At 44.4% G+C, this 65466-nt stretch overlaps 1 protein-coding gene across 1 annotated transcript; it reads left to right on the forward strand.

Annotated features, from left to right (window-relative positions):
- The first annotated feature begins 6200 nt into the window (after nt 1–6200).
- Nucleotides 6201–58867, forward strand: LOC135378249 (dedicator of cytokinesis protein 6-like). Its single transcript, XM_064611223.1, has 41 exons — nt 6201–6251; nt 6453–6540; nt 9279–9517; nt 12759–12969; nt 16132–16368; nt 16458–16543; nt 17926–17992; nt 18448–18597; nt 18676–18738; nt 20486–20663; nt 21673–21800; nt 21948–22041; nt 23110–23393; nt 23504–23574; nt 24600–24741; nt 24831–25019; nt 25723–25980; nt 26179–26352; nt 28372–28770; nt 29661–29810; nt 30642–31003; nt 34164–34339; nt 37362–37492; nt 38026–38202; nt 41690–41852; nt 42931–43042; nt 43166–43256; nt 43336–43470; nt 43565–43717; nt 43893–44051; nt 44178–44354; nt 44499–44615; nt 45707–45850; nt 45995–46126; nt 46185–46319; nt 46403–46492; nt 53385–53475; nt 53835–53980; nt 55027–55170; nt 57027–57136; nt 57391–58867. Exons 1-41 carry the CDS (start codon nt 6211–6213, stop codon nt 57545–57547), a joined length of 6351 nt encoding a protein of 2116 aa, XP_064467293.1. The 5' UTR covers nt 6201–6210; the 3' UTR covers nt 57548–58867.
- The last annotated feature ends 6599 nt before the right edge of the window (nt 58868–65466 follow it).

Below are 65466 nucleotides of genomic sequence, written 5' to 3' on the forward strand. Positions count from 1 at the left end.
GGTGACTAGTCATCCATTAGCCATCTCTCGGAGAGTTTGGATACTGGGAGGACCCTGTTTTAAAGGACTATTGCAATCGTCCCGGTCGATTTCGAAGCTATAGTGCCGTTTCACTCCGCGTTCATCGTTGATGATAACGCCGAAAATCCGTTGTTCCTGTGCAGTTTGATGTAACACGCGGCAAGAGCAGACGACGCATATTGAGAGTATTCCGGAAACGTCACCCGGACAAGGCCAGTCTGTGAGCGGCTGGAGGGATCTTGGCAGCCTTGACGACTGACCAACCGACAGGCGGGCGAGCCCGAATGCTAGGCGACAGAGTCTGCTCTGTGATCGGCTTGCGGAATGTCGTTTCAGGTTAGCGTCGGGCGTGTTCGTACAGCGCCAGGGATTTTCCTACACCCCCCTCAGGGGGGTGTACACCCTCCCTGCATTTTTGCAACACCCCCCCTGAAATTTCTCAGGTGACCCCACCCAGCTCGGCCACCAACACTTTCTGGTAGTGAGTCAGGCGAAGCGAATTACATCCTGGACTGTCAAACTTGGGTTGTACGACCACAGTCATGCAGGTGATCGTACGATGCATTTGTCCAAAATCATTTTAAAGTGACTGTGCAGTGCATATGTTGCACGTATGTACGAGCAAAAATGTGTGCGGGCACGCAAACTCAATGTGGATCATCAAGAGTCATTTGTGCCCAACTCAACCAAGCGAGGTATTCGAAGGTTTTCACCGTTGATTGCTAGGTGTTCGTTGACAAGATGGTAGTCGCTCGTCTTTGTCGGTCGTGTGATTATGCATCTTAAGGTTGAGATTCCGTTCACAATGAATCTCTATTCTAATGTACTGTGTTCTAAAGTAATAACATGTACAAATAAACCGAGAAAGCTGTGCAGATATGTCACCGTTGTGCCACGATTATTTCCGTGTCTAAGAAAAATTCCGTAAGTGGAACCTTCACTAAGCATGCCCCCCCCCCCCCTTGAAAGCTCGGCACCCCCCAGTAGTGAATTTCTGGGTAAATCACTGGTACAGCCACGCAACATGGTCACGTCAGAGCTCACACTGGTAAGCAAAAGTCGGCGTATTTACCGAGGACTTTTCACTTAGTGTATTGCGATGCGAACGCCAAGCAGACGACCTCGGAGACGATCACCTGCGCTGCGCTCCCATTCGTGTGCCTGGCTTACGTCATCATTGCTTTAGCTGCAGAGGGCAGAGGCGGAGAGTTTTCATTTTACCGGGGGGGGGGGGGGGGGGGGGGCAAGGGCGCACCACGAAGTAAGTACTCTGGCTGGGTTGTGGGGGGGGGATATGTTTATTAAGAAAAAAAGAAAGAAAACATAAGCCAGATGGAGGTCGGATTGTTATTTCAAAAAAAAAGTGAAAGGGGGAAGACAAAAAAGGCAAAGAAAAGAAGAAAGTAAAAGAAAACAAAAAGAAGGAAAGGAAAGAAAAATGAAGAACACAAAACTAAAGCTGCAGAATCACACACTCTTGCTTGATCTTACGATGTATGCAGAACTGGTATAGAAATAAGAGGAAGGAAGAACAGAAGAAGAAAAAAAAGAAACAGAGGGAACGTAAACAGTGAACATGTGCACAACTGAAAGCATTACGCCTTTGAAAACTGAGTGCAAAAGGAACAAAATGCATTGAATCCTCGGTGTTTGATCCGAAATGCGCTCAATTGACTATGGTCAATGAAATGGAGCAGCGGGAGTTGAACCCGCTCAACGGATATGCGTTTCGAACATCCTACCGTTACACCTCACTGGCAGCTGCTGGTACCTTTTCGACTGCTTCGTTTCATTGATCTGATTGCTTTGGGCGAAATTCAGACTATGTGTTGTGTCATCCTCTGTGTTTCTTCGCCTCACCTTCTACTGTGATGATCAATATGGTGGGCGGATACATATTTTACAAATTGCAAGATGCATTTTTGGGGTTGGTGCCCCTTCGCTCTTTTGACCCGGGCGCGCCGAGCCCCAAAGGTTGGTGTCCGTCTCTTAGCGGGACTTCCCGGGGGAGGGGCGCCCCCCCCCCCCCCAGTTCATGTTCCGGTGGGGGCAAGGGCCCCTGCGCCCTCCCGCAGTCGGCGCCTATGGCAGAGGGAGTGCGAATATTTAAGACTAGGTTTATTTAATATGTAAGCCGTTTTCGGGAGAGAAACTTCGCCAAGTTGACTGTGAAGCGGTGACGAACACGTATCGGTCTCATACATAAGTTCCCGGATGCCGATAGTCCCTTTAACCTTGATTCTAAAATTCTAACTTGGATTCACTCATTTCTGCTAAATCGCTCGCAGTTCGTTTTTGTTAATTAACAAAACTGAGTCAGCTACATCTCTTGTTCGCCCTATACTAGAATATGCAGTCACCGTCTGGGATCCGACTACTGACACTCTCATAAAAATGTTAGAAGCAGTTCAAAATCGTTCCGCTCGTTATATTCTGTCAAACTACAACCGCACATCCAGTGTCACCCAAATGAAGAAAGGACCTCGGCCTCTATCTTATCGCCGTAAAATCGCTCGCCTAACATTATTTCATGAAGTGTAGTGAAGTGATTTCCCCAGAAATTCACTGCTGGAGGGGGGGGGGGGGTTATGAAAGAATCGTGGCACAATGGTGACATCTTTACACAGCTTTCCCGTTTTATTTGTACATGTTATTACGTTAGAACACAGTACATTAGAATACAGATTCATTATGAACGGCATTTCAACATTAAGATGCATAATCACACGACCGACAAAGAAAAAAAGACTAGCACCTTGTCTCACGAAGCTCAATGAATACCTAGCACACAGATTGGACAAATGCATAGTACGATCATCTGCATGACTGTGGTCCTAGAGACCAAGTTTGACAGTACAGGATGTAATTCGCTGCGCCGGACTCTACCATAACGTGTTGTAGTTGTGGGTGATTACATAAATCAGCAAGTAAATAAATAAATAAGAACAACAGAACAGAACAAAATACTGCAAGTCGAGAACACCCGCCGCGGCACGTCACATCAAGATATGATGAGATAGGGAAAGAGTCGATCGTTGGCAAAACAAGCGCACGTGGCTGTTGCCGTCCTGTAACTTCGTGGTTTTCGCGTTTTTTTTGGGGGGGTGGGGGGGTGGGGGTGGGGTGAGGTGAGGTGAGGTGAGTATAGTATCTGCCTCGCACATGAAGTTTTCCTTCGTATCTCCTTCGCGCAATGACATCCACCATCGGAAACAACTATCAAAACATCTCATGTGATCGGTGGCTGCCAAACGACGGGTCGCGACATCTGGCCTTGTGATGTAGACTGTTTGCAAACAGCGGATGATCTATGGCTTAACCACGTGCACTGTGCCACGTGGCCGGGTCCCGAGGTCCCCGTCACGGCTTAACTGAGTTTAGCTGTAACTGATCACAACACTATACGTATTAAGCAAGAAGGTGTAGTGACAATAATATAACAAGACATAGTAGCAGTTATTTATCCGGACCCCCACCCCCACCCCACCCCTACACCCCCTAACACCCCCCAAGATCTGGAGGAGACCACCCCTAAAATCTTGAGATGGCGCAATATTGAGTGAAAAGCATGTAAATACACCCCCTTGCAGAACCGACCCCCCCCAAGGACGAAATTCTGGGTGAACCACTGCAGAGTAGTCAACATCTCAACTGGTAGAGTGGAACGTGTGGATATCATCCAAGTGAAAGAAAAACGGGGGGGGGGGGGCAGTGAAGTCATAGGCACCCATAAAGTTATTCCTTTTTCTAAACAAACGAGGTTATCTCCAATTGCTGTAATGCCACGAGGAAGGTAATTCCGGATTCGAATTTTATACGTTTTGTCTTTGTAAATTCCGCGTTAGCGCCGCGAAGCAACTGTGGCTATTAGCGGCGTACAGACGTGGACAGATGGAGTGAGGACAGCAGCAAGGAGTGGGGGGCGGTATGAGGGGTTAGTATGCATCCTGGGCCTGACTATAATTGCACTATATAATCGTGACTATAATACGTACTATAATTGACATTGCATAATAAATCTTCATGTAGAGGGTGGTTCCATAAGTTTCCGGCCCGAGGTAGAAAATGCGCCCGAATTTGAAAATGCGATTAAGGACGCGTGGCGCCATCTGTTGGAGGGCCGGAACACCACCCTCAACTCTCTCCATGCTTTTGTCGGTTGGAGAGCGGCATTTCAAACAGCCAGGGTGCACTCTTCAGTTAAAATGGAAAAAAAAATCGAGTACCGCGCTGTGATAAAATTCTTGACAAAAGAGGGACTTTCGCCTAAAGAAATTAAAGCGCGACTGGACAACGTGTACAGGGAAGCCTCTCCGTCGTACACAACGGAAAAAGACTGGGCTAAGCAGTTTCGACTGGGGCGAGAGTTCATTGAAGATGATCCACGCGATGGTCGTCCAGTGGAAGTGGTGACACAAGAAAATTTGTCTCTTGTCAAGGAGGAAGTGCTGAGCGACAGGCGTCTAAAGGTGAAGGAAATCTCAGAAAGGCTGGGGCTTTCCAAAACAACCGTTTTTCGCATCATCGGCGAGGGCCTTCACATGAAAAAGGTCAATGCTAGATGGGTGCCACGACAGTTGAAAGTTCTCGTCAGTTCAAAAGCAACAGCGCGTCGCCTGTGCCAAAGAATTTTTGGAGCTCTGTCAAGAGAACGAAGAAGAAATGTTGAAGTCAATTGTCACAGGGGATGAGACTGTGGTGCTCTACTATGATCCCGTTTCGAAAAAGGAGTCGATGGAAGTCGCAAACCAGGAGAAGCACCCCCAAGAAAAGCCAAGGCCACACAATCCACAAAGAAGATCATGGCAACAATATTTTGGGATTGTCACGGGATCCTCCTCATCGACTTCAAAGAGAGGAACACCACAGTGAATGCGACTTATTATGCTTCACTCCTGCACCGACAGCGAGACGCCATCAAGGAAAAGAGGCGGGCAGGTTGAGTCGAGGTGTCCGGTTGCTCCAGGACAATACCCCTGTCCACACAGCTTCTGTTGCCAAGGCTGCACTGAAGGAGTGCGGCTTCGAAGAAATCCACCGAGAGTTTTCGGTTAGAACGCTCTTGAAATATCGCAGTGGTTTCACTTGTTTCTTGCCGTCCGTCTGACTGTTCCTTTGGGTGTTTGTCGGTCAGATCGAGAAGAGTGAGAATTTCTGTCCATGATCGAGAAGGACGGCATCCCCCTCTATCATCCCTTCAACAGAATGTCCGCCTCGCCTCATAGTCACAAGTGCTTGTGCATAATCCAACTGTTTTTTTTTCTTTTTTCTTTTTTTTTTTAAGGGAGACCCCCAACCAAAAACGTGTTGAGGTAACAGTGCGACACCAATCCGTACCGTATGATATTTCAGTGAATACAATTTCTCAACCCCAAGTGTCACAAATAGTTAGAAAAGGAATATTTTCTATTGAGTGATTAGGCGCTCCTCCATGGAAAAGCAGTCCAGCAGCACTGGGCTTCATCTCACCAGTACCCACCAGTACCGGTATTCCTCGTGTAGGGCTTTCGGTATAGGCTTTGCTTTTACCGCCGGCGAATATTTTAGAACGAAATCGAGGAAGCAGATGTGGGCCGAAGAAATTACAAAGTGCGTGCCCGAAAACCAGCCGGTGGCCCACACGAGACTACCGGTGACGTCACGCATGGTACAGGTAGGAGAGGGAACATTCAGAAGTTTCGGTTTCCTTTGAGCTTGCCAGCCCTTTTGGGAACTGACGAGCCCCCGACTGCCAAATCAACTTTGTTCCTCATTTCTAAAGAATGTATCGAACTTATTTACACAGCCGTTATAATAGTTTAGGATTGTCCCGAAGTCTCCGGGAACGGGAATATAACGAATAATAATAATAATAATAAAAAAAAAAACGCCCTGTGTATCGTCTCTGAATAGCTTCCTGAATAGAAACAATGATTTGCAAGCATAAACAAACAAGGAAAAATAATACAATACTGAGGGCATTAAATTGCTTTAAAAAAAAATCCTCCGGAAGTGAAACCAAAACCGTAACCGTACATTTTAATTTACATTCCTACTTTTCACGTGAATGTTTACGTAAGTATAAAAATACAATTTTAAAGAGTAAAAACATGATGCTTGACCGTCAGTTTTAAGATGCGAAGAAAGGAACGAGGAGCGTCGTTATTATACGAGACTACGGTCATATTTCCTGTGTTGCAAGGCGTCGCCATGGCGTCTGGTCAGCGAGCGTTTGTTCAAAAACTGAACAAGTAATGCATATCTTTTGTTTCCACAGCAGTGTGTGACTGAGCTTTGTAACAGTTTGTAAAAACCTTGTTGTCTCAACTTTTACAATGTTCAACTGTGTAGCAGTTTACGCATAGTCACCAAAAACGCAGCTGACATTTACGGCAACAAAATTTGTTTTTATCAAATTTCGATTTTATAATGCGCGTTCTTTATAATTTCAGACAAGCTAATGCTGATGTACGGCGACAAGTGGCAAGCGGTGCTGTAAGCAAGGAAACATCTCGTGGTGTCCCCACAGCGCAAGGAAATGTAAGTCATGTTGCGTCAAAACCTCGAGAACTCCGAACTCACTGAAGCCTGAAAGAAAAAGTTGTTTGTTGTTATTTTCAGCAACTCTTCATTCTCTTCTGACACACTTGCAAACAGCTGTGTTCTTTGCACCTGATCTCACGTTCTCTGTTGAATATCCCTCAAGCAACAAGCTGAAATTCTTTGCAGTAGTGTAGAAAGTCGGGGTTGTTGGAAAGTAAACATGTTGACCAGAGAACAGAAGAAAGACGCGATGCGTACATTACAAGAGGCACACACTGGACAGATTGCTCTGTCTGCATTGCATCTTGCTGCAGTTCCTTAGTCAACATGTGAAATTCCTTCACCACACTCTTTCGCCTCATTTTGGTCTTTGTTGGTATTATGATGGTGATGGCTCACCCTGTTCTCCTCGGTGTCTAAGGGTTGTAGCGTCAACCACAAAAATTGCTTATTTGTACCCTGCTGCCATTCGGCTTACTCTATTTCTTTTGAATGTGGGCAGAGGCGTTGGAAGTCCCTCACGGCAGGGGAGGGCAAGCCCTAACCCAAAGCAAACCAACCTAACCTATCCTATATGATTTCATCTGAACGGTCATTATTGCTGCATAAGTTAACAAATCGTACCAACGACTTGTCCGTAAGATTTTTTTAACTTCTTCTTCTTTAACTGATGTCAATTTTTGTAGGCGCCAAAACTCTCGATTCTCTCCTTCACGCAACAATTACTGTGTGCCGCGTCTGTCAGTTTGAATTGAAAAAAAAAAAGAAAGAAAGAAAAGAAACTAGGGTTGCTGGACAGGTATTGCTGTAGTGAAATTCCTGGAATCACCCTGTCTGCATTGCAAATAAGAATAGAATGGTGGGAACGGTTTAAGAATGGGATAGGAATGACACATGGTAGTAATAACTTGTGGCTTTACGTCGCCAGACAACTCTGATCATGAGTGATGCCACAGTGGTCGGTCTGTGGATTGTCCTTGCCCACCTGAGGGTTCTTTAACGTGCGCCGAAGGACGCATGGTGGTGATCGGAGGAATGGAATGGCATCAACACTTATCAGAAGGGATTGTGGAATTAGTGTTTCCACAAAAAGGTCAGATGTTTTTGAAGAAAGCAACATGCTCCTATATGGACCTCGATTAGTCTTATTCTGTTTGTCGTACCTGGTCCCCCGGGGATGCACGATCCAAATCACGCACGTGGATTTGCTTTCAAAATCTTGTTCTGGCGACTTTTACGACCCCATCTCTTTATATCAGTCTCAGTACTCTAAATTGCAGTTGGTAGTGGTAACCTCGATGAAAATTGTGAAAAAGGAATACCACTGCAGCAGAAGCACCACATAGCAAAGATTTTTTATTCTCTTCTGCACCTGTGAGAATGCAATTTGACTGCTACATAACCCAGAGAAGTTGTAGGTAATGCGATAACCGCAACTCTGAATTATGTAAGCTCTCGGCTTATTCCGGGTTGCATGTCGCCCAGTGCCGTAAGATGCATGCGGGCCTTGCGGCACTTTCGAAAAGTGGGGGAGCATAGACCCCCTAGTCTATGGTCAGGGGGGGGGGGGGGCTGCAGCCCGCCCCCCTTCCGACACCCATGAATGTGGGTTCTGCTATGTGGGACAGATGGGCTTATATATATGAACTGAGTTAAACATTGCTTTGACACTTCAAAAACTATGCTGGCATCTCGAGCTTCATCTTCACAGTTGGTTATACGGGTTACTGGTAGGCATTTACACTGCTTGATGAACTGCTTTACAGCACAAGCATGTGCGATGTCGCTATGTGCTCAAATGTGACCAAATGCGTTATGGACAAGCACAGGCTTTATCACGAAGTAAGCCAATGAAGCCATGAATTTTAGCTTCCAGAATTCGCTAAGTTTCGTGGCCACGAATATGTGCCCTGTGCCTGATTCGCAAAAAACTGATGTCCGAAACGAAAGGGTTTTACAGTATCTAAATAGAGAAACTGTGTTAGCAAACCCCCTCTTGTTCCCCTCCCTCCTCTTCGAGGTGTTTTAGGTACATTGGGCGTGGTTTGCTGGAATTAAACATTGGTGTGTCTGAGAAAGTGTTTCTGTTGTCTTCCCTGCAGCCACTATATATGCTTTATATAGTGACTGTAGTCTTCCCTTGTGTCCGTATCTCTCTGTTTTCGTTTTCTTAACATAACTATCAACTGCTCAGATATGTTTTCATGCAAGAAAAGCTACTGCCGTGAGCTTGCTGCTTCTGCACAAGACATTGCGAGCTAACTGATGAATGCAAGTTTAATCTGCTGTCTGGGCTGTGCAAGGGTGGAAAGGGGGGGGGGGGGGCTTTGTAGTGGGGATGCTATAGAATCATAACCACTCTGTTTCCTATGTTTTGAACTTAATCTCCTCTAAACAGCCCAAGATAATTTGAAACTTTGTTTTACCGTTCTTTTGCTGACTGTCACGTGAATATTCGGAGAAATGTAGTCTATGTTGTCGTTACCAGCGCAACTCATGGGAAGCTGTATAGCTCGTGATAATTTAATTTCTTTATTTAATAACCATGGCCTTTCGAGGCAAGAGTATTCACACTGTTGCTTTATCAGACAGAGAACAGAATGGTGTGTTCTGAGTAGGTCATGGCCCGTGAGACGGTCATGTGCACACTCGGCCATATGAATTTACTGATACTGGCTATCAATCCTAGCGATGTTGCCTTTTTTGCATTATTTTTCCATGTGCATATGTTCCAGGCATGGTGGGAAGTGGTCGATCCTCCAGACTTCGAAGAGCTTCTCGAACAGCAGCATTTGTTCCAAATGTGTGACAGTGCGGGCGACCAGCCACCGCATACTCTGCAACAGGTTGCCCCATGCTACTCGCCTGGCGATGTGCAGCAGTGGTTGATACAGTTTCCTGTAGATGACCTCGAAGTTGGTGTGCTTCCTCGGGAGCGGCGCACACTCGAGCCCCTTCTTCCAGACGAGGATATGTGAGTGCCGTGTTATGCCCACACCGCGGTCGTGTCCCGTTATCTTTTTGGACAGGCCACCATCATTATTACATTGTGTGCTAGCTCCGCATTTTAACGTAACTTTTTTTTTTTTTAAATGCATTTAGAAGCCAGCTTTGTAATGGGGTGATTTTTTTTTTTTTTCATTCAGTTCAACACACATTTTTTTTCTCTCTCTCTCTGCCCCATGACCTACTAGATTATAACGATCATGTCATAATTGGCAGCATCTACGAGGAGCCCATCTGCACGATCCGCTAGGGGCGCTGCTTATGGGCCCGCGAGATCTACATCATGATTGGACGATGGAAATTTGAATTTTGAACGTGTAGAAATGGACGTATGGCTGCTGTAGCAGATGACAGCAATAGCTCCTATGAAAACGTGTAGAATGATAATGGTAATCAACTTTAGAAAGAAGCATCTCTCGTGGGACGTCCACCGCTTGTACAAAAATACCAAGGTAAGCCGAAGTACAAGGTATTGCAGAAATTGAGGAAGCAATAACCGGGCCGGTGAGTAGCGCCACTGCTCGCTTTCAAATGTGGAGCTGGGAAGGGGTGCCTATGACATGGTCATTATAATCTACTAGGTCGTGCTCTACATGCATTACTACTACTCGTACAGGTTGATGCCAGTCGTGTGTGTGCCCCATCCCTCGTCCTTTTCTTTATTATTTTTTTTGTACTGCTAAGTATTTCTGGATACAGCTTTCTAACATGTACAGTAACTCGTCTCAGATAATACCTATTGCTGGATGCTCACTGTTATTATAACCAGGGTGTCGAACCGAACCCGAACCGAATTTTTGACGACACTGTTGAGCCCGAACCGGAGCAGGAATAGCGGTAACCGGTTCGCAATGAAACAGTTCGGACATTAAGGTCAGCATAAGAGTTCAAGTATCTTTCAACCCCCGAACGAGTACACACTGGTCTCCATATCATGGATTTTGCAAATTTTCACCTAGCAGTCAAATGAGGGCATGTAGTAAATATGCTTTCAGCCTCATTTTTAACACATTGATGCGCAGTTGTCCTTCTGAGCGCCGCGGCTAGCGCGACGCAGATGAATGAAGCGGGAATCGAGTAGGCCGGTTATGTAGCTCTATAGGGCGAATATATGATTAAGCAAGCGCCCAACATTTCCCTGTACATGTGAGCAGTAAAAATTAAACAAGTCCAAAACATGAGAAGTGGAGAAGCAGAACGGTGCCTGTTTGATCGGTCGTGGTTTGAAAAGTAAATGTAGTTCTGCTTACTGGTAGTGCAGTTATGTCGTGACACGTTACCTTTGTGTTGTGGATTAACTGGTACACTGCTGTGAGCTCGGACAGAGCAAGGCTGGCAGACTTATTTTCGACATGCTTCAGTACGGTTTCAGGTCGATTCACGCTGCGAATGCAGTGTGCCGGCAAGTACCGTCGTCTAAATGCTCTCCATCTTATGAGGCTTCCTTTAAGTGTATCTTGCCGGCACTGTGCGTGTGAAAAAAGAGATTTCGGGAACAGAAAGTAGCAGGACTACACCGCTTCATCAGCGTGGGTGCTATTTGCAAGTGTTCACACATTTCTCCTTTCTCTCACTAAAGGGTACCTGGTCACTAAAAACGTCAATGCAGACTGCAGCAGTAAGCTACTAGCCACGCATTTCCTGATAAAAGCCGTTTTATGGAACATATAAAATGGAACCGGTTTGCGAACAGGTTAAATTTTTGGCGTGTCCGAACCGGAACAAAATGCAACCACCGTGAACCCAAACCGAACCCGTATTTTTTGTGGTTCGACACCCTGATTATAACGCTGTGTGAAATGCTGAGAGAAAGGTGTTCCAGCTTCTAGGCTTGTGTCATCATGCCTTGCACAGTCAGGTGCAATAAAGTGATACTTTCTTGCTTTCTCGTTGGATATTGGCTTCACTCCAAATTGTATCCACAATGAAAAAAAAAATTTTAAAAATAAACGTTTGGGAAGCATGTTGGTCAATCCAAGCAGCAGATGGATATCCTCACATGCAAAGCACTGTTCCACGGTGTAGTCTCTGGGATATACGTAGCCTAGCATCGTGCCAGCGCACACTGTCACACCTCTGTACCCATTGTGTTTGAAGATTTTGGGTGGCGTGGACCTGCTGCTGGGTCCCCCTCCATATGTGAGCACATTGGGAGTAGCATTCCAGGATAAGCTGTGATACCTCAGAGAACATTACCCAGCTCCGCAGGCCCCCTGCCCATGCTGTATTGTTCTATGCTCCGCTCTATCCTTCATCTTTGGAGTCCATAGTCAAGGGAATGCTCTGCAGGGGCCTTCACACATGCAGGTCATGCTTATATCAAACTTCTGTACATGGTGTGTCTCGATTCGCATATCCCCGTAGCTGCTGCCAGGTTTGTGGATATCTTCCTTGCTGTGCTTTCCTTGTTCCACATGGCAACTACTCTGAGTAACCACTTCTCCCGTGGGTGTCTAGTGATGGATATCCATGCCGAAATTGTCGACGGGTATCTATTTCCCATTGGGGGCAGTTCGGCGACCCAGAAACAATGCTCATTCCAGTGTTTAGTGCTTTTGACACCTTCATTTGTGATAGGCCCACATTGAGGCCCAAAATAACCACCTCTTGTTACGTCATCGAGGTGGACTCACCGCTGCATGGATGACCGTAGGTTTTACCACACACATAAATTGCACGGTTGCAAAGCATATTTGTTGTCGATGAAAGATGAAAGTCACTGAAAAGGTTAGCCAGCTGTAGGACTCGAACCCACATCTTCTGGATTGCCGGCCAGGGCTCTACCAATTGAGCTAAGCTAACACGCCGCCTTCTCAGCGACTTCCAGGGTGCGTCATCTGAAGGGACAAACCAGCCACTCTCTCTCACTCATCCTCATTTCACTGTTCCAGCCTCAGAACATCAGTTCTTTCATATTTGTTGTGTTGTGTGTGGTCTCCATTGGGATGCTAGTGATATTTGTTTATTTATTATTGTTTAACACACCAGTACTGCTACTTTTATGTGTCCTTTTGGTACTGTTTCCAGTAGAAGCTACCAAACTTATCTACATACTTTGGTAGAAATAGACACCTGGAATGGTGCAAATCCTCAAGCGCTGTAACCTTTGAGCACCAGTGCATTTAAACTAAACTTTTTAGCATGTACAGTTCTGGGCCATACTATGTCTGGTGTAACAAGGTTTGACTTCAGCATGTCCGTGACTGCAGATCTGAGTTGTCATGGAGCGTGCGGCAATGCCTCCAATGCACTACATCTGACTGGGTGGCGGCCCGATGCCGCTATGGAGCTTTGGCTATGGGTCAGGCTTCACACACACAAGCAGCTGCCACTGCAGCCTTGCTTAGGTCTTCACCCCTTGAGTTTGAACTGGACCTTGAACAGGGAGACCTCGATCAGTCTTCTACATCTCTTACTTCTGTAAGTTTGTTTTCAGATACAGGCTATTGATTGAGCAGACATAAACATGCAGCACTCTCTAGCACCTTTAGTACTTGTCAAAGCATTCATTACGGAAGCATCAAGTCAATTTAGCAAATACTTTTTGATTACATAGAAGCAACTGTTTCAGGGGAAGTTTGGTATCTGTTAACAATACTAAGGCTGTTACTCCTTTTGGAAGATGGTACTTTGTATGTTATACAGAGCATAAGTTGGGTAAGCCTGAAAGTCCAGATCAGATCAGGTAAATTTATTTTTGTTTCTACACTTAACAAAGTAATACCAGAAAAAAAAAAATTCTCACTTAATCAGGCGCTGACACAGTGCTGATTATATCACTAATGTGTTTTTTTTTTTGTGAGTCACGAAAGGGCGATAACTGTATTCATCCGCATATCGCTTCACAATGCAGTTCGTTCCCATTTTCTCCCTGCACTTCCCCTTACAGCTTTACGCAAACTGGGCAATTGAAGCGAAGTGGATGGGATGCATTCCTGAAAAATCTGTGCTCCCCTGTGCTGTCTCGCTCTTGCATCCCCCATGCACGCACTCACACAAAGTTGTGAAAGGCTGGTGCTGTTCCCCATAAGAAAAGGATATCATTTTCGCTAGGGATGTGCCAACCGAATCCACGAATCCTAGGCAGGGATTCGAGATTCGCAAATCCGAGTCACAGTGCCCAAAACGGCGAATCAAATCTGTTGAATCCACCAACCACGCTTGTTTGTTTCTTTTTCAATTTGCCGTCTCCAGAGTCCACCGAAAGCCTCATTGGCCGACAGGTGTTTTCTTGTTTGTTTGTTTACATTGCTCTGGACTGAAAGAGTTCAGGCAGGAACTGTTACATTACAAGTTTAAAAGTGACCTGGTTTTGCTTTTGATTGTTGCTTAGTTTTATGGAAATAATTCAGACTCGAGAATTTATGCACTTCTTGTAGTCGATGAACAACATGTTAAATAAATTACGTTTAAGAACTATATGGGTATATTTTCTGCTGAAACTGAAGCATTATTTATTTGTTTTTCATTAAACAAAGGCATCATATTCTGCTTCAAAACACTTTTCACGTTTCAGTGTTTTTTTCCTGGCTTTTAAAAATATTTTTAAAGAAAGGATTCGAAAGCTTCGAGATTCGTAAAATTCATGGGATTCATGAATTCGTAGAACCTTCCTTGGATTCGGATTCGGATTCGAAGAATTCTGGATTTGTCCCATCTCTAATTTTCTCAGATCCTGTAAAACACTTCTTCCCCTTCTTCAGCTAGCCCTGCTCCATTCCGCTGGCATCTAAAACAAATTTCAAGCTTTATTTATCACTTAACACCAGCATGGGTGCAACAAAATTCAAGCATCCCACCATGAACTGCTCCTGTTTAAGTGCCATGCGAGGTGCACAGCATAACCCGCACATGGTATGCAGCCTGTAGTGACACAGCACACGGGAGTGCATCACATCCGAGCGTCTTGCTTCCACGGCGCAGTTTGTGTCGAGCTGCGAGGGGAACGCGCGTGCGAAAAAAACAAACTGAGTGATGAGGCACCCATTGCAGGACGTTGTGCATACACAAAAACAGTTATGTCGTCCATGTCTGCATGTTTACCAGACATTTCAGTCTCAAACTTTTCACTGCTCTCTCACTGCCAGTTTTCGAAAACGAATTTCGTTTAACCATATAATTTTCTGTATCCTCAAAATATTTTTTGAGGTCAAGTTAGCTGTTTTACCTCATCTAGACGTGGTACTAAAGGTGTACAGAAAACCTTAGAGTATCTTCTCTTCTGTAACTGTGCACTGAATGTTATGCTGAAAGCGCTAACTACTACTAGTACTACTAATATACAGTGGGATCTCACTAAACGGAAATCGCTTAAACTGAATTACTGCTTTGACGGAACAACAGTCGCAAGGTTGTTTGGATTCGTATTTATGCAGTCCAGAAATGTTCCCGTTAAACGGGACAAAATTGCTTTTACACCACTGGGTAAAGAGAATAGAAAACTGAACTGGCTGAACATTTCAAAGCATCATCGCTATGTGGGTCGCAGCTTGAGCTCTCCGCTTCTGGTATGGCCATGATTAGTATTAGTGTGTTAACAGTAGTAAATGCCACTTCCAACAGTATTACAGAAGCGCGCACATCTTGATCTTCAAAGCAAGATCGAAGTTATCAACAATTTTGAGAGTGGTTGCTACACAACAACGGCACTTGCGATGAAGTAAGGGGTGACGAAAAGTACGCTAACAAGAACTCCTAGCGAAAAGGACAAGCTGTGTGATGCCTTTAGTGCTTCATGATTTGGGCCGCAAAGAAAAAGACTTGTACTCAATGGCTATGAAGAGCTTGAAAAATGCTTGCTACTGTGGATAAAGTGTGCCCAGAGTCAGAATGTCCCAATGAATGGGCTAATCGTTAGTGTGAAGGTGGAACATCTCAGTGAGGACTAGAATAAAGTTGAAAATTGTGTGTGTATATTCTTGTCTTTGATGCAGTACTGTGCATAAAGACTGCTTACAGCTTCTGCAGTCCTGGAAATTACACCGTTTAACATCTCACACACAACTCACTAAATGGAACTTCTGATAAATGGAACAGATTTTCCAGGTCCCTTGAGGTTCCCTTTGAGGAGATTCTACTGTAAAGATAAAGAGCTATCCGGACCACTGCCGAAATGGCTTCTGCTCTTGGACGTTGACTAGGCCCATTTTATGCACGTTGTATAACTAAAAAAAATCCCTGCTGCTTCCAAGTGAATTCCCCCCCCCCCCCCCCCCCCCAAGATCTATCTGGTTCACTACTCAACAAACATGCAAATCATACCCCTCCTTTTCACGTTCTTAGTGTTACCTCAAGATTTGGGACAGGTGACAACACAGAACTTGTGCAGGTTGTCTGCTCAGTAGTACAATCTAACCTCTATACAAGGAAACGCTATACTGCGAAATTTGCGGTGCAGCAAAATAATTACTATTCCCTGCCTCAGTTGGCTGCCGTATTTTGTCAGACTCGATACAACGAAATATTCGGTACAATGAAAGAAATCGTGTTCCCCGTGAGTGTCACTATATCGAGGTTCGACTGTATTATGCAAAAGAGCACAGTGGACCACACAGTTTCCCTCCAGTATTTGTCACTCTTCAGGGAGGAAGCGATTCCCTACGAGGAAGTTGGGCCAGCAGTGAATGGGACTTGCGGCAGTGCGAGGCAGACTCCCTACTCTCGAGCCTCGTACAGCAGTTGCAGGGCAAAGCTGCACCCTCTACTGTTCAACCTTCATGGATACCGCAAAGGGGAGATGAAGTGGGTGAGGACGAAGAGGTCGAAAAAGGTGAACGACCGCCGGCTCTGTTTGCCCTTTGCCCGCCCTTGGCACCTCAGGTTAGGAATTCTCTGCAAACTTTCACTGCTAATTGGTTGCCCCCCTCAGTTTGTATTGAGGTGGCACTTTTTGTTGCATCTTTCATCAGGATCCCCCCCTGGAGAGACGGGCACCACCTGATGTACCACGAGAGCAGACTCCTCATCGTCTATTGGTCCGGTGCCTTGCACTTAAGTGAGTTGTTACTCCGTTTTCTCTCAGAGATGCTGTAAACTCTTTAAATGACCTGAGCCCATTGGTTGTATTGAGCGTGTTGCGTATGTCACCCTGTTGTATACACACCAGATAGGGCTAGCAATACCAATTGGGATGACACACATGTTTAAGCCCCCAATGCCCATAAATCAATTACAGAGCTCTATAAGCCATTCAAAAATGTAATTAAGTTACAGTTACAAGAAAAACAAAACACGAATAAGTTGAAAGATAAGTTGCTGAAACTAAAATGTAATTGGGTAACAACAGAGCTACTTGAGGAGCACCTAAACAGAAGTAACACCTTTCATACTAGAAGTTTATAACCTTCGTAGCGGACTAGCTGACATAAATGTTTTTGTAGATACTTGCATTTAGAGTCTTATGATTTTGAAGATCAAGGTGCAAAAATCTGGTTTTATTTCAGGAGCTGTGCAGTACAGTAAAACTGGGCATTATTGGGTGGAAAAGCAGATTTTTGGGTGGACAAGAAAAAAAGAAGCGCTTCTCGTATTTCAACACGAGATGCTGTGCTGAATGCACATGAAAATTGTGGGGTAGAAATGGGTCTTACCAGGTTTAAACTTAAAACACAAGGCTTTGTAGCAGCCAACAGGCTCTCTGTGTTATTTCCCGAAAACCGACTTCCTTCAGGGCCCCCACATCTTCACAGACACACGCCGTGCCAGACCGATCACGTGAACCCACGACGCTGTAAATTTCTTCGAACTCGCGGGGTCGCCGGTCTGGCTCCCGGATGCGCTGTAACCTGACACTCGGTTTGCGCGTCCCGAGGGGGCAGTCTGGACGGGGGTTCCGAAGGAAGTGGACGCTTCAATAAACACGGCTTACAATGCAAAGAAGTTGTCTTTCTTCTGTGACTCCAAATTCCCTACCTTACAACTGGTGACCCTCTACACTTTGCAACAGCTTCATTTATGTGTACAGCGAGACTTGTCTTGTCTTGACTCTTGTCTTCTGTTCGAAATAGTAGTATCGGTGGTTCCTGACCTGAGGCTTTTGCTTCAATCTAACTTCACCAGATCCCAGGATTTTCCAGTGTTCTACCTTTATCTCTAGCTTGTTAACTCTTTCCAGTCTCCCGTTTTTCAAAAATAGTGCAGTGGCGTGAACTACCATTGCTACTCAAGGTTTGAGCTATTGAGTTTGAGTTTGATTATAGACTTGAGCTATTGAAATCTGTGAATTTGGATGTTTTTTCTGCTACTAGAATTTCATTGTTCCCTTAAAAAGAAATTGGCAGTGCTACTAGTAGGGCTGTAACATTATACTCGATGCAGCACAAGTGTAAAGTGTGGAAATGCAAAGTTAGAAACCATGTTATTTTATTCCTCTTGCAGGTTAGAACTTGAGATTGAGCCAATTTTTGGTAGCATGGCTCTATATGACGCTAAAGAGAGAAAAAAGGTAAGCGTGTGGCATAACATGGTTTACACATAAGTACCTTACTGAGGATTTAAATCAATAAATGTGTTATGAGTGACTATGAATACTACCAGTCAATGAGTCTCGATTGGTGCTGTAACATCCTGACCGTATATGGTAGCGTTTAACATCTGGTGTCCAAGATTCTTCTAGATAAAAAGAAAGACAAAAGCCAGAAGCCCAGTAGAGCTTTTGGCAATCATTTACCAGTGACTGTTGCATGAGCTCTAGCAGGAATGTGTGATTAGGACATGAGGCATGGTATCAAATGGCTAGGAGTTACAAACAGAAAACTGAGTGCCACAGTTCTAAAGCCCTAATGCATTAAACCCGTGTACTTTTATCTGTGTCTGCAATGCCACATTGTTTTATTTTTGCATGGAGTATGATTCAAAGTACAGTTCCCTGTGAAACATTACCTTGTCATTGGGGTCTAGGTGTCCGAGAACTTCTATTTTGATATGAACTCTGAGCCACTGAAGAGAATGCTCACTGGGCATGTTCCATACCAAGACATTTCTACTTTGAGCCGGGCTTGTATTTTCAACATCTCTAACCCATCTACAGATCTCTTCCTTGTTGTCAGGGTATGATAATTATGTGTTTCATATGTCCTTTGATGACATTTGGGTTATTATGACAGCGAAGTGTGTTTCCATCTTTAGCTGGAGAAAGTTCTTCAAGGAGACATGAATGAATGTGCAGAGCCGTACATGAAAGATGAAAGGGTAAGGCCAAAGTGACATTTAAAGGGACTGTAAGGTGAAATACAACCACCATGTTTTCATGTACCACCATGTAGAATTTGCCTTTACGATGACACACAGTTTGGAAGCTGTTTTCTTTTTACACTTGTCATATGTATAACAAGCCTGATAAACGCTATTTTTACCTGTATCATATAAGTCCAGAAATTTTACACCCTAATTCACCCGAATTGGATGCTGCTGCTTTCCACCCAATTTTTACCCCCCGAATTTGGCAAAAAATATTTCCCGAAAACCTCGGACCCTATAAACGTATTTGAAGCATCCAAGTTACAAGCTTTCGAAAGAACGTCCAGTTTCTGCAGGTTTACCATTGACGTTACAGTTCCTTTTAGCAGTTTTTATTTCCTTAAGATTTCGTCAACAGGTGCCTACTGCCGTCAACTGGTTTGTTCTAGGTGCCATTTATATACCGGGTGTTTCACGAAAATCCCCCAGATGAATAGTTCGTAAACAAGTGCTGCATTTGATAAGCTTTCTTTTTGGTCATCATCCTTGGGCATTGGCCAAGAACTGAGCAATGAGTGGCTCATTTGCCATATGCTGATTAATTAAATAAAATTCAAAACTTTTAAATTTTGCTTCGGACACTTTCATAACCTCTGTTTTACCTATCGGGACCTTCAGCAAAAAATATGCCACGAAAAAAACCTGCGCCGACACTCAGTGATTTTTCGAGTAATTAATTGGTTTCGGTTTACGTATTTCTTGCGCTGAGCAGCGTACCAATGCGTTCTTTCACTCAGCTGCCTGGCTGCCAATTATGTGTTCATCTGCCTGGTTCACATGCGGGGTTGATGCAAGATAAGGAACAGACAGAAGAGACTCTTAGGTGTCTTGGGCATCATCACGATAAGGGCACACTCTTTGACGATTCCTTATCTTTCGTACCCCCTCCCTCCTTCCTGGTGTGAACCAGGTGGATCAACATGTAATTGGCAGTTCACAGTTGTTTGTAGCAGCACAGTTTGTCAGCAGTTAACACTTTGTTCGTAGATTGTTCGTGGTCGCTATGGCTCCATGTACTGCAGTTGGGGTGCTTCGGCTCCTTAATACAGATTCGGAAGGGGCAGCAAGTGCAGTCGTAGCAGTTGGGGAAAACTGGTGGGGGTTTCACTACATACTATGAAAACACTGCACCACACTACTCTAACCGAACGCAAGTGCTTGTTTCTTTATCACCTTGCCTCGTTAAATCAACCTCAAGAATGTTTGAATATCTAATATTTTATCTGAAGACAAAGCGAGAGGTATGACAATAAAATTGCAGCTAAAATCTGTATGCAAGAAAGAAACTGCACTGACTACAGGGATCACACCAAGAAGATTGATGCAGCTCAAAATATATGCTTTAATATTTTTGTGATGTGTGTGGTACATGTACTTTCAACGGCCTTTGATCAATGCACCTTAAGTGTCGATGCGTTTTTTTTTTCTGGAACACGTTTCACTGAAGGTTCAGAGCAGTAATACAGAGCTTCCGAATGTGTCCAAAGTGAAATTTGAGTTAGGAGTTTTATTTAATTTATGAGCGTATGTAAATGAGCCGCTCACTGCTCAGTTCTTGGTTGATGTCTGAGGGATGCTCACTCAAAAGAAAGCTTTTCGATAGCGCCACCTGTTGGTGCCACGAATTATTCAGCTGGAGACCCATCGTGAAATGCCTGGTATATGTCTGTACAATTTTGTTTAAATTGCCATTGTGCAGAACCGTGAGAAAGTGAGAAGTAGCGCAGTGGCTGCTTGTGAGCGTTTGGGGAGGTATCGGCAGCCCTTTGCATGGACAGCAATCTCTCTGCTCAATGTGGTTGCTGGCATTGGAAGTCTGGAGCGAGAAGCATCAGCCTCCAGCGATGGATCATCCGGGTCGTCAACGGGAACTTTGGGTATAGCCACTCACATATATATGTCGGTGCTTATTGTATGTGCATCAGTTTTAGCGAAGTACTGCTGGAAGTTGACAGTTTTGCGTGCAGAGCGGAACATGACTGGAACATCTTATTGAGCACCAAGTGTGAGGGTCCAAGGAAGTACATAATGGCATTACAATGCAGTCCTGTCAAATTATATGGCAGCGAAGCTTTTCTTTTGTTACTTTTAGGGGTCCCTCAAACATTCTGAACATTGGAAAGGGTGCGTTAACAGTGGAAACGTGTGTCAATACTGTATTCACCCCCTGATCGTAAACAATGCTGATGAGCTAGTCTCGGTGTAAAACTCTGTGAAATGACAACATTTGGCAGCCAACACGTATTTAAAGTATTACTGAGTGTTGTAGTAGTAGATGAGGCAATTAAACATAGGACAAACCTAACACCAGCCTCACAATTCCCTGCCTTTTCTTCAACTACCATTATTCAATTACTGAGTGTATTGCTCTTTTTTATTGTGCACTGTCAATATATCTCAGGCACTATTCAGTTTTTATTTCTTGAAGCAAAGTAGATAACATGCAAAAAGTACAGCACCTCGCTAAACTTGAGTCACTCGGAAATGGAAATAACAGTCATTGCTCATACCTACAAGGGCACATCCGTTATCTCTGCTGATGAAATGAAGTTATGCACAGGTGCGAGTGGTAATGCTCAGTCTGTCAGCAAAGAGGATTTTTTATTAGGAGACCTCACAAAGTTTTGTTATCGAGTTTTCTGCTTCATATTAACTGCTATTATATGCATTTGTATAAATAACTTGTTATGCATGCCATTTGAATAGCATAACCTTGTTTTTCAAAGCTCACCTTGGAATTGTGGCAGGTGAGTAGCTTTATACTAGACGTCATCGGTAAGGGTTAAGTCGAAGAATGATTTCGAAATGGACTATTTTATGAACTCCTTAAAGTATGTAATATGTGATAAAACTATTTCAGCATAAGCTGTTAACCTTTGTCTTCAGGACGCAGAGGTTCTGTGGAACGCAGAAGTGGATCTGAGAAGCGCAACAGCTGGTCTTTGGAAGACTTCTCTACAGCCTTGGACACATTTAGACCTGTTACGCTAACAGTGAACAGCTTTTTCAAGCAGGTAGTGCTTACATGATTGATTGAATGCTCTTAATGAATTGGTGATAGCAGATAGTTCACTATCTTAGTGTATGTGTACGGGCACAAAAAGTGTTTTATTGAAATGCATGAAGAATAAAACCCAAGTAATCCTGTCTCGGTCTTTTAGGAGGCAGAACGACTGAGGGAAGAAGATCTCTTCAAGTTCCTGGCAGACTTGAAACGCCCTAGTTCTGCACTGAAACGTTTAAAATGCATTCCAGGTATGTATTGTAATCAAACAAGTCAGAAAAATCAGTCTGCGTCTGCATGTCAAGTGATACCTGGCCGTAGTTGAATAATAGAGTACACGAAACAAAACTGACAATGCAGCGCAAGCTCGTGCTATACTGTCCATTTTCTTTTATGTTCCTCTTATACAAATGTGGGCTCCCACCAACTTGCTCATCTTTTCACCCTAAGAAGAGAGACCTGTGATGATTAATTCAGCCACCGTATCTCAACAAAAGTCTTGCAAAGAAGTAATTTGAAGATCTGGTGTCTGAAGACTTTTGTGTTTTTCTGGCTGAGCTGTACATACAGGGTGTGTGCACACAAAGTAGCCCCACATTTACATACTGCGTTCCCTGCATACTGTACGAACTTCCGGTGGCGCACGATGACGCATTTATGCGTTGCAAACCATTAAAAAAATCGTAGTAACCAAACCCTGCATAACAAACAAGGTGTCCATACAAACGTTGCTCTCTGCGCATCCTGAATTGCCTATGCAGAAGTCAATAGTATGGCGGTCACGGCGCAGTTGCGTTTAGCTACCGCTAGGCACGCCCGATTTCGTTTTGGTTTCTGCATAGGTGACACCCCCAGCAGTTGGGAGACACATTTAATAGAAGGAGAACACTGGCTTACATAACAGAGTAACAAAAGTTTTGGATGTTTTGACGTCTATACGGACGTCATCATCAGCAAAAGAAAACAAGTCGCAGAAAACAATCGTCGCACAGAACTCGTGGAGCATGCAATAAAAAACCAGCACACTTTCAACTTTGACAATGCCACTACACTGGCACGTGAGCACAGATGGGGACTGAGAAGATTTCTTGAGTCATGGCACATGCATCATGAAAAGAATTCCTGCAACAATCACAAGGGGCCACTGCCAGACTGTTATAAGACCTAAGGACTCGCACGCAGTGTTTTCTTTTGCTGATGATGACGTCCGTATAGACGTTGAAACGTCCAAAACTTTTGTTACTCTCTGTTATGTAAGCCAGTGTTCTCCTTCTATTAAACTAAACAGTTTCTTATGCTGAGTATGTGTCCGATATCAGGTGCCCTGCGACTCGACATCTCCCCCTGCCAGGAAGAAGTGCGCTACAGCTTGAGTCCAGAACTGGCACGTTTAAACCCATATCCGGACGAGAAAGGGCGCCCCACCAAGGAGCTTCTGGAGTTCCCCAGTCGAGAACCCCTTCGGCCTCACTACAACTTCCGCAACCTGCTGTACCTGTACCCACGTTCGCTGAACTTTGCCAATCGTCCGGGTTCAGCCCGCAACATTGCCTGCCGAGTGCAGCTGCTCTGTGGAGAACATCCGGACACCTATTCTCTTCCTGTGAGATGATCTTTATGGCTATTTTAAAATTTTTTTTTTGCAAATGCTCGTATCTGTAGAACGTAAAGAAATTACTAGTTCGGTCTTTGAAGCTTTCTTAATTGTAACAGGCACTCTTTGGAAAGTCCAGCTGTCCAGAGGTAGTGACCGAAGTGTACACGGCAGTTACTTACCATAACAAGTAAGTACCATGCGCCTGACAGACGGTAAAGAAAGTCAGCATTGTAAAATATGTCTGTGCATGTATGAAGAGCTATACTATCTGCCGCCTGGTGTAGCCGTAAAAGCAGGAAACTGTCAGCTAGACTGTTAGGAAGGTCGCTAGGCTGGCTTTGACATATTCTGCGGTGACGGGTGTGGCAAGATTTGTTGTCGGGAGCTCTGGAAAGCTTCGTAAGTTAATGGTGGACAACTAAAAGCAGCGTACATCTGTTCGAACCCTTTCCTGTAGAGGAGGGTCTTTGATGAAAACTCTGATGAAAGGTACTACATTTGTATCTGTTGGCACCATATTTCACTAGTTTTAGTGAGATAAATGGTGTCTGTTGGTCAACAATTTCTTGCAGAGAAAAAGGAGGGGTAGGTGCTCCACTTCACTTAGAAATCGAGTTTAAATCAGAAATAGAATAAGAATCTAATGATTAAGTGGCAAGAGTAAAGGGAAATTGAACAATATTAAGCACAATTATATGTATTTCTTGCGACACGGTTGTCGGAAATCAGCACACTCTTATCCCATCTCAAACCTCGAGGTGTTGCAAGATAATTTATTTCGAGTAGGAAACACGTGCAGGCTACGGTCCAGCTTTAAATACAATATTGGAACAACATTTGCGAGAGCAATCAAGGAAATATGGGTTGCAGAACTACTGACAGGCGACTCCAGACAACCTTGTCGTGAGCAGTACCTGTAGTGTCATTGGGGAGTTTTAGAGAATTGTAAGCGCCCTCCGATTCAGACTTCGCACCGATGTCAGTCAATCAGATATCAGCAGTGTGATGTCCACCGCTCCAAAGGAATCAGGCGTTTTGCTTATCATGTTTTCCGGAAACTCTGTCGTGAACGCTTTATGTTTTTCTTCAACTCGCTGTTGAGATGATATTTTTACGTACATACTTGTTATAAAAAAACATACGCTGTCTCTTCTTTATTCACTCGAGATTCCGATGTGCTATTTATGAGAGGCATGCATTTGTACTGTTTAGGTCACCTGACTACCAAGATGAGATAAAGATAAAGCTCCCAGCAAAGCTGACTGACCGTCACCACCTGTTCTTCACCTTCTACCATATCAGCTGCCAACGCAAAATGGAGCATACTCCCACAGAAACACCAATTGGATACACAGTATGCTCCCAAAATACATTCTGTTTGTATTCTCTACAAGCTCATAAATCATTGACATCCAAAATTTGATTTGTTGTGTATCGGTGCAGTGGCTTCCGTTGTTCCATGAAGGACGACTTCGCAGTGGAGAGCAAAGTCTACAAGTTTTACAAGACCCTCCTCCAACAGGCTACTCTTTTCTGAGCCCCAGCGTGCATTTGCCGAATGCTCGATGGGTTGATGGACATAGACCTCTCTTTGAAATCACACTTCTGTCACAGTCATCGATCTTCCCACAGGTAAGTGAGCCGGTCCAACTGTATCTGATTAACTCTGCTGGGAGAAAATTGATAGCATTGTGCCTGAATTTATTAATGTGTGCCTCAGTGTGCCTGTCGGCCAATGAGACTTTCGGTGGACTCTGGAGGAGCTAGTTTGAAAAAAAGAAACAAAAAACAAACTTGGTTGGTGGATTCAAAAGATTGGATTTACCATTTTGGGCACTAGGATTCGGATTCCCGAATCTCAAATCCCCGCCCAGGATTTGAGGATTCGCGGATTCGGTTGGCACATCCCTAGTTTCTATGTAAAATTGACTTATAACTAATAAGTAAACTTAACATTTAAGCTCTAAGCTAATAATGCTAATGCTAGCTAATAATGATTGCGAACACGAGCAATGACCGGCGCTTCTGAGCCGATGCATAGCCAGCCGCAGCCGTGCAATCTTGTTCGAATAAACCGTTGCTCACGTTCATTTGTTCGAATCACAGGGTAATTTCCTCCATTGAAATACACATGGCTTTGCTGGGACCCGAGAATCAGTTCGAATCAAAAGATTTCTAATTAACGTGATTGCTCACTATAGTAGTTATGATTTATTTAACACTGTTGTACGTACTACATTGCAATTACCTACTGCTACTTCTGTAATTATTAGTGAGGAACGACATAGCAGATGCTCATTATTACATTTTGTCTAAGAGTGTATTTAACACACAGGATCCACACATAGAACAGTTCCTAGAAATTTGCGGAGCTCTGGAAGAAGGAGGGAGGCTGCCTACAAGCAGTGGCGCAGATCCAGAAGCAGAGTTGAGATCGAGGGCCCTTGCCTTGGAGCTTAGCGCCCCTGGGCCCCTAATGGGATTTCTGCCACCCCTACTTGAATCCCTCTTACGTCTTCTTGCTCAGCCCCCTTGGCCGTGTGCTTCACGTGATGCCTTTCATGCCACAGCGGCCCTAGTCCACCGTGTCTCGGTAAGTGCCGTCTTTCGTGTGGTTAGTGCGCTTTGTTTCCTCCCATGCGTATGCGTGCTGGCCATAGAATTCAAGGTGTGTATGTTACGTAACAACACTGTCCCTACTCATCATCATTCAAATCAAGTTGTTGTTCTTAACAGCTCTCTGCTTATCGATTGCATTGACGGGTGTACTTGTATGTGATGCTCCTTACAGACACTTTTGTCGGATGAGGAGGACCAACATGGGCGAAATGCTCTTTTGGCCTCATGGATTCACTTCCAATGTGCTCTTCCTCCTGCTACTGAGCTATATCCAGCTTTGGGCAGCCCAACAGCTGAATGCTCCACCGCAACTCTTGGTCGTCTGCCCTCATCCAACACTACTGTGGTATGTAGTAATTTGTTGCATGAATTTCATTGCCAACTTGTGCATCGGTACAGTTATGCAATTCACTACAAAAATACTTGTTGCCATCATGTGATGAAGACAGACTAGGTACTAATTCATTGTTCAGTCATCACAGCCATGGTTTTAACTCTTTCCTTACTGCCGCAAAAATAGCCATTTTTGGGTGGTTTGACAAATATTATTTTTATGACTGACAGTATCACTTCAAAATATGATGCAGTAATGGCAAATGTAACCAAATGAATGCACTATCGAATGATGTAAGTTTTAGAATCAAAGCTATCCATGTATTTCCAAAATTAATTTTGGAACACAAAAAATCTGTGAAAATAGCAGAAACCTGATGGAGCTATGCCTGTATCTTGAACAAAAATATCAATCTACAAGTTCCAAAATATACAAATTGTGGCAAATTTTGTAAAAAAAATATCTGCAAAAAGCAACACTCTCGATCAAGAAGTTCATAATGTGTGGAAAATAACATCAATACCCATGTTGTTCATGTAATTGAATGACAGAGTTCATTGAAGGAGTAACACAACAATGAGCATAATAGTTTCATGCTCAGCTTTCCTGTTCTTGTACCATACATGTATTTTGCTATTTCACTGCTTTTCTATTCTTCCCGGTTTTGGGACAGGCAGAACAGCAACAGTGCAAGTTATACATATCCACACATTCAGGACAACAATATGAGTGTTGTGCATTTGCGAAAGAGGCCCGCCATGGGAACGCGACACTGCGACCAAGATCAAATCTCCACTGCGACCAAGATAAAATCTCCACACTGCGACCAAGATCAAATCTCCACACTGCCTCCTTGACACAGAGCCAGCTTCATAAATCACTACCATGTGGAAAAGCTAAAAGTGAAAACGAAACTCATTCTGTAGTGTTTATAGTATCCAACAAATGTCACCACTTGTTCATACATATCTACTTCGGAGGCCGAGTAGTGCGGCTTGCAAACCGTCGATCACCGGTGATCAATGCTGTATAGTCACGGTAAGGATAATATGACGGACGTATAGTGGATAATATTATTAGTTATATTATTGAGCAAGTTCATTTCTCAAGCTTCTTGTCACTCCCTATCCCATTACATCTACTTACTCCTTACTAGAGCTGTGTGAATAGTTTACGATTTAATAGTGAATACAGTCAAACTCCTTTACAACGAAACTCAGGGGACAGCAAAAAAAATTCACAGTAAAGGTATTTACAAGTAAAGGTATTCACAGGTAAAGGATGTCTATTATTGGACCTATAGGCTCCAGCGGGACCGCAAAAAAAATTTGCTGTAGTGGTATTTTCGTTAAAAAGGTGTTCGCTATAAAGGAGTTTGACTGTACTTCACTTACACTGCGAATCGAATCCGAATAATTTCTTCAGGTGGTGAATCGAATTTGAATAATAAGAAAAGGCCCAATTTGAATAATTTCGAATACCTCATGGTGAAATATTTTGTGGTGATGTGCTCATTAGATGATATTCTGCTCCAAACAAGTGAGCCATTTTAACCAGCATAACATATCATGAGAGAAGGGTCCCCCTGTGTTGTGTATGGTAGACTGCATTAGTTTGATGAACTGCATTGAGAGTTACTCAACATGCTCCATGCAGCCTGCTTTGTGTGCATCTCCTCATTTGTGTGTGTACATTGTGAATTTCCTGTACCTTTTTTAGAAACCGCACATATTTCATCTGTTACTGAACACGACTCTCAAAGTTGGGAGTACATTTTACTGTATTTTCCACCTTGATGTGATAGTGGTATCGTATTTCATGAGGGTGAAAGGCGTCCTTGAGAATTTCACGCCAGCTATTACCATGTGTCCGTAATCTGATGTGGATCATCTGTAACTACCTGTTGGCAGAGTTCATTGCAAGTGTGCACCTTACTGGATATGGAGAGGGAATATTCCCTGTACAGGTGCAGCTTCCTTATTAGCAGATTGATGCTCACTTGCATTTGGTGCTTCATCTTTCAATGTTTAGCGCTGGACAATGGGACGCAGCAGTAGCCAACCTGATCTCGTCACAGCCTCTCTTTTGGAGGAATCTGAAGTGCAGCAGCAACATGTTGGGGCCTCCCCACATTCTGGTGGTCGGCCTTTAGACCGCACAGCAAGCATGAGGCCACAAGGCTGTATGGCAGCTGGAGGTCAACCAATGGTCCAGGGACCTGGGACATGGCGACGTCCTCTGCACGAAGAACTGCTACTCCAGTGGGTAGTATCAAGTGGGCCGTCGAGGGACCTGGCATTAGCACATTCTTGGTTCTTCTTGGAGTTAGTGGTGCATGCAGCCACTCTACATCTAGCTGCCACTGGCCGCCTGCACGCACCACGTACTACACGTTTCAGCCAACGGTTTGCCGATGACATAGTTACATTGGTAAGCATCTGAGGTCCCAGTGGGTGTGTTAGATGTTGCATGCAGGTGATCATATGGTGAAAAGGAGGAATGTTGCAACCGAGCCTGAAAGCTCTTTACCCCTCAATCGGACTATATTATTACCTTTTCTAGCTTCAGCTCAATTCAATTGAATTCAACTTTTATTTTTCTATTCACTGATTGGTGGGGCAGAGGAAAAAAGTCTTAGAGAGCAGCTTGACAAGTCTGCCCGCCCCTACCTTCTATTCCAGTGCCTGGTTTTACTTCAGGAGCTATAAAATAGGGTGAAATTGGGCATTATCAGGGGCTTCTCACATTTCCGATGAACACCAGATGTCGAGTGGATGTTCTCAATAGTGTTCATCAGAGCCCATATTAGTGGCTGAGCCGGTACTCTGACAAGTTTGTCTCGCGGGTCTTACCCTAAATGACGATGACACAAATCGGGGGGTCAAAACATGTTTTACCCGATTTAACCTTAAAACGCAAGGCTGTAAGTACGTACTACGTAGCAGGTGGAGAAAAGTAATGGAAGAGCACTTGACATGAACTGCAAATAGAAATCACCATAGTGATCACTTCATTTTTGTACCTTTAACAAAATGGTAGAGTGTCGAAAAGCTTCTTGGCCAAGGACTATTATGCAAACAGAAGCATCGTAGAATATGAGAAGAGCATAAATGTCTGCAAAGCAACTTACGGTTAACATTTGGGTGACTCAACATAAACTTGCAAACCTAAAGATTTTGTTACTTGTCTATGCCTTGTCCATGGGCGATATGGTCGTAGGTCATAGTGATGTGTGCGAGACATGTATTGATGAGACCTAGATAAGGCCCATGTAAACTCCACTGTGAATTGCATTAAAAGTGTGTGCGGTGGTGTTTTAGGTGGGAAGCTTGACAACAGAAGTTGTGGCTCGCAGTTGTACAGATACTCCTGAAAGTCGTCCTCTTCAACAGTTGAATGCTAGCCTTTCCTTCTTCTTACGTGACCTTCTGTCGATAATGGACCGGGGCTTCGTTTTTCAGCTGATCAAGGCATGTATATTTTCTACGCAACTTCGTGTCTGTCATTGAAACTGCCTTTGGGTCAAAAACGCCAGTGCAAGTGTAGACGCATTAGTGATACTGTGGAGACCCTTTATTGTCAGTCTCATTGAGCAGTTGGCTGTGTCTGATAAATGACTGTGACCAACATTACTGAATAAGGAGATGACACACTCACAAAACCAAAGAATGCAATACGTCTACTCCAGAAGGGTACTTCACTACTACAGTGACATTTCCTTTGGAGCGGTGTTGTGTGGGGTTGACAGCATGTTGAGCATCATGACCTCATCAGTAGTGGCATCCTTCAGACATCATCACATCTTCGTGACTAGTCATCTAACGCAGAATTCAGAAGTAAAAATGAATTGTGTCGTTCCTAGTTATGTGGCATTCACATAACCATGGTTGCAATATCAAAATCTGAAGGAGTTGGTGGAAATCGCTGTCTAAGCCAAGAACGTAGTCAGGCATTTCTGTTCATGCAGACGTGACAACATTACAGACAATGATTGAATGGTGAATTCCACTGGTCGTTGTAGGACAGAAAAGCTGGCTTGAGTGTGCATGTTACACACTGGTTGCTCCAGTCCAACTTGCATCGTATGGGTGTCACAGGAACTACACAACATTGCATTTGAAGTAAATTAGCAAGAGCTAATTCCTTCACCGCTGCCACTGTCATTGTCGTCATTATCATTCTTATCACTCTTATTAAATTTGTACATTTGCTTGATGGGGAGTAAACTCGCATGTTTTCTAACATTTTGTAGTGCCGTCGCTGAGCGAAATGTCATTCACATTTGTACTTGCCACATGCAGTCATACTGTCAGCAAGTTGGTGCAGCAGTGTGTGCGCTGCCTTCAACCGTCTGTGAATCTGCAACTCTCCTGTCCTGTCTTAAGTTGGACCTCTTGCGTGTGGTCTGCAGCCATGAACATTTTGTAGCCCTCAACTTGGCCCTGGTGATCCCTCCTAGACCTCCTTCTATTGCATTGGAGGGCCCTTGCTCCCCACCAGCCTCCCCTTGTCCAAGTGTTGCTTCATCTCAAAGTTCAGGGGGTGCAGGAGGCACGCCTTCAACCAGTGGAGGAGTTGCATCATGGTTGTGTTCAGAGTTTCGACAACAGCACTTTTTGTTGGGGTTAGTGCTGAGTGATCTGGCTTCTGCCCTTCATTCGTGGTGAGTTTTTGTTTAGGTTTGTCTGTGTAATGCTTCTAGATTGGCTGATCAGCATGTGCTATTACTCTGTCGGAGTGAACACTAATTGAGCGAATTGCTTGATTACTGTATGGCATTTTGACAAGTCACAAGTTATTTCTCAGTAAGGTATCCTCAGAACAAAGACTTTTAAACTGGTATTGATGTTGTGCACTTTAGAACTGAATATCTGCATAACAAAGGTGATTCCGAGGTGGCTCAATATATTCAAGATTCTGTTAATCAGTATCAAAGCTCCCAGGCTACCCCAAAAAGCCACTGACATCATTTATTGTAACTCTAAAGTAACAAGGTGTGTTCTTGCAAAATGTGAAGTCAGTTTTGCTTATCCGAAACAGAGCTTGTAGCACTCAGTGACATTCAGTTGCATGTCATAACACTTGCAGCCACAAATCAAGTGCAACAAAGTCATAACTACTATATATTTTGCAGTCTACATACAGCCGGTAACTGATTTTTCGAACTCCGAAAACTTTGCCGACTTGGTGCTTCAGGCAATGCAATTAGCACCAGCCAACTCTCCATAGTGCCAGTGTATTTTCACGTCCAGTATTTTGGAACACATCTCCATGAAACAGCTCTATTTTTTGTACTCATTTCTACCTGAACTTGCAGAGGAAGGTGAAGAAAACAACCGTCGTCCAGAGTAGAAATGATATGCAGGAAATCCAACAGTGAAGCCTTCTTTAATATTCACAAGCTTTCATGTAGTAGTCTACATTTCTTCAAGTGCAAAACGTTTGTACAAGTTGCACAAATATATACAAGGAGGGTCCCATGTGAACAGTAAATGGCGAGAGGCAAAAAGAGAAAGAAAGGAAGAGAAAAAGAAAGAAAGGGGGAAAGGTCACACATAGTGACCTACATTCCTCCCTTTTTTCTCTCTCTTTCTCTTTTTCCCTCTCGCCATTTATTGGTCATGTGGGACCCTCCTTGTATATATTTGTGCAACTTGTACAAACGTTTTACACCTGAAGAAATGTAGACTGCTACATGAAAGGCTTGCGAATATTAAAAATGGCTTCACTGTTGGATTTCCTGCATACCTGAACTTACCTAATATTTCAGGACACCAATCTCCCGACAACTCGAGAGTCACTCAAGAATCTTTATTGTAGATTCCAATTTTTCGGGCGGCTTTGGTCCTTGGTTGTGCTGAAATAGTGCATGTGCAGACACCTGTGCATACTGAGTGGCAGCCTACATGTGCATACTCAACTGCTCCTCCCTAGAATGTGCAATGCCTGTGATTTTCGGAATACGGCTTTAATGAGTTGATATATCGTCCTCGATGTCAAGTTGTCATTAGGGGTGTACAAATCTGAATATGTGAACTGGAATCGAATATCAAGTAGAATGGGGGAAAAAATGCTGAATACCGAATCGGATATAGAATATCTGTGTAGATATAACAGCATGTGCGTTTTGCACTAAAAGTTTGTAATTTGTAGCCCATGACTTCAGTGGAATTTTTCTAGCATGCCCAAGTGTCCCAAGAGACACACAATTCTTCTGTGGAAAGCCCCTATCTTTAATTTTACATGGTAGTACTGGCAATGCCTTACACTGGCAATTTCGTAAAGCAGTCTACACCTTATGCAGGAAAGCATCAGGTGAAGCCCACTTTCGGGGTGGTGGTGTTTATATTAGGAGAAACATAGAATATTCGGGAAAACTGAACACATATTGGATATTCGATTTGCGAATCAAATACTTCACGTGATTGATATTCGATTCCAATACGAGACCTCTAATATTTGCACACCCCTAGTTGTCATGTTGGAGGTGGATGTGACAAAAGTTCATACTACATGTTTCAGAATGTCAGTATCACTACCTACTGCAATAGGTCATGGTCAGTATCCGTGAACCTTTGCAACCACATCGACAATGTCTGTGTGGATAGATAAAGCATACATTTGCACTGATAACACTTTTGATTGCATAAAAAATAAAACAAGAAAGCTGTAAACTAGCACATACTGAACAATGACACCACTCTAGGTTGAACTCTGTGTTGCCAAGCTGAGTGATAAAGAGTGGGCGGAAGCATATTAAAGGACCACGAAATTTCCCAAACATCCCATAAAATTTGTGTCGAAAACGGTTTTTCCTGTCAAACTCGCACACCAGAAATTTTTCCAGATTAAAGTGCACTGTCATTTTAACCATGCGTGGTCAAAATTTCCTCCGGATCATTCCTCCATGTTCATCTTCCCTCTTGCATTCATCCTTTCCCTTCTTGACTACTACATGTGCAGTACTGGGTGCTTTCTTGCGTTGAGTTTGCACACTGCTTGCAGAGAGGAGCGTTGCGCCCAGGCTGCCATGTGATGACACCTGGCCTTGTGGGTGATGTCATCGGGCTCAGTGATGATAGTAAAGTTTTACCACATGACACTACTGCTGTAGTGTGTTGCTAGGTGTATCAGTTTCGTATTAACTTCAGGTGGTACTTTGTTTAAATTCGTGTTGTGTCTGTCCTTTCGTGTTCCCTAGTCTCGGGGTTTTACATTATGCATCATCTTCACCAGCTCGCTTGCTTCCTAGCCATTTTTTCTTTAAAACTGTTTGCTTTCCGAACGTAAAACTTGTGTCTTTGGGAATACCTCTTCTGTCAAACAAAAAGGAGACACAAGTCGCTTCCTGTTCCCTTTAGCATTGTAACGGAGCTCTCCCATCAACTGCTATACCGGTTGTTGCTGTCGTGGTTGTACTTTGCATACCTGTGCTTTTTGGCTTTGCGCAAGCATTTTTTCTCGTTAATTTGCGGTGGAACAGACATACGCTGACAGCTTTTGAAGCTTTGTTGGCTATTGCAGTAGTCTTTGGAAAAATGTGACCTATGACAAAAGATTCGGACCAGTCAATGACTCAGACAGACTTTATGGCCAAAAATCTTTCGGTGACCTTACTCTGCTATGAAGTTTGCACATCAGAAGCTTTGATCTGGCCTCTTTGACGTGTTCAATTGAGGCGATAGGTGCTTTTCATAACTGTGCTTTATCACAGCTGCAGTATGGGAATTGCATATTGTCAATCACAGCAACTATTTCAGCTACTGGATCCCAATAAGCATAATTATTGTTCATACTTTCACTGCTTTCATCTATCTGTCCAGTGTGGGTTCTGTACAAAGCAAGGGCGTGTGGGTTGTACGAAGTCTTCTGGCCTGGCACGAAGGAGACCCTCGTCTGCTCCAGGGTTTACTCCCTCGTGTCGCTTCCTTGTATTTGCCGCTTATAACCTTGGTGGTAGATGCTCTACCTTTACTTCATGGATGGACACCTACAACAGGTAACCTGTGCATAATAGGTCCTATGCTGTTTAGTTCCTTGCAGTGCCACAATCAGTTGCACCGATTCTGGTTCTTTGCTTCTGTTGCCCATGTTGCATTATTAGTATACTCACTTCAGCAGTCTGGTTTTCACAATTTTTTTCTGGCTATTACCATTGTAGTAGTGAATGTGTTTTGCAATAGAATGGGGTAAATCCAGCATGTGTATTCTGTTTCTGTAAAAAAAAGACAAAGAAATGCGAGGTTGACTTGGCAAATTTTGGAGTCCAATTGGGAAAATTCCATTTCTCATGAATTAAATTTTATAAAAGTGCTCAGAGGTCATGGAAAAATCTCCCCCGAAATAGATAGCTTTGGCCCCATAATGGGCAGACAAGTAGATTTTTTAATACACGTTTTTTTATTACGTTAGGTGAAACACACTGTAGATATACATGGTTACCCGAGATACTGCTCTGTAAACAATAATGGTGGCACAGCAGATGATGGCAGTTGATGTTCTGAGGCTGGAACACAGAATAAGGGACAACAACACAGAAAGCCTCAAGTGTCTAAGAACAATGCTGAAGCAGCAGATCCTGGAGCTTTTATCAGTGATGTATGGAGTGCTAAAATATTGTCAGAAATCAGCTTTCAGCTTCGAAATGTGTTTCAGTAAATTACAAAAAAAATTATAAACAGCCCGTCCCCATGCATTGTCAATGTGTTGTTTCTCCATTTTCTTGCGCTGTCGGGGACTTGTTGGGGCTTTGCAACTAGCTCTGGAAGGCATATTTACCAAAAGTGCTACAGCAAAAGTACAGTAAATCTCGGTTATAACGAACTCGACGGTCGCGCGCAACCCGTTCATTATATCCGAAGTTCGCTATAAATGGAATGGACGAAAAATTTGATCCAAAAGGCCAGCAGTGTAAGAAACATGAGTCATGTATGCCATTCATTGAAAATACATCGTTAATGGCGCCTGTTTATACACAGTTGTGGAGATCACAGCGTTTTCTAAGTCATCAAGGTGGTCCAGGTGGGCCGCCAGAAGTCTGCGACGGCCTGTGCGTCGTCATCTGCTGTCGCGAACTCCTCGAAAGACTGACAGCCGTCAGTCAGATTCGCAGCCGTTGCTCTGTCCCAAAGTTCTGTGTCGGTATCACGCACACCAAAGTCCACTTCACGATCGGCGTCTGTAGCCAGTGCCTGATGAACAAATCCAGCTTTTCTGAAGCAGTTTCGCAAAGTTTCCCGCTTCACCTGCATCCATGACGCCTTAATCATCGGCCAAACGGGTGCACGTGCAGCGCGCGCTGATGGTGACAGCGCATTGGCTGCAAAGCGAGGTCACGTGCAAGCGGCGCCTGACAAATCCGCGGGCGTCTGACGTCGCGCGCTCGCCTTCTCCAGTGGTCGAGGGAGCTCTTTCGGTCGCAGTAACCGAAGGCTCCCCGGCAATTCGTTCATAATAGGCGGGGGCAATTTCCATAGACTCAGTACAAATTTTGACGGTCGTTCGTGAGGCATTCGTTATAACCAAAGATTCGTTATAAGTGGGGCTGTTATAACTGAGATTTACTACATATTATGCATCAATGTTCTTGTGAAGCAGCAAGGTAAGTACCATAACGAAGGTTACGCTGCTGCGACACTGCATAAACCTGCATACACACGTGGCTTAGCAGGTGGTAGAGGCTATTAGAAACGCTATCAGTGCGTCAGTTCTTCAATTTTCACAATTTATGGACAAAGAACTGGACAAACTGCCAATTTTTATATAACATTTTAGTTCATGATATGTACTCCAACGTATAGTTCAGCTTCAAAAGGGTCCTTTATTCATTTAGTCTTCATTACAAACCCCTCTACTTTATCATGGGTAACCCTGTATATACAGTCGACCCCCGTTTATCCGGACGGTGCCGTTCCCGGCGAAATCGTCCGGATACCGGGGCATCCGGATAAATGAAACGACCGAATAGAAACGTCATACAGAGCAAGGTTTAATTAGAACACAGAAATCTCATCAATGACAGCTGTTACATACTAGTGTAGGCACTCGATTCCTGCAAACTTTTGCTAATTGCATAGAGTTGAGCCACGCTGTTGCGCTGTTCGAAGAATGTCAGTGCGGACGCAAAGTGTCAATGTCGGAGCCTTGTTTCTCACCGGCGTCATCGGCACCGTCTTGCTGCACATCATTGGAGGCAACAGCAGCAATCACACCGTCATCAGTCATAGCTGCACACGCGTCATCATCCTTATCAACGTCAACGTATTCAGAAACCGCAGCATCATCTACGGCAGTCGCAGTGAGCCTCTGCATCAGGGATCGCAGCTCAGCTAGGGCAATGTCTTCGTCGGCCAACGGGCCGTAAGCAGCAGGCCCTCGGGTTGGAGTTTTCCCCTCTATATCCGGACAGTTGCTCGAGATATTTCAAAATGACTCGACTGGTCAACGTGACCCAACGCACACAAATAGAAAAGGGGGTCATCGTGCACGGTTGTCTCCCCTACGGAGGAATGTAGGTCCCTGACGTGTGACGGGAATAATCCCAACACAGCGAAAAGGGTGACAAAGCGGGGGCAGCGTCTCCTCTTACTCACGGTAGTCCGGATATCTGAAGCTGGATTAGAAGAATTTTCGACTTTCGTTCCCTGGAATTCTTGTCCGAGTCCGGAAGCTGAAGTCCGGATAAACGAGAACAAAATACATGGAGGAAAATCCGTTCCCGTGCCTTTTGTCCGGATACCGCGGGATCCGGATAAATGAAGTCCGGATAAACGGGGGTCGACTGCTAATAAGAAAAACCTGTGCAAACAAGCTATGCAAAAGTGTAAACAAAAGTCCTGAGCACTTGTTTCCAAAGTGTTGTTCTGAATATGTTATTTGCACTCATATGTTGCACTGCATTACTGCTTCTTCAATGGCGCTGATGTTTAATTTCCAGTGTTTGCAGATAGCATGAGAGCATGCATTGTCATCAAGGTATTTCATTGAATAATTGCTACAGTATCACTTGGAACTTTATGCAGGCTGCGGTCATAACGGAGAACTTGATCGACAGGATTCATCTGCTATACAGCAGTCTGTTGCTCAAGCTATATCAGGGTCGACGGTGCGCAATTCATTGCACCCGGAACCTGCAGAGGGAGCACATGCTCATGTGAGTTTGTGGCCTGATTTCTTTTAGTTTTATGTACAGGAATAGTGCAATTGTGACTCAGACCAGGCACGTTGTTCTCTGTCTGTGTGCGCACTCTCTTTCTCTCTCTCTCTTTTTTGTGTGTGGAAGGCGGGGTGGGGAGAGGGAGTTGTGGCAGGGTAGGATTCTTCTGCCCTCATGCGGCTGCTATTATTTGTCATTTTTCCTCTGGAAAGACGAAGCATTTTCTGTCTTCTGGCACATAATTAGGATGTTTTCTGCTGCAGAAGGCTAGGAACCCTTCTAATTAATTTGGGCAAGCAGACCTTTCGTAACAAAAATTGTACATGTAAGATGTTTGCAAAAATGTAGTAAAGAGCCCCTTTATCCGACATACCTGACCTAAATAGGTATTCTGATAACCCACTGCTATTATTCAGAGCTTATGAATCAAAAACTGTTTGTCAGAATTCATAACTTATGGTTATGTACTTCTCCATTCCATACATAATTGAGGCGAGCTCATAGAAATGCTTTTTGTTTACTGAATTTAGGGACGGCAAAGCCAGATGAAAGAGGAAGCAACCCGGAACCTTCTGTTGTGTCTTGTGTGGGTGCTCAAGCACACAGAGGCACCACTTCTCAAAGGTGTATGGTCGCAGTGGGGCCCCCAGCGACTTCTGGGGCTTCTTGATGCTCTCCATCTGTGTATTGATGCCTTTCAGTATAAGGTATGCACTCTAATTTTCTACAACAAACATTCTTAACTGTAGCTAAACTGTTTTTTGCTAGACTTATGCAAGTAGTGTTTTTTGCTTATCAAGTACAAATATTACAATGATGTACGGCTTGGGACAAAAGTTTACGGAACACCGGGGTGTCACATTTCTTCATGGGAGCGACACCATTCCAGAAAGCAGGAGTGGACACACATACTGACAGATGGATAGAATAGCCAGTCACCTGTTTCTTATTCGATTTCTCCCTTATATCTAGCAGGAGGCTGCTCCAATAAAGAAATACGGCAGTACGGTGTTCCGTAAACTTTTGTCCCAAGCTGTACACACCGGGTGTCTCAGTAACCATGTCAAAGAATTTTAATAGAAAAACCACACTACGAAAAAATCTGCCATCAATGGCATTTATCTATAGGGCAGTTTTATCACATAATGCAAGTAATTTTGTCAAACTTTTAATTGAAATACAGTCATGTCTCGCTTATCCGGAGTTCAGATATCCAGAAAACTCGTTATATGGAATATATTACCGGGAATGAACCTGGTACCATTGGATTTTCCCTCGGTTATCCGGAATTCGTTATCCGTATCTGGACAGCTAGTACGGGGAACAATCTTCCAGGAATTAGGTCATTCTGATTCGCTTATCCAGAGAAGTGTCAATGTCCTCTGTCCCTGGCATGTGCTGTATTCGCACTACTCCGGAAAAGGGTAACATCTCATCGGGGCATTTTGTACTGTTTGACTCCCCTTTCTTCAGAGGTCACTCCCTTTTGGTGTGTGCGGACACATGATAAGCAGAAATGGTGCCCTATTCCACTGGGCGCAAGAAATCCACATGTGAATGTCATGTCCAGGCCGTCTTTAAGCACCACCTGTGTTTTGGCCTATGCCAAAGGCTTTTCCAAAAAGACAAAAACATGTGCGCAGGACCAACCTTCTGAGACATCACCCTTCTTTGAGGGCGACACAGCGGCTGCTGTGTCTATGACCAAAATTCTGTCACACGCATGCCTACTAAATTCAAGCAGCTCACTTTGCATGAAGAAACTATCTTTTACTTGTTTCCTTTTCTGGGCTGTAACGAGGTCTCCCAAATTTTTCGGGTTCCCCGGAAATTTGCTTGGTTCGGTTATCTGGAAATTCGTTATCCGGACGAAAAGGGTGGACTCCCGAGGCATCAGGATAATCGAGACAGCACTGTAAACGTAATTTTTTGAATTGAACTTTGAAATCTGCCTAGTCAACATACCATTTTTTTTTTTTTTTTTTTGCTGGGAACAGAAAGTGCACATTTGGATTTACCCCACATTGCTACAAAATACATTCCTAGTACAATGGTAATACCTAAAATAGTTGTAAAAACAGTAGTTTCTCGACTCACAAATTGTCGGTGGCCTTCACATCCCCATCAAGAAGCCAGGCGAGGTCGAGGCGGCCATGGACCTGCCCCCACTTCAGATTTCTTTTCAATGCTTGTGCTGATAATGACAGCAAGGTTAGAACGCCACAGTTATCTGAAGCAGGAGTGAAAGAGAAACGGGAATAGGCGAGTCACTGTTTTCTTCCGCCGTTTCTTGCATTAACTTGACAGAAAATTGAGCATGGCCGACAATTTATGCATCTCAAAACGACAGCTTTTGCATTTTTTTTACAGCTGGAACCATTGTAGTAGGGAACGTATTTTGTAGTGGAATGGGGTACATATGACATACGCTTCCTGTTTCTCACAAAAAAAAACGTGACATTAGCTTGTCAGATTTCATAGTTCAATTCGTGAAATTAAATTTATTTCAATGAAAATTTCATAAACATTTCTGATAAACTATAGCAGATGGCAAAAGTTCTGCACAGGTAAATGTTAATCACATATTTTTCCGCATTGCTCTTTAAATTTTTTTATATTTTTTAAATGGTTATTGGAATGCCCTGTGGGTATCATGCTATGTTGGTGATAATTTAAGTATAAGCTAGGATGATGATAGACATATAGAGTATTGAGTACTGTTAACACAAAATGTTGTATATGTGTAATGCATATATTACGTTTGCAGCAAACCTTGCAAAACATGTAGCGTCTTTCAGCGCAAAAATGAAGGCAAGAACATGAAGGGAAGGCACTCACACCGCTTAACTGACAACTTCAGTTTGTTTCGGGAAGCAAGGGCCTTCTTATAGTTGCTGCTTAGGTCCAACCACAGTCTTTCCTCATGAGTGCACCCCATTATCACCCCTGAGGAAGCTTGCATCTTCTGGAAGTAGTTCTGTAGCGGAGGACTGCTCATGCACTTATCGTCTTTCTCTTCATTTTTTTCCCTTTGTGTCCTTCTTTTCTTTTTTGTGCTGAAAGGAGCTATGTCAAGCTACTAGTATTACCAACTACCCCAGTCTATTAATTCTAGTCTTGCCAAATGCACTGACCAGAGATTGTTGGTGCAATAATGGTGATGGGCCAATGTAGTGCAGCTGATATAATTGATTTGTCTGAACCATATAATACACGACTCAAATTTTTAAAATGATTATGCAATTGAACATTCCCGTACACACATGCATATACACATTATAATTCTGTTATGGAAAGTATTTGTTGAAGTACCGTATTTTCTCGAGTCTAAGATGATCCCCTCCTCCCGAGTTCAGGGTACACGAATTTTGAAAAAAAAAAAGTAAGTGGAGATTGAGAGGCAGTATATAACAGTTGGAAAATGATGCACAACACCACCTTTTCATCACCGCTTTCTTCACCGCTGTTTTCTTTGTCGCCATCTGCCAGCAGCTCATTATCCTCCGTTCTGTCGAAAGTGTCAGATGAACCATACTTTTTAAAAGCACGCAAGACAACATTGTCAGGCACATCGCACTAAGCGTCCAAAAATCCACCGGGTTGGCACAATTCTTGATCTTTCCCTGTCGCTTCAGTCATCTATCATTTGCTTCTGATACTTGAAACCGGCTTGCCGCCCCTAAATTGTTGCTGCATTTAGTGGCAAAAGTGATAACTTTGCGTTCAAACGCAGCAGAGTAGCGACGTAATGACAGTGAACGGACACCACTGGCTCTGACAACCACAGCACATGGTATCGGTCGCACCGCGTTATTGGCCTGATCCCATCACACTCTCCCGCCTCTCTCCTGACCTCATTTTGGCGCGGGTATTCGAATCTAGGACAGCCCCAGACTTTGGCACGCAGGATTTTGGAAGAAAAAGGTCGTCTTAGGTTTGAGGAAATATGGTATGCTCCATGTCCTTGCGATATGGGAGCCACTGATAGGACCCACTGACTGCTGCTGGTGCAAAGAACCACTGATAGAACTATGGAACTCATGGATGTGACCAAATTCTCTAGAGTGAATGCAGCAATACTGAATCTTAATACCGTCACTTAGAGGCTGTCAGGAAAATGTTGGAGTGCATTCAAACGAGTGCGGGGTCCCTGTTATTCATTTTGACGCCACGAGTTTGTGACAAAATGACTAGGGTAAGCGGATCCTTCGGCGCTATGATCAACACACATTGCGGAAGACTTCCGTCATTAAGTCGCAACTGGAGGATGCAATCTTGGGCCACAACAGTGCACGCAGTGAAATGATAAGACGGAAAGGAGCAGCAACAGGAATGGGAAGTGCGCCTGGATCTGCAGGTATAATTGATATCTTTACACCGACCAGGGGCGAATCTAGAGGAGGGGGGGTGTCAGGATGTCCTAACCCCCTTCTCAATTTCTGTATTCACATAGTGTTCAACTGACCTAGACTGTATATCTGCCATTCTGGCCAAGGCTCGACCCCCCCCCCCCCCTCAGAAAAATCCTGGATCTGCCCCTGACACCGATTACTCGGGCTGTGCGAATACGTATTCGAAATATTCGATATTTGTACCGAACAACGGTACCACGCTATTCGTATTCAAACCGAATAACATTTTATCGAATGCTCGAATATATTCGAAAGTCCGCAAGCTGGCTTTAACTCATGCCTCTGAGCATTGGGTGAAGCTTACTTTTACACTTGCTTGTGCAGATTTGACTATATCCTACAAGTTGGCTTCGCCTCATGTCTCAGAGCGTCAGGCGAAGCCTAGTTTGCACTTCTGCCAGTGCTGACGGGTTACAGGCATGGTTTAAAAGTGCGATTTGAGGGATCACTTAGACTTGCCACTTTCGAGAAATATGTTACCACATGTTGGCAGGGAAGTTGATGTTAGTTTAATTATTTTGAGCTTGAGCTGGACCAGCTGTGACACCATAAAAAAGGGATTTCATCACACGGTCGGCTACGGTATGTCTGGGTGCTAGATATCATCTAGAATTACAATTTTCAGGACAGTTCTAGCACAAATGTTATCAGCAATGAAATATGTAAAACACAAATTAAAGGTAACATCTAGAGGGGGTGTGCGAGCTTTTCCCCTTACAAGTGCTGGCAAGTTTGAGTTTTCTGGTGTAGCAAAGCTAGCCAGGACATAGTTTGCAGTCAGAGTTTCACAAACTTCAATGCAGGGTTTCAATGCAGACTTTTGCTTACTAATTCAGCAATAAGCATACACTTGAGCGTGGTATTCGACATAATTCGGTTCGCTACTATTCGAAGCTTTTATTATTCGATTCGCATTTGATTGGAACCCAAAAGTCACTATTCGCACAGCCCTACGGCGATTACACTTTACCTGACACATTTCAGAAGCACTGGAGATATGCCATGCAAATCGTGTACTTTTAGAGCGTACGGTGGCTGGATCATCGCAGACATCTGCTCAAGGGGAGCAGCAGCGGTTACGGTGGCGCAAAGACCAGACACAATGGAACAGGAACTTTGGAGATTCATCTGACAGGTTTGTGACTACAATGTGTGCTGCATCGCACCTGCTCCTAAAGGAGACTTTCTGTGTATAGTACTACATGCTAATATTGTCTGTTTTATGCTCTCGCATGCAAACATGGTAATTTCCTTACAGAAGTAAAATAGAGAAAGAAGCTCATACTGAGGGTCACCTTGCAACTGAAGTGACCACAGTGATTCTGAATACACTTGACCTTATGGTTCAGGTAGGACTATTCAGATCATAGCTGTTGCTACAGGGATTCACCCATTCAATACTCATTCAATCATGCTTGTTTCATGCAGGTATGTAGTGGAAGTGAACAACACCAAGGTGCGTTGGGAGGGGTGCTACGGGTATTACTCCACTCTCTCGATCGCCACCAGAGTACCCAGGCTCTGCAAGGTTTATTCGCTGCCCAACGAGCACTCGTTGCAAAGGTAAAATATGCAAATTTGTTTTCTCTCTTCGCTCTTGATGGTTGGCGAGTTTTGAATTACTTTGTATATTCATATGCTAACTTCCATAACTTAGTTTCCTGAACTGCTGTTTGAAGAAGAGGCTGAACAATGTGGAGACCTCTGTCTTCTGCTGCTGCGCCACTGTAGTTCCCGCCTAAGTGTCGTCCGATCACAGGCAGCCGCCTCTCTTTATCTTCTTATGCGACACAACTTTGAGATGGGAAATGTAAGGGCTCCTATGGCATTGTTGATTGTCTGCACAAGGGTAAATCTGACACACATGGAAGTTGATGGATAGAGCTAAAGCGGCTTATAGTAAGCAGGCTGTGGACACTGTAGATACAGGTTATGGTGTGAATCTAACTGGACTGAAACATTGCTGCTGGTTCCCATGATTGCAGAATTTCTCACGAGTGAAGATGCAAGTAACCATGTCATTGAGCTCTTTGGTGGGGCGTAGCCAAGTCTGCAATGAGGACTGCTTGCGCAGGGCACTCAAAACTGTTCTGCTCTATGCAGAACAGGATCTTGACCTCAGGGACACCACTTTTCCAGAGCAGGTGTGCTCATTATTTTCATTATTTCATTATTTTTTCATTATGTGCTCTGGAGGTAATGCAGCTAATGAACTGTACATGGTCATGAACTTCATGAAAAGTATGATGATTGGTTATGGTGGCATCCAGGTGCAAGATCTGGTCTTCAACCTTCACATGATACTGTGTGACACAGTGAAGATGAAAGAATTCCAGGAAGATCCAGAGATGCTGTTGGATCTCATGTTCAGAATTGCCAAGGGCTACCAGAACTCCCCTGATCTGCGTCTCACGTGGTTGGCAAATATGGCACAGAAGCACACTCAGGCAGGTTTATGATGCAGCCTTTTAGGTAGGGATCCAGCTGTCAGTTAATTGATGTACTGGTGCTAGACATATATACATAGCTTATAGTTAATTTGATTGAAATGACATTTTATTGATCAGATTTATTTTGTCGCATGCATGTAGCGTGGCCAGCATGCAGAGGCTGCACTATGTTTGGTTCATTCTGCAGCGCTGGTGGCAGAGTACCTTCATATGCTAGAAGATCGTCCACATTTGCCCATTGGATGTGTTGCATTCCAGGTAAGATACCTACATCAGTACCATTTAATAGTACTTAGAGTGCATTATGAACTCTACGGCAGTGCACTGCATACCATTGAAGCCCCCATTGCCATTTGTCTTCTTTTTTGCCACCCAGAAATTAAATGGCTTTTTTTTCTGACAGTAGATATTGGAAAACAATTTTGGTGTCTAAATTCAGATTATCCTTTTTAATTAAAACATGTTTGTGGCTGTACTTGAGTGGAGAAGCTGTTACCTATACATGCTTCAAAATGGGCCATTCGGTTCTCTGGCTAATTCTATTAAGAATATATTTAATAATGAGTTCCATACACATCATTGTACACATTGATATATACACTGATATGTACTTGAGAGCATGTTCACCAGACCTTTACTCTTTTCTACTTACTTTACTTTACGCTTTCAATTTGCTTTACAGTTAGTGATCCCTATTATATAAATACAACAATGGTACATACTACATACATATATCATATTTGTAGTGGTGACCGCTTCACTTTTCAAGTTTTTGTGAGATCGTGGTAGTCATCCGCTCCACATACAGTTGTCAAACGTTCTCTTTGAAGGGCTTGTTGGCAGAAACATTCAACTCTTGCATCATACGTTGATGTCAAAGTATTGCTGTTACTGAATACTTAAGAATCTGCCTCCCAATACAATTATGGCACTTGCATGTGTGCTGATTCATGTTGTCCTTTTGTCTGTGCTTTTGGTCATGCCTCATCAGTATGAACCTCATTTTGTACCAACTACACCACTTAACTAGAATTATGAATACTAAACTAAACTTGCTGAAAATACCGTACAGAATTATGTGAAATTTAACGTATGATTACAATATGACCCAGTGGATGTCATACCTGTAATACTAAATGATGCACTGCCATAAAGGGTGATGACATAGCAGATAAACATATCGAAACCATTGTGACATGATTGTGATTTCCATGGATTTCATTCGATTTCAGTTGGACTCAAAATCTGAGTCTATTTTGCTTGCGGATCTCAATTTCTGGTTTTTCTTGTTCCTTTGCTGTAAGAATTCATACTCTTACCCTGAACATCTCTCTCCTTTGGTCTTCTAGCGTATCTCTGAAAATGTCCTTGAGGAGAGCGCAGTGTCGGATGATGTCCTGTCACCAGATGAAGAGGGCACTTGTTCTGGGAAATACTTTTCTGAGAATGGCTTGGTGGGGTTACTTGAGCAGGCTGCTAATTGTTTTACCTTGGTAAGAAATACAATGTAGTCTGATTACTAGTCAGACATGTTTGCTGGTTGGATACTCTGTTGCTGTGGTAAAAGCTGCATTGTTGATGCACCAGTGAGGTTGGTTTAAAACATGCTACAGACCCTATGCTCTCTTCTGTCTAAGGCTGGCTTATACGAGGCTACCAACGAAGTCTACAAGGTTCTCATTCCCATAGCGGAGGCACAAAGAGATTATAAGAAGCTGGCTAACATCCACAGCAAGCTCTATCAGGTGTTTGCTAAGATTGACCAACAGGTATGGCTACGATAGCTGACCCTTGCAAGAGAGTTACATTTTTGTTTTGCATTGTCAGTCAGGAAAGCGTGTATTTGGTACATACTTTCGGGTGAGCTTCTACGGTGCAAAATTTGGGGACCTTGATAGTGAAGAATTCGTCTACAAGGAACCTACGCTGACCAAGCTGCCTGAGATATCCCATCGACTTGAGGTGAGCTGACAGGCCCCTTCCTCTTTTGCCTACGGCATCATGGTATGGAATTGATTGATCTAATTTGAGGCTCTGTATTACAGAACTTCTATTCTGAGAGGTTTGGAAGCGAGTTTGTAGAGATTATTAAGGATTCCAACATGGTAGATGTCTCGCGCTTGCATCCGGAAAAGGTAAGCGGAAGTATTGTCATCTGTACTTCATGTCAGCAAAAACCAATATGACCCCTCAAATAAGAGACTACTATATATGGTTTGACAACATAGTTGGTCTAGTGACATGAACAAATGCTGAACTTGCTTGGAGACAGTTACATGGTGAATGAGTGATACACAATCTTGGACAGAGCAGCAGTTCATCGCAGAATACAGCAGTATACATAGGGCCTTGTGTTTTAGGGTTAAACCGGGTAAAACCACTTTCCATTTTCACCCCCTGATTTGCGTCGTAGTCACATGGGGGAAACCCAAAACACCCCAAAAACTAGCTTGACAAAGTGCAAATTCAGCCACCAATACAGGCACTGGAGACGCTATGCACTGCACATTCAGTATGGCCGTTCCACATCTTGAGTTCATCTAAAACGCGAGAAACACTCTTTTTTTATTTTTCACCTAATATTACCCTATTCTACACTGTGTTACGGCTCCTGAAATAGCACACGAAAGTCTTGAAGTCGTGTATTCTTATTTTCAATTGCCGTTTTCTAATAATCGTCACCTGGTTCTGTGTTTGAGGATACGTAGGGCCCTCGGTTTTCGGGTAAAACCCGATAAAGCCCGGTTTTTAACCCCCCCCCCCCCTTTTACATCAAAATAGTTCGGGTTTAACCCCATAAAACCCGTAAACCGGGCTTCCGAAAGTGCAAACCAAGGACTTGATCCTTGGTTTGCACTACGGCAACGGTTTGCGAACTACGGCAATCGCGCGACGGCTCCCGACCGCGCCGCGTCTTGCTGGTAAAGTAAACAAAACAGGTCGGGTTTGTAAACGCTTGCATGCAGGTCCGATTTCTAGCGTGAAAAATGTTCCTTTGATAGGCGTCACTATTTCAAAGTTGGCTTCACCTAACACTTCAGTGTATTGCGGTCAAGCCCACTTCAGCGAATGCTTAGTGTTGCTTTAAGTGTACGTTTGTAGATTTAGCGGAACTTTTCGATTCATTTATTTGTGTTACAGGAAAGCCATCTTCTATGACATCATACACTTTGTTTAGTGATATATTAGGTTAGATTAGTGCGGCTGTGGCAGCTTGCCTCGCACTCCCAACTTCATTATTGAAGCGGCCATGGTCCTATTAATCTAACCTAACTTCACTAAACTAACCTAAGACATCATCATCAACTTGGTTAGTTAGTGATAAGTTAGATTAATGGGGCCATGTCCCTTGTCCCTCAAAATCCGTTTCAATAATGAGGTGAAGCCGCCTTGCAGAATGGCAACGCCAACCAAAGTAATACCCTGGTTTCGTACCAAAAATGCCCTGTGTTTTTCACACCCGAAGAAATGTAGTCTGCTACATGAAAGCTTGTGTCAGTAAGTAAGTTGAAAACTTCAGTGTTGGATTTTGTACGGTTAGTGCTTTCCGTGGACGTCGACGAGACCCTTTCTTGTGCTGTTACCATAAACAAAATACAGAAACCGACACTGAAGACCTTCGGTGTCGGTTTCTGTATTTTGTTTATGTGATCTACAGGACTTGACTCCCCTCTTCGTATACGATTGTGCTGTTGCCAAAAATCGTAAAGGGATCAGGAAAAATCACGCTAAACAGCGAAGAAACACAGTTAAGGAACGCTCTGCGTTCCTTGAAGTGGGTTTGCCCGCAATACACAGAAGTGTTAGGTGAAGCCAACTTTCAAATCTTGTCGGGAGTATCTTGTATCAGCAAAGTACGCGGAGTAGTAAAGAGGATGCAGCAACAGCCAACCATATACGAGGCATACCAATGCGAGCGCGAGCATGCTCTCAATGCTCATCGATGGATACAGTGATGGATGCAGTGGTTGTACAGTGAATTATCTACCAGTCTCTTAATAAATATTCTTTCACTTAATTTCAACACTCCACAGACCGACCGCTGTGGCATCGCTCATGATCTCAGTTGTCTCGCGATGTATACCCCCAATTATTAATTAATTAATTTCAACACATAAAAGTATATTTTTTTTTCACCCGAAAATACATCACTTCTCAGTGTATCACCCGATTTTACCCTGTTTGACAGGTCCTGATTTTCAACCCGATATTAACCCCCCCGATTTTCACAAAAAATAAAACCGGAAAACTGAGGGCCCTAAGGATACGCCTTTTCGTCTGTAAAGGAGATAAGCAATCTCCTCTTCCACAAAGACCTGCTTGCGAAAGGGAGTATGCCCTTTATCGTGTGTCATGGGAAGCAAACGCCGTTCGGAAGTGTGCCCTTCTCTGGAAAGGCCCTTAGGCTGCCCATGTGTCAGGGGTATAAGCCTCACTGTTTTAAGGGGATCAAGACCCTGGCTGTTGAAAACACAGCCAACAAAAAGGCATGGATGACAGCCAGTATATCCCGGAATCGGGTGATATTTGTGCTTGCAGAGTTTTCAGTTGGGTTGGGCTGAACATCGCAAACGATGTTGATTGAGTCGCGGCTGAAGAAACGACTGCAAGTGCGTATAACAGATATATTCTGCTGTGAGATGTTTTGGTGCTTGCCTGTAAATACATATTTTGAATTCTTGCGAGCATCGTGTGTGTCTGGGAATGTGCGGCAAGGCCTAGCGAGCCATGAGGAATCTCCGATGGAGCTAGTATGCACTTCCAACGCATCAAGCCCTCATTCAGAACAACTGCCTTTCGTTCAAACTCTGCTTTATATGAACAAATCTTGGGACCCCCCCTTCGAGTTGGAATTAACGGAACTGCACGGGAGTACAGTAGAACCTCGTTAATTCGACGGCGAAAGAATGCCGAATTAAGTGGGTGTTGGAATTAAGTGAACCTGGGCTCATGGTGTAGTAAAGTATATTTATTTGCCAAAAAAACTCGCTTTCTTCGTCTACTACTTAACGAAATTGACATCGCACGTCACCGTTCGTTCGAGATGTGGCGGTGCTGGTGATGATTATGACGCTGCTGCTACAGGGCTCCCCCCCGTGGCGGATGACAAGGCTGGCGAGGAGGGCCGAGGTTGGCGGAAAGGTCGGGCGCCGAGGCCAAGGAGTGCAGGAGCCGGACCCGAGGCGGCGGGCGGCTCGTAGTGTGCGAGCTGCGGCGCCCAATGCACTCGACGTGGAGGGGGAGGAATGCTGGAGACAGGAGCTGAGCACGGACGTAGGAAGGGCTGGTCGGGCGATACCAGGGGTGCCGACTCCAGGAATGCGGGCTTGAGCCTGTCGATGGCCACAGTGTCAGGTCCCCGCGGAAGATCGAGGCGAAAAAACTTCGCGGCTCGCGAGATGACCCTGTAGGGGCCGTCATAGGGAGGCTGCAAGCTGGAGCGCACAGAGTCCCGGCGGACGAAGACGTGGGTGGCTTGATTAAGGTCGGGGCTCACGAACACGCGTGTTGCGGGAGCGGAGCGGGTAGGCGTGGGCTTGAGGTCCCGGAAGAGCTGGCGGAGACGGTCGATGTAGGAGGAAGGGTCGTGCACGAGCGGGGCCGATGGGCTGAAGAATGCTCCGGGAAGGCGGAGCGGGCACCCGTAGACCATGTGGGCCGCGCTGCAGTCATCCTGGCGGATCGCGGCGCGAAGGCCAAGCAGGACGAAGGGTAGACGCTCGGGCCAGGTTGTGTCGCCGTGGTCAGTGGCGCGGAGGGAAGCCTTGAGCTGCCGATGAAGGCGCTCGACCAGGCCGTTGGCAGCCGGATGGTAGGCCGTGGTTCGGATGTGATGGGTTCCGAGGGCGCTGCACAGGTGACCGAAGAGGGCCGATTCAAACTGGCGTCCTCTGTCCGTGGTTACAGTGGACGGGACGCCGAATCGGGAAACCCAGGAGAAGAGGAATGCGTGGGCCACCGTCTCTGCCGTGATGTCAGGGATCGGCGTTACCTCCGGCCAGCGGGTAAAGCGGTCGATGCACGAGAGCAGGTAGCGGTAGCCTTTGGCCGGAGGAAGCGGGCCGACCAAGTCGATGTGGACCTGGTCGAAACGTGCATCTGGCGGAAGGAACCGCGATGGAGGCGAGATGGTGTGGCGGTAGATTTTGGACCGCTGGCAGGCCAGGCAGGCCCGCGCCCAGTCACGGACGTCGGCATTCATGCGAGGCCATATGTAGCGCTCTGCGACGATCTTTTGCGTGCCGCGCACGCCAGGGTGGGACAGCGAGTGGAGGGCGTTGAAAACATGCCGGCGGAAGGCCAGGGGAACGAAAGGGCGCGGGGTACCAGTAGAGGTGTCGCACCATAGACTTGCCGTCGAACCGGGGAGCGAGATCTCCCGAAAAGTGGTGGATGAGGCGGGGGAGGAACGAAGATTGGCGAGATCTTGATCAGCGTGTTGCGCCTGGGCGATGCCGTCCAAATCGACCGCGGGGGGCGGATGGAGAGCATTGACGTCCGGCCGCGAGAGTGCGTCGGCAGCGGCATTGTCTTCGCCTGCGACGTGTCGCACATCGGTCGTGAACTCCAAGAGGTAGCACATGTGGCGGGTTTCACGAGGCGAGTGGTTGAGGGAGGGCGATCGCAGGGCGAACATGAGAGGCTTGTGGTCGGTGTACAGCACAAACGGGCGGCCCTCGAGAAAATGGCGGTAGTGTCTGCATGCCAGGTAGGCGGCGAGGAGCTCACGCCCGAAGGTGCTGTAGCGTGTTTCGGGATGTCAGGGGGATGGACGGGAATTTGGTGATAGGCTTTGATAAAGTCTATCTTGGAGAAGATGGTCGCTCCGTCAAGATTCGCGGTGAAGTCCTGAATATGGGGAAGCGGGTATCTGTCCGGTACCGTGACGATGTTGAGTGCACGGTAGTCCCCACATGGGCGCCAGTCACCAGGTGTTGCTTTGGGCACCATGTGGAGAGCGGAAGACCACGGGCTGGAGGAAGGCCGAATGATCGCCAGTTCGAGCATGTGCTCGAATTCCCTCTTGGCAATGACGAGGCGCTCCGGAGCCAGCCGTCTGGGGCGAGCGAAGACAGGGGGGCCCCGTGTCACGATGTGGTGAGTGACGCTGTGGCGAGGTGGGCAAGAGGCGTGAGATTGGCGCAGGACAGCGGGGAACTCCGTGACAATGTCGGCGAAAGCAGTGGGCAACGGTAGCCGTATGGTGGGACTAATGGCGGCTATATGCGCTGGAGCTCCATAAACGTGCAAAGAAGTAGTGTTGTCGACGAGGCGCTGGCGTCTAATATCCACAAGAAGGTCGAAATGGTGGAGGAAGTCGGCGCCAAGGATTGCGAAGGGGAGTTGAGAAGGGGATTGGACTACGAAGTTCACCATTGCTGCGCGCGCCGTTGCCTTATACATAGATGCGAACAACATTCTGATTCTGAACTTGCACTCAGTTGCTGGACTAAGAAAGAACTTCCAAAAACGACGGTGCGTGTGCAGGTTCATTGCTGCTGTCGTCACTCTGTTCATTTGCACGATCCATGTTGAGAATGATGAGAGTTGCGGCGCAGGTATCTTGGCCGTATAGGTATCCTTCTATCCTGGCGTACTCTTCGAAAGATGCGAAGCCCTCTTCGGAGCTTGCATCGCCAGTAGGAGCTTACAGCATGTTGTAGAACTCGCGGCTGTGATGATAGTCACTTTTCTTTCATGGTCAGCATCTTGTACTTAACCTGCAGGCTGTTTCCACAGCCCACAGGCAAGAAGTAGACTTTGATGTGGATTTCAAGAGAAGCATGAAACGAAAGCAACTTAAAACTAGGTCCTCGTAATCCGTTGGCAAAGCTGGGACGCTGGGTCTGGCTGGGTGGCAAGGAAGAGCAAGGAGGTTGCACCGCGTGATTGGCGGCTGGGAAAGCAAGGGAGCAAGCACATGGTTTTTATGGCAGGTCATCGTTGCGTGGGTTGTAAGCCGATGGTAGATGATGGAGTTCGGTAGGAAACTTATGAATTAAGCGGGACACAGGCCAATTTTCTTCAAATTATACAGTCAGATTGCAACGCGCAAATACTGGACCACAGCAATCCTTAAAATTAACCGGAATTTGGAATTAAGGGATATCAAATTAGCGAGGTTCTACTGTACAAACTTGTCGGGAATGCATAGCATCTGACAGTCTCGCTTCCATGGCCTTGTTCACGTAAAGCTGTGAGGGGAAAGCGCAGGAGATGGAGAGGACGAACTGAACGATGAGGCACAGATTGCGTGTGGACACACACAGTTATGCTGTCTGCATGCACATGTTTACCTGACATTTCTATCTCAAACTTATCACTGCTGTCTCGCCACCAAGTTCTGAATGTGAATTTCATTTAATTTCATTTAAGAGATTTTCCGTATCAGAAAAACTTTTTTTTTTCAAGTCGACTCATCTAGAAATGGTCCAAATAAAGACTCCCAGGCAGAAATTTCTGTCGGAATCCCAAGTGGATCCACTTGGATTCTGTTCTGATTGGAGTCTGATTGGAGAGATTGTGTCATGTAACTGTATACATAATGTAATGTAATGACAAACCATGTACCATGTGCACATTGACAAATGCAAAAAGGGACAAACAAACAGTGTAAATTAATAGATTTTGTTTTGTTCTCGGGGACATGCATGTGAGGAGAAAGAGTTTGAGAGAGACTCACAGACTCAGAGCAGCGTTATTTTGTAAACTGTTGAAGACTATGATGGCGCCTTCAAAGTAGCCTTGCCCCCCTGAACCTGCGATTCTCTGGCACTTGTTCTATATATCCGTCCTATATATTTACAACCTGCAAATACATAACCCACAAAAGTCTTCCGAGTGACCACCAAATGCACACTCAGTGTGGATGTCTGCCTGGACACATGTGCATCTGTTGAGCGTAACAATAAAAAATACTTAATGCTAACCTATTCTCCTACAGATATGAATGTTAAGATTTTAAAAAATCTGTGCTTCTGTACAGGTTAGTTCACTTTCTCTATTGTTATGCTATCTCCTTTTCAGGCATACATACAAATAACATATGTGGAACCTTACTTTGACATGTATGAGCTGCAAGAGAGAGTTACATCCTTTGAAAAGAACTACAATATCAGTAAGTCGTCATGGCATGCATTTATATGTACTCGCATTTTGCAGTCAATTTGAAGTCGATAGCCCGCTGCGAGCACTGCGTTAGGGTACTTAGTTAAAGCTGTTCAGACAGTTCTGGCTCTGAGCTGTTTCGGTGATATGATACAGTCTGCTGATGTGATATAGGATTGAAAATTAAAACTTCTTGCTCTTTGCTATAGTCGATCATTCTTGGCTGAGAGATGAGATATAGTACATCTTTTTTAGGTTGCTTAATTTACATTAGGTTGTTACTTTGTTATTTAGTTATTTAGGGTCTCTTACATTCTGGCGCCATTATTTAACAAGAATGGTTAATCTTCTACATTTTGTTACCCACAGAGCGGTTTATATATGCAACACCCTTCACCTTGGACGGTCGCGCCCATGGAGAACTACATGAGCAGTACAAACGCAAGACGATAGTGACTACAGCCAATGCATTCCCTTACATCAAGACTCGGATCCAGGTTGTTGAGCGACAACAGGTGTGATGACCACTTCGACGTCCTTCTTTATCTATAAATTAGGATTTTTTAAAATTCTATGTTAGCGCCGCAAAGCAACAGTGGTTATGAGGGGCATACAGACGTGGACAGATTTAGAGAGGACAGCAGGAAGGAGTGGGGGACAGAGAGGAAATTAGGATATATGACGTGCTTCAGCATTTCTTGAAGAGAATGGAAATTTAGATTTAACACGCATCACTACACATGCTTGCATGTTTAATGCATACTTACTTTTGGAGAATGTATGGCACGGTGACGGCCGCTGTAGCATGCATGAGTGATAAAACAAACCACATGCATCCTGTAATGTAGGAGAAGGGTCATGCCGACCACCAGTAAGGTGAAAACTGAATGTCAGGAGCAGAGAAAGTTACCTATCAATGAGGCGGTGTGCCAGCGTAATTCCAGTTTTAACACATACGTATGGCTCTCTTTGTTTAAAAAGAGAGTTAAAATTCTGCCACTTTGGCGCTGTCGCCACAGTTTTCGGTGCACCACCTGGAGAAGTGCACATCCCCAATATCAAACCGAAACCGAAATGTGAAGAGCAGAAAACAGAGCTCCATGCTATACCGTGACGTCACCCAGCATTGTCGTCTGCTTCACATCCTGCATTCTCTCTTGCCGGTTGATGCCAGCAGTGTTTTGCTTTCAGTGCCCTCTCACTTCACCGAGGCAAAGCGCTCACTTCATAATAAATTCGTTAGAATAAAATCTGTGCAGTTTTGGAACAAGATATTTCGTACACACGTTCCTGGCGTTCCAAAGGTTACGGGTATACCACAACCTTTGTGGTGATTTAGTTGCAGAGTCCCACTTTAACAGTTGGGTTATAAGTGACTTAACGACTGGGTTATATATAAAGAAATCAGCGTTAGCCTTTTGTTTTCCTTTGATTTGTGTTTATTGATTTATACTCTAATATCTACACATTGACTTCTAGATCTCTCATGTCTGTAGATTGGGTTGTCTTGCTGCAGTCTGAACAAACACATTATGCATGTGTAATGCTGAATTTATTTCAGGTGGTCTTAACACCTATTGAAGTGGCAATAGAAGACATTCAAAAGAAGACTGCTGAGCTTGCGCAGGCTACGCAGCAAGAGCCGTCTGATCCAAAAATCTTGCAGATGGTGCTCCAAGGCTGCATTGGGACAACTGTGAACCAGGTTTGTAACAAGTCTTTATCTTCTGTGGTAATTTACAGGCTACCTTGGGAATTAATTTATATGGGAATAAATGATGCCATTACTTTGACAGTGATATGAAAGGATCATGATTCGTGTGTTGCATCAGTTGTGATTTATGTGAGGGAAACTAAGTTGCGCTTTCCATCGTCTCTCCTTAAAGGTACTGCAATGCAGTAGGAGAACTGTAATCTCAGAAAATGTATCTATTCGATAGCCTGAGCCGTCACTACTCTTATGTCACAATTTTTGTCCCAATTGCAATTTGTTATTTAGAAAATTAAAGTTAAAAATTATGGGCAACACTGTGTCAAAGTCGCCATCAACTGTACACTGCTCATCAAGTATGGTGGCAGAACTACATTGAAGGCACATAACACTGTGTCTGAAACAAAAGAAGTGGGCTGTGTGCTATTGGCCCGATCTCGTCGTCCGTTCCCACCTCTCCGCTGACCTCTTTGTGGCGCGGATATTCGAACCTAAGACAGCCCTCAACTTTGGAACATGGGATTTTGGAAAAAAAAAGGTCGGCATAGATTCGAGAAGATATGGTATATCACTGTTGCTTGACAAATTGGGGATTATTTCCCACTAGACGTCACCCTGAGCTGTTTTACCGCAGAGCTGTGTATTGTAAAAAAGGGTCTAGCCATTAGGAGGAGCCCAAACAAGGGGTGCGACCTGTCAATCAAACTTGGGAGCATTTCATTTGTTGCTGTTTTCTATGGGGGCAGCCATGACACCAAAATTTTCCCATCACGCAGGTGTTGCTAGGAATGGCGAAGCGGGGATTTCGTGACAAAAAAATTTTCATGAACTACTTCGATTTCATTCTATGAGTATATGCACATCCTCTTGTAACTAGCTGCAAAATCAGTTTCAACTTTAGCTCCGCCCTCATTATTTAAGCGAAAATGACATATCATTGAATTTTATATATACATACATATTTGCCCATTTTTGATTCTATCTGCTTATGTTACGTGATTAAAAGTGCATACCGGCAGCCATCTGTGTACAAAGCAGTGGTTCTGCTGCTCTTCTAGCCAGTCAGTTCTGCCAGCAACCATTTCTGCGAGGTTTCTGCAGCTCTGCATCTTCCATGCCTCTCTCCATCCAGATGGTGTTGATAAAAGTGGCCTCGAAATCCATTGTTTTGTTGTGTTGGGAGGGATATCTGTTTCAATCCAAACCAATCCAGTTTCCGCAACATGGTGGTGTCCAGTAAATAAGGGTGAGGTATAACTTTGGATAGCCTGTAATAATACCAAACTGTATTTTGGCTGGTGATTGGCCCGACACCTCAAAAAGTGGGTGGAGCTCCAGTTATAGGCAGGTCCTATTAATGACAAGACTCCCCCTTTTTTTATACATGGACCACCACAACCACAACTTTGACAGCAGATTTAAAGAATTTAGTGTTCCCTGTCGCATGTTGAAAGTGTTGTGCTGGGTTTACAAGCAACAAGCTGTTAAACTACACTGCCAACATAACCTTTCCGTCTGCTGCCTTACAGTGCCTTTAAGAGGCGCAACACGGTGGTGCGGATAGGCTACCCAATCATTGCAGGGAATGTTTTTGTGGGGACCAATGGGAGGTCGCACTCCTGTGTCATGCTCCTTGAAAGAGAAAGAAGGAAAGCATAAAAGTTGTGGTTTCCTCTCCATTTAGATCACTAAAGATGCAGTAGATGACTCTGTCCCTCACGCATTATTGTCAGGGTATTATTGCATCTTCCATTTTGTGAGGACTACTGACCACTAATCCAAGAGATCCAGGTTTCGGTCTCCTAGCAGCAGCTTTCTGTGTATTGTATGCTTATCTCTTCGTATTGTAGGGCCCAGCAGAGGTAGCAAAAGTTTTCTTGTTAGACCTGGCACATGGTACCAAAGCACCAACACAACTTCAGAATCGGTTGCGCCTCAGCTTTAAAGACTTCTGCCGCAAGTGAGTAGAGACGCAATTATTTTGTTTAGTGGTTGTCTAATCTGTGCAAGGTCACCTATCTGCTGCTTTGCTGTTGAAATACAAGCAGTTGAAATGACCTTCCGCATATCTATCAACACATTCTACGTGAGAGAGAGTTGTTAAACTTTGTGGTAAATTGGACATGTGTATCCTGTGATGTGTCCTGTGGCCTATCCGCTCCTTTGTGTTCTTCCAGTTTTTCGACTACTTATTTGAATGCCGCTCATTTGTAGGTGCAATGATGCACTACGCAAGAATAAAGCTCTGATTGGTGCAGACCAGCGGGACTACCAGAAGGAGCTGGATCGCAACTACCACAGCCTGACACAGCGACTTCAACCGATGATACGTAACAATGGATTTCCTCCCCTCTCAATAAGCTATACATAACTTATTCTCGAACAGTCACAAGCAATTGCCAGTAGCCTTGGGGCCTTCCATATAGTGGCTCTGTAGTACGGGTAATGTTTGATCTGATGAGTGCATTTCTCCTGGCTAAAGGTAGCACCCTTGTGCATAATGGATGCATTTTCCAGGAGCGGAATTTTTTGTATGCTCTCTTCTATACTGAGCTGCACTGGCACTCACCAATTGACTGAGCAGCCTCGATCTCACACTTTGACCAGTGTTTTTGTCATTCATTGTGATAAGAAATTATATTGGTACAGTCAACCCTCGATTTATGAACGGTTATCGTCCCTGCAAAAATTGTTCGTAAATCGAGGGATTCGCCACTATAGGTAGGGTTTGGAATGAGGAAGGGGAAGTGTTTTGTCCCAGAGAGCACTGTTCACAAAGCGAGCGAATTTGTAAGTTGGGTTGACTGTCTCTTTATCTTCTGCTACAAGGTGGGCAGATTCACTTCCACGAAAGCTTTAAGGTGCCATAGTACGCCTTCTAGTTGGCCATTCACTTTATTCCAATACTTAATACATACATATATCATTTTTAATATACAGTCAAACTTCTTTAGAGCGAACGCCTTTTTAACGAACAGATTTTTTTCGCGGTCACGTCAGAGCCCCATGGGACACGGTGTACAACCTCTTTAACAAAGTGACCTTCACTACAAATTTCTTTCGCGGTCCCCTGAGTTTCGTTGTGAAGGAGTTCGACTGTACTGTATTTTCCTGAATCTAAGACGGCGCTGGAGTTCAGGGTACATGAATTTGGAGAAAAGTAAACAGAGATTGGGAGACATTATAACAGTTCGAAACGATGCACAATACCATTTATTCATCACCACTTTCTTCGCCGCTGTTTTCTTTGTCGCTGTCTCCCCACAGTTCGTTGTGCTCCATTCCGTTCAAAGCGTTAGACAAACCATACTTTTTAAAAGCGTGCATGACAACGTCGTCAACGTCGTTTGTTCTGTGCTGACTGGCGCCGACAACCACAACGCGAGGTATCATTTCGCACCGCGCTATTGGCTCAATCCCGTTGCCCGTTCCCACCTCACCCCTGACCTCGCTTTGGCGCGGATATTCGAATCTAATAGGACCCCCGACTTTGGAATACGGGATTTTGGAAAAAAAGGTTGTCTTAGATTCGAGAAAATACGGTAGGTCTCATGACTGGGTGCTGAAAGAGATAGATGTTTTATAAAATACTGATGTTTTATACATGTACTACTTTGTACTGCTTAGAGATATGCGTAACTATATTGTAAAGCTTAGGAGTGCGAACCAAAATAAACATACTGTCATCATTTGCAAGTTGTAGCATTAGTGGCAGCGTGTCCGTACAGACTGCAGCATCTAACACCCCAGCTTTTCTGCTGTTGTCTTGTGTGTTTTGCATAGAGTGTGTTTTGCATCACCACCAGCAACGGGGTGATAAAACTCCCCATTAATTGTTGTTGTTGTTTGTATAGAGTAAGTGGTGTGGGTAACCAATTTCCACTGAATACTCAGTGCTCATGGGCAAGGTTGCATACGAGCGATGTACAATCTTGGCCAAAGAGCATTTCACAGCCCTTCTGTTTTCGGGTTTTGTTTTTCCAGGGGGGGGGGGGGGTGTAAAAATCTGGTCTTATTTTGGGAGCTATGAAACGTGACTATATGAGTATCAGGTGAAAAAGCAGGTTTTAAGGTGGAAAACAGTCTGTGTGTCATATTTCAGGTGAACGGTGCCTTGTGGCTGTGCTGATTGCGCAGTGCTTAGTGTTCTCCAGTGCCTGTATTGGTGGCTGATTTTGCACTTCAGAAAATTTATTTTCGGGTTTTCCCCCAAGCGACAATGATAAAACGGGTTTCGCTGTGTCTAGCCCTAAAACACAAGGCCCTATTCACACAGGCCCTGTCAATAGTTGTGCTAAAGAAAATGTACCACGACATCGCATCTTTTGGGCAACAAGTGCCAGCCCTGTCTTTGTGTCCGATAGGTTAGGCACGTTGAACAGAGAATGTGAGGTTGCAGCTATGCAATAGAAATGACATTTGCCAATCTCCTATAGCGTAGTCTTCTAGAGCTCTTGCGTAGAAATGGGAGCACAGTGCAAAGTCGGGATGTTGTAGCTGACACGCTCCGCTATCCTTGTCTACCAGCCTGGAAAACCGGGAATTGTCAAGTAATTTTGATGTCGCTGGAAAAGTCAGGATTCTCGGGAATTGCCAAGAAGCAGCTGAAGTCGGAAAATAATATGTAGCAGACAAGTGCCATGAGGATGCACACGAAATCGCGAGTGCCAATCAGTCGTGAGTGGCCACGTCGCAGCAACGTTGCCATGAGTGGCAGTTCTGCAGTATGATAAGGACACAGGCAGAAAAGTAGGACGGCCTCATTAATATTCAATAGATACAGTGAAACCTCGTTAATACGTACCCGCTTAAGCCGTAATTCCGCTTAAGCAGTAGTTGCGCTGAATCCCCGTCGCGACTCCCATTGAAACCAATGTATTTGTTACCCGCTTAAGCCGTAGCTGCTCGCAGCCTCAACATCGGTTAATGCGTACTTTTCGTCCTGTCGAGTCTGTTTTACGAGGGATCTGTATCGAAACGGAGCTGCACGCACCAAGTTTCCTTTTGGTTTGGACAGGGATTTAGCTTGAAATAGTCTGCGAAAACCTGGAAAAGTCAGAGTATTTGAAGGCTACAATTTGGTAGGCACTCTAGGATAGCGAATTTCTGGATAAGCGAATCATGTGTAGGGATGTGGGTAGTTTCTTGTCCAGATAACTGGACAAAAAAAACAAAAAAATACTAGCAAATTTGTTCCCCAATCATGCAGACGGGATAACGTGATTTCTGCTTAACTGAGTCATGGGTAAAGCCCCTGGTTTCTTCGATAATGTGGGAACAAAAAATATTTTATAAACTTAAGCAGCTCAGCATTACATGATATCTTGTGTTCTCCTCTGAGAGCGAATGCCGCCTGTCGCCTACAATCATTTTTATACCTGCTGAAAGGTCTTTCAGCATCTACAGAGTTTATAGGATTGATAAATACTTGGCCGCAATAGACGCTAAATTCGGAGCAAGCACCACCATTTCGTTCGGAAACCCAATTACCGTATTTACACGCATCATTTGGGCAATTTTTCTCCCCCACAAAGACAAAATACAGAAGCCGACACTGAAGATTTTTGTTTAAGTTTAATTTGTACAAGCTTTCGCGTGGAGGTCCACGCTTCCTCAGGTACAAAGTGAAGTGGTGACACACATAAGTATATATAGTATAGACACTGCTGTACAAAGAAAGGGAAGAGGAAAGGAGATATGGAGCCACGTGTCTGTGTACAATGAATAGCTGGGCAGACGGATAAGTGACCTCTAACCGTTTAAGAACAGTAAAAGGTGTTGTTGTGAACAAAAAGGCTCGCCAACCCAGTTTCGCGGAAGGGGGGTCAGGAGTATGGGAAACGAGTGGCCCAGAATGGACAAAAGGGAAGGTTACGGATTATCTAACGGAGTACCAGACGATGACTGAAAGTGGGGATTCAAGAATTGTGCACAAATAAATATAGATTTATAGCTACTAAATTTACATAAGCGGATATAACGAGCCAGGACTAAGATTCAGACCATTTGGTGTGAGACACTTGAATTGCGAAATTAAGTAGGACTCTCTATTCTTACGTTTAATGTCGGTGCGGAACCCAGATTCTAGTAATACAATTTTCAAATCAGTTTCAAAATCGTGATTAGGTTGATTGAAGTGAATGGCGACAGGAGTTTGGCGGGCATTTAGGATATCAAATTTGTGGCCATAAAATCGTTTTCTCATTGTGTTGGAGGTTTCACCGATGTATTGTGAATTGCACTTGCTGCAGAATATCAAGTAACAAATATTGGGTGAATTACAGTGGAGTGAATGACGAATTTTCAAACAGAAGTCACCCAAAGTGCTACGGGCAATGGTGGACGGCGCGATAAATTTACAGGTCTGGCACCGTGTACTACCACAGGGATAACAACCCGGCGAGCGCTTCATCATGCATGATGACGTGAGGATGTCGCGCAAATTTTTCGATCTACGGAATGCTACTAATGGGGGAGTGGGAAAAATTTCCTTTAATTGCTCGTCAGCATGTAATATATTGAGGTGGCGTCTAAGAATGGAATTGGTATTGACAAGTGATTTATGATATGTGGTGGATAAAACTACATTACTTAAGTCCTCTTTACGTTTCGGGGTGAATAAGGACTCCCTGGATAGGCTAGATGATTTGGCAAACGAGTCATGGATGAGTTCAAATGGGTAATTTCTTTTTTCGAAATCAGATACCATTTGCTGAGCATGTTTTACAAAATCAGTCTGATCTGAGCAGATTCGTTTCAGGCGCAAGAACTGACCATATGGAATACTCCTTTTCTGGTGATTGGGATGATAGCTTTCATAGTGGAGATACTGGCGCTTGTCCGTTGGTTTCTTGTATAGTTCAGTGGTCAGCCTACCAGATTTACATGACACTGTCACATCAAGGAAGTTGATGGATGACCTTGAATAGTTACAGGTAAATTTAATTTTGCTATGCAGAGAATTGAAGTGATCAAAAAATGACTGCAGAGATGCCTCATCACCAGACCAGAGGACAAAAATGTCGTCGATGAACCTGAGATATATAAGTGGCTTAAGGGGGAAAGAATTGAGGGCTGAGTTTTCAAAACGACCCATGAATAAATTGGCATAATTAGGTGAAACCCGGGAGCCCATGGCAGCGCCATGAATTTGGACGAAGTGTTGATCGTTGAATACGAAGTTATTACAGTTAAGAACTAGTTCTAAAAGGGGGATGATAGCGGGCATGGGAAGAATATCGGAAGGGTGAGAATTAAGGAAGTGTTCAACAGCAGAGAGACCTTCGTCATTGGGAATGTTAGTGTATAGCGAAACGACATCCATTGTTGCCAACAAAATGTCACCATGGTTACTGAAATGGTCATGGACAGCGTTAATTTTGGAAAGGAAATCGTTTGTGTCTTTGACAAAGGATGGGAGAAGGGGTGGGATGTGTTTGATGCAGTGGTCAGCAACTAAGGATAATTTCTCTGTCGGTGTGTTTATTCCTGAAATAATGGGTCTCCCAGGGTTATTGGGTTTATGAACTTTGATCAAAAGATAAAAATTACCTGGTGTAACGTTCTTAGGACGCAAGAATTTGGAAATATGGGACGGGATAAGTTTACTAGTGACGAGTTCATCAATTTTCTTATTAATAAGAAGACAAAAGGAAGGGGTTGGATCCTGATCGATAGCTCTGTAGAATGAGCGGTCACTTAACTGCCTGTCTGCTTCCGCGATGTAGTCGGATGTATTGAGAACAACTATACCGCCACCCTTGTCCGCTGGTCTGATAATAATGTCATTACGGGCTTTAAGATTTCGTAGCGCTACTTTCTCACAATTAGACAAGTTATCAGTGTGTACAATAGATTTCGAATAATTTGTCTTGATATCCTTGTGAACGGCCTTGATGTAATTGTCAATAAGGGGGCTAGTTCTAGAGGAGTCCGGCGTCCAGCTAGAGGGGTTTCGGAAGGGCGCAGCATCTGAGCTAGGTTTATCGTGAAAGAAGGTTTTCAGGTGCATTCTCCTACCTAAGTTGTGCAGATCGTGCAGAATTTCAAATTCATCAATATTACGCTCCGTAGGTACAAAACTGAGACCTTTTGAGAGAACACCAAGTTCAGCCTCGTCGAGGGTCACATCAGAAAGATTAAAGACGGTGTTATGGCCAGCCTTCGTGGAAGATGGTTCAGAATTTATCACGTCACAAATGCCATGCGCTAAAATGGGAGATAGAATAAGATCATCACGTTTCGATTTTTTGGTTTTGATTTCGTGAATTTTCTTCAGCTTATTGGCAGTGAATTCAGAGAGATTAAGAACTTCATGTTGAGAGAGTTGGTTAGCAAGCTGTTTGAGCTGGTTATCAATATCTTTCAAGACGTAAGAACTTTCCTGTCTGAGAATTTTAACTAGTTGGAGCGACGCATTATTGAGAGCGGTAGCCCACTTCGTAGAGCTCAAGGGGGAATGGAACTTAAAAGACGGCGTGATGGACAATGATAAACCTTTGGGAATTATACGTTGAGATATACAATCTGTATAAAAACTAAAATTAGACAGGAATCTAGCTTTCCTAGCCAAAAGTTTACGCGCTTTCAAGAAGGGCACTGAATGACGTTCATTGTTCTGTACAAGTCATTGCGTCCGACCGGACCTGCGTTGTCTAGACTGCTTACGTGTTGTCATAGGGAAGCGACGGCTAACTCTCCTCTGTGGCCTGGCTGGAGGAGAAGAGCGTACTTGAGCAGACGCACCACGCGAAGTAGAAAAAGCAGCAAGTGCAATTCACAATACATCGGTGAAACCTCCAACACAATGAGAAAACGATTTTATGGCCACAAATTTGATATCCTAAATGCCCGCCAAACTCCTGTCGCCATTCACTTCAATCAACCTAATCACGATTTTGAAACTGATTTGAAAATTGTATTACTAGAATCTGGGTTCCGCACCGACATTAAACGTAAGAATAGAGAGTCCTACTTAATTTCGCAATTCAAGTGTCTCACACCAAATGGTCTGAATCTTAGTCCTGGCTCGTTATATCCGCTTATGTAAATTTAGTAGCTATATATCTATATTTATTTGTGCACAATTCTTGAATCCCCACTTTCAGTCATCGTCTGGTACTCCGTTAGATAATCCGTAACCTTCCCTTTTGTCCATTCTGGGCCACTCGTTTCCCATACTCCTGACCCCCCTTCCGCGAAACTGGGTTGGCGAGCCTTTTTGTTCACAACAACACCTTTTACTGTTCTTAAACGGTTAGAGGTCACTTATCCGTCTGCCCAGCTATTCATTGTACACAGACACGTGGCTCCATATCTCCTTTCCTCTTCCCTTTCTTTGTACAGCAGTGTCTATACTATATATACTTATGTGTGTCACCACTTCACTTTGTACCTGAGGAAGCGTGGACCTCCACGCGAAAGCTTGTACAAATTAAACTTAAACAAAAATCTTCAGTGTCGGCTTCTGTATTTTGTTTATGTGATCTACAGGACTTGACTCCCCTCTTCGTATACGCATCTGTTACTTACCATGTCTCGTCCTGCGACACTGGAGATTTCATCACGCATTGCCATAATCGGCAACTCTCTTATCAAATTGGTGCCACAGTTTTTGAGTTCAACCAACATCTACATCAAGTCGGTGAGTGGCGGAAGAATTTTGGATTTCCTGAAAGTGGTGGATGATCTCCCTGGTGACTTTTCGGCGATTATATTGCAAATTTGCTCTATCGACGTGGCCACAGAACCTATCGCTACGACCATTGAGAGAATTGATTGCCTATTGTCGCACATCCGATCTTCACGACCGCAAACGCTGGTTGTATTCTCCAGTGTTCCACCTAGATTACCATCCTTCTACACAACCCGTGACCAGAGCCAGTTCCTACGGAATGTGAACCGCAACATCAGTCTCCTCAACCACCATTTCTGGTACTTATCCTTGCTAAACTCCGGAGTGGGAAGCATCCAGCACTTGCGGATGGACCAGTCACCTTGGAATTTCCTGGCTCTGGACGGCCACCACTTGAACCTTCGGGGCGCGAGGTGTTTGGCTTCCCACTACCGTAACTGCATCCTCACGCACATCTTGCAAGACCTCCCACCCCCAGCTGTGACGTCTTCCCCCTTTGAGCTGCGTCTGGAAGATTTCCCCCCCTTCCCCGTCGATCAGAGACCATCCACTTCTACAACCGACGCCACGACTGCGCGCTATGCCGACGTTCTTGCTCCACTTAACTCGTGCAACGACCAACCAGCCCCTTCTGCTTCCCATCCTGCGTTGGTTCC

The sequence above is a fragment of the Ornithodoros turicata genome, chromosome 1, assembly GCF_037126465.1.
Source record: "Ornithodoros turicata isolate Travis chromosome 1, ASM3712646v1, whole genome shotgun sequence".
Classification (NCBI taxonomy): domain Eukaryota; kingdom Metazoa; phylum Arthropoda; class Arachnida; order Ixodida; family Argasidae; genus Ornithodoros; species Ornithodoros turicata.

What these genes read in the sequence shown, in the direction of transcription:
- LOC135378249 (XM_064611223.1), top strand. Translation starts at nt 6,211, where the DNA reads ATGGCGTCTGGTCAGCGAGCGTTTGTTCAAAAACTGAACAA. An exon ending in GCCCGCCCTTGGCACCTCAG is followed by an intron (nt 16,369 to 16,457) that starts GTTAGGAATTCT and finishes ATCTTTCATCAG; the next exon opens with GATCCCCCCCTGGAGAGACG. An exon ending in CGTACATGAAAGATGAAAGG is followed by an intron (nt 18,739 to 20,485) that starts GTAAGGCCAAAG and finishes GCCATTGTGCAG; the next exon opens with AACCGTGAGAAAGTGAGAAG.